Source organism: Benincasa hispida, chromosome 11, assembly GCF_009727055.1.
Source record: "Benincasa hispida cultivar B227 chromosome 11, ASM972705v1, whole genome shotgun sequence".
In the NCBI taxonomy this organism is placed as follows: domain Eukaryota; kingdom Viridiplantae; phylum Streptophyta; class Magnoliopsida; order Cucurbitales; family Cucurbitaceae; genus Benincasa; species Benincasa hispida.
The window spans coordinates 57,406,774-57,478,410 of record NC_052359.1 but is presented as its reverse complement, the minus strand read 5'-3'; the positions used below and the strand labels follow the sequence as shown (position 1 = coordinate 57,478,410).

General features: G+C 32.5%; 6 protein-coding genes across 10 annotated transcripts; 2 read left to right on the top strand and 4 right to left on the bottom strand.

Moving 5' to 3' along the window:
• Nucleotides 1-3,318: 3,318 nt before the first annotated feature.
• LOC120090101 lies at nt 3,319-5,082 on the bottom strand. 3 transcript variants are annotated; one of them, XM_039047606.1, is made up of 4 exons: nt 4,918-5,082; nt 4,603-4,794; nt 4,250-4,465; nt 3,319-3,947 (listed from the first exon to the last, which is right to left on the bottom strand). In XM_039047606.1, exons 1-4 carry the CDS (start codon nt 4,918-4,920, stop codon nt 3,810-3,812), a joined length of 549 nt encoding a protein of 182 aa, XP_038903534.1. In that variant the 5' UTR covers nt 4,921-5,082; the 3' UTR covers nt 3,319-3,809. The 3 variants fall into 3 exon arrangements, with proteins under 3 accessions (XP_038903534.1, XP_038903536.1, XP_038903535.1); XM_039047608.1 differs by having other exon boundaries at nt 4,603-4,778; XM_039047607.1 differs by lacking the exon at nt 4,918-5,082 and having other exon boundaries at nt 4,603-4,906.
• A 20,204-nt stretch (nt 5,083-25,286) lies between these two features.
• LOC120090508 (vacuolar protein-sorting-associated protein 37 homolog 1-like) lies at nt 25,287-31,189 on the top strand. Its single transcript, XM_039048221.1, has 7 exons — nt 25,287-25,548; nt 26,566-26,775; nt 28,309-28,396; nt 29,701-29,740; nt 29,843-29,889; nt 29,980-30,100; nt 30,717-31,189. Exons 1-7 carry the CDS (start codon nt 25,535-25,537, stop codon nt 30,869-30,871), a joined length of 675 nt encoding a protein of 224 aa, XP_038904149.1. The 5' UTR covers nt 25,287-25,534; the 3' UTR covers nt 30,872-31,189.
• Nucleotides 31,190-32,403: 1,214 nt separating this feature from the next.
• LOC120090509 (dnaJ homolog subfamily C member 28) lies at nt 32,404-34,584 on the bottom strand. The gene is made up of 3 exons (XM_039048222.1): nt 34,196-34,584; nt 33,300-33,630; nt 32,404-32,833 (listed from the first exon to the last, which is right to left on the bottom strand). The coding sequence occupies exons 1-3, from the start codon at nt 34,441-34,443 to the stop codon at nt 32,747-32,749; spliced, it is 666 nt and encodes a 221-aa protein (XP_038904150.1). The 5' UTR covers nt 34,444-34,584; the 3' UTR covers nt 32,404-32,746.
• A 1,389-nt stretch (nt 34,585-35,973) lies between these two features.
• LOC120091641 (pistil-specific extensin-like protein) lies at nt 35,974-37,011 on the bottom strand. Its single transcript, XM_039049744.1, has 2 exons — nt 36,559-37,011; nt 35,974-36,476 (listed from the first exon to the last, which is right to left on the bottom strand). The coding sequence occupies exons 1-2, from the start codon at nt 36,725-36,727 to the stop codon at nt 36,130-36,132; spliced, it is 516 nt and encodes a 171-aa protein (XP_038905672.1). The 5' UTR covers nt 36,728-37,011; the 3' UTR covers nt 35,974-36,129.
• A 1,575-nt stretch (nt 37,012-38,586) lies between these two features.
• On the bottom strand, nt 38,587-42,118 carry LOC120092147 (DEAD-box ATP-dependent RNA helicase 38). Of its 3 annotated transcripts, none has more exons than XM_039050359.1 (9): nt 41,961-42,118; nt 41,433-41,705; nt 40,814-41,107; nt 40,493-40,720; nt 40,235-40,300; nt 39,748-40,149; nt 39,512-39,656; nt 39,079-39,164; nt 38,587-38,975 (listed from the first exon to the last, which is right to left on the bottom strand). In XM_039050359.1, exons 2-9 carry the CDS (start codon nt 41,691-41,693, stop codon nt 38,919-38,921), a joined length of 1,539 nt encoding a protein of 512 aa, XP_038906287.1. In that variant the 5' UTR covers nt 41,694-41,705; nt 41,961-42,118; the 3' UTR covers nt 38,587-38,918. The 3 variants fall into 3 exon arrangements, with proteins under 3 accessions (XP_038906287.1, XP_038906288.1, XP_038906289.1); XM_039050360.1 differs by having other exon boundaries at nt 41,965-42,114; XM_039050361.1 differs by having other exon boundaries at nt 41,433-41,800; nt 41,961-42,092.
• A 7,401-nt stretch (nt 42,119-49,519) lies between these two features.
• On the top strand, nt 49,520-54,164 carry LOC120089922 (aspartic proteinase 39). The gene is made up of 10 exons (XM_039047364.1): nt 49,520-49,889; nt 50,438-50,567; nt 50,661-50,911; nt 51,337-51,564; nt 52,154-52,316; nt 52,529-52,602; nt 52,696-52,792; nt 53,093-53,156; nt 53,362-53,433; nt 53,534-54,164. The coding sequence occupies exons 1-10, from the start codon at nt 49,657-49,659 to the stop codon at nt 53,701-53,703; spliced, it is 1,482 nt and encodes a 493-aa protein (XP_038903292.1). The 5' UTR covers nt 49,520-49,656; the 3' UTR covers nt 53,704-54,164.
• Nucleotides 54,165-71,637: the final 17,473 nt, after the last annotated feature.

Genomic DNA, 71,637 nt, shown 5'->3' with positions numbered 1-71,637 from the left:
ACGAACGGAAGTTGGGTTGGTCGGACGGAAAAACGAGCGTGCGGACGATGATTGGACGAAGGATTAAGATTTGGGGAAGTGGCGGACGATTTTCGCTGTTGTGCTAGGGTTTAGAAGGGAGAAAATGAGCAGATTTAGGAAAGAAGATAAGGGGCTAGAATTTAAATGGGAACTCTCAACACTCTCCAATAGACCAAGAACTCCCAACACATTAAATAATTATTCGGGAGTTCACGCCGACTTTTGTGGCGTCGGGAGTCCTAGAGAACTCTCGACACTTAACTATGCCTGTCGGGAGATAGTTTGAACTCCCGAAGACCTTCTTACTTCGTCGTGAGATGGTCTCTCTCCCGACGATCGATATTCCCGTCGGAAGAATCCTTTTTTCTTGTAGTGTTAATAGTATTTTTGCTTGTTTTTAGGAGTTGTTTTCAAGATTTGTTTTCAAAAATTGGTTCATTAAAATAAATCACATAATATTCCTTCATTTGAAGAATTAGTTTGTTTTTATTTGAATTTTAAATTTGTTAGCAGTTAGATAAGGATTTTTTTATATTTGATAAATCCGATTAAAAATTTTAAAACAATCTATTGGCCATTTATTTAAATAAAAAGTTTGACGACCATTATTTAAAAAGTCCATTAGGTTTTGGTCATTTGTCCAAACAATCTAAGTTTTTTTATTTTTTTTCCTTTTTCTTATTTTATTTATTTATTTTAAAATCCTATTTTTATTCTCATCTCAATTTTAATATCTTTAACTTTTTTATGCTAAAAAAAGTTATAATTTTTTAACTTTATTTCCACATTCTAAATTATTTATCATCTATGGTATTATTATAGTGAAGTTTGTGTTCATGAGTTCATCCTATTTCTCAAAACTAACTTGAGTAATCGTTTATGTTGACTTTCAAAAGGAGAAAAACTTTATATTATTATCATTATTGTACACAAATAACAACAACAATATAAACCTTTTTGTATATTCTTCTCTAACGATAATAGTTTTTTCATTAAAAAAAAAAACCTTCATATTCATGTTTTTCAACTAATGATTTGTCAAACCCTAAACTTTTTATTAATAGAGTTTATGCTAATATTTTTCAAACCAATTTGTTATAATCCAAATAAAAAAGCTACCAAAATAATTTGACAGTTTGTGAGAATTTAATTTTATTAGTCATTATTGTAAGTTTGGTAACCAAATTTAAGGCAATTCATTGGATTTTTTTTTTCAAGTACAACAAATAGAGGTATGAGAATTTGAACCTCCGATCTCAAATGAAGTAATATATGTTACCATTGAATTATGTTCACTTTGACAATTCACTGGAAATGCTATGGTCTTACTTAATTAACCAAAAAAAAAAACTTCCATTCCATATATTTTACGGTAGATGAATGTAAAAATTCATCAATTACTTTAATTAACTTGTTAACAATATTTGACCTTATAGCAATAATGATGATGGCAATTAATATTTAAATGCAAAGTTCGAGTTAATTTTATGGCTAGACTTAGCTACTTTCACCATTGAATTTGGGAACATTAATGGCTTGGTTTCAAGTGTTTTGTTAACTCAATTTTATTCAATCTATAAATACGTTAATTGAAAAATTCCTAATTTGATTATGAAAAGGCATTACCTCACTAATTCTTCAAAATTAAAGTTCTAAATTCACACCAAAAAAAAAAAGCACCCCTTTTCAAAATCATTTAAAAGAAACCAAAACCCAAACATATCAACAAAGAAAAAAAAATAAATAAATAAAAGGTAAATGGTCACAATTTACATAAATAAGGTAGTATACCTAATTCTTTGGCCAAATTGTGGAAGATGTGTAGTCTAAGAACCTATAAATCCATCAATCCACATCAACCCTACCAACTTGTTTTCCTCCAAATACACCCCTCCACCTCACATTATTATTTCACACCTCTTTTATTTATTTCATTAATTAATATCTATTTATTTAATCATCTATGCCCCCTATTTAATTATTAATAATTATTTTGTTTTTACTTATACATAATATTGTAATGGTTTTGTTTATTGGTAGCTTCATCTTCCAAATTTTTAAAAACAAAAAGAAGCTTTTTAGAAGTTTTTTTTATTATTATTAGGAAAAAAAACTGTAAACGGGTTTTCGAAAATGGTATAGAGTAAGAAAAAAAGACTTTTTTTTCTCGATTAGTAAAATTATATGATTTTAGTAAATTAGTTGAAGAGTTTTTTATATATTGTCTTCCTATATTTTGATCTTCTTTTCTTGTAGTTTATGCACTAGAGATATAAATATGACAACTCATAAATAAAATAAAATAAAGCTATTAAATAATATAGTATCTAGCATAGCTAAACTTAATCACAAAATAAATAAGATTTACGAGCAAGTTTTGGTTTGGTAGGTGTAAACAAATCGACTTTAATTTTTTTCTATTAATAAAATTTGAAATTGAATATTAATATTGACTCTTTTTTTTCTTTACTTAGTTTTAACCAATTTTATTTTTAGTATAATATGGGGGAAGGGACTCAAATCACATATATCTTTTTCGTTACAACATAATTTGTGTTAGTTAAGCTAAACTTACTTTGGCTATCCTTAATTAAGCTAATTACATTAAAACCGAATCAAACTAAGTTATTGTTTAAATAGAACAGTTTTTTTTTGTCTGTGAGTGTCGGGCCAGCTTACGTGCATCTCGATTAATCTCATGCAACAACTGTCTGACCCTACAACATTTGGGTATCAAAATAAATTTGTAGGAAATTAATTTCTAAGTAGGTAGCCATTATGGTTATGGATTAAACACTTGACTTCCATATAAGATATTTATGAAAACTATATTTACATTTTACCATTAGACCAATCCATGATCGTTACTGTTTAAATAGAATAGGTGCAAATCAATCTAATCACACTAAAATTAATCAAACTAAGTTATTGTCTAAATAGATTGAATTGCAACCATTATGTTTGATAATTATTGTATTTCAATATATTTAGCAAATAGCAATATTTATTTCATTTTAATTTGCTTTTTTCTTTTTACCAACAAGCGATTCTTGATGTATTATATATCAAAGTNATTTTAAAAAGACTACTTTGTCAATATATATTTTATTGAACAAACTTCAAACAATTACTATTAAAATGCTTAAAATAATTTACAAAAAAAAAAATTATCATTTGGACAGTAATTTCACATAAAGAAGCAGTCAGAAGTTTCGATTAATTCAAAATTCAAACTAAATTAAATAATAACGAAAGGAAGAAGAGAAAAAGAAAAAACAAATAGATGACATAATTAAATAAAGATGAATATGGTTGTTTAACCATAAAAAAAAATAATGATAATAATAATAAAATACAATTAAAGTATTTATTTATATAAAACGACCCATGTGGTCAGTGGGCCCTCGAAAACTATGAAACGGACTCCACAAGGACATGTTCTAATTTTTCCTCTTTTTTTTTGGGGAAATTTAATTTCTCAATAAACAAATATACACCTTACAATTATCAACATAACAATTCCTCCATTATTGCTTCTTTCACATCCTCAAGATAGAATTTGTTGTATATGGGACCCAAAGCTTTAGAAAGAGAAGACCTTTTTTCCCCCTATACCCTAATTTTTTTATATAAAAAAAATATGAAATTATTTTTTTATTTTTTTTATTTTTATTTTTAGGGACATACCCACCATGAGTGCCCTATATTTTTATGGACAAAGACCTCAAATTATGGTATGTAGAATGATTAAAAGCCTTCAAAGAATTGGTTTGGAAGGCAATAATTAATTAGGACCCAAAAGGTGCCCTATGAGGAATGCCTTTTCTTCTCCTTGATGAAATTCCTTCTCTTCTTTCTATTCCCATTGCCTCTTTCTTTGCCTCCAAGTTAAAGCTTGCATCCCCATTTCTCTTCACCCCTACAAGCTAATACACATACACACACACACCATTTATTTTAATTTTACCATAAAATTACACAATTACCCATTTCCAATTTCCAATTTTTCACTCTCTCCATTTTAGAAAAAAAAAAAAAAAAAAAGAATTAAGTTTTATGGTAATGCAAAAGGATGATGAAAGGGAAAAAAAAAAGTGGGTGATGATGTGTGAGTGATGGGTCACTAACTTATCATGAATTATGAATGATGATGATGATGTTAATGAAGACCCCAAAAAAATATTTTTTTTTAGAAAAAATAAATCAAGATTAAGATAGAAATGCTAACCTTACAGCCAAGTGAACAGAAACGAAAAGGATCCAATAAGCTTCTTCCACAAATTTCACAAATATGAGCTCCTCCTTTACCAGCTTTTGGCTGAGGTCTTTCATTCAAAAACATTACTCTAGCACTATTAATCACATATGTTTGTACACCACTTATATCCAAAGCATCTTCAATTTCTGCCACTCTCACCACATCATGATATGAAGATCTCCTTATCTATATACCAAAAAAGATCCAATTTTTATTTCCAAAATTTAAAATTTAAAACCAACCCATTTCTCCTAACACAATGCTTAACAAAACCCATTTCTCAAAATTCTCAAATTCAAAATAAAAATCATTGATTTACCAACCTGAATGACTTGATGGTCGTTGTGGTGTGATGAGCGGCAATAAAAGCAAAATGCGTCAGAGTGGCAATCAAGACAATACATATTCCGCTCACTTCTGGCGGCGTCGCCGTGCGTGTGGCAGATTGAGAAGAACGGCGTCGTCAGTAATGGCTCAAGCCACGGCGGCGCCGACATTACTGATTTTTGCTTCATCTTTTTAGCAATTATGAACCAAAAAATCAAAAATCAAAAATCAAAATGTACTAACAAGAAAAAAGAGAAATAAATGAAATTAGGGAATTTCTTTTCTTCTCTTTTATTTTGGGGGGTACTTACCATTATAAATTATATTCCAAGCTCAATGTGCGAAAATGAAAGTAGGAATCGGAAACAATGTGATATTTTGCCTTATTGACATAACTCTCTCACGAGAGAAATGAGAGAGAGAAGAAAGAAGAAAGAGATGCCAATTTGTGAGAGAATTGGAACAAAATTGAATAAGCCAAGACTGAAGGGACAAGGTTAATGTATGTTGTGAACGGTGGAGATGGGATTTGGTGGCTCGAGAGTAATTACAACCGTTAGATGGAATTGACAGAGATGGCAAAGTTTGGCTCTTACGCTGCTTTTGGATCTTCCTTGCGTCTCTACGTTGGCACCAGGTCGGCCTTTCCTCTACGCTTAATCTTATTCTTACCATTACCATCAACGGCTATCCATTCGCCACGTGCCATTTTTTATAGCTTTGATCCAAACGTCAAATCATGGACGTCCGAATTCCGTTTACTTCCCCCACATGAGGTTCTCCCATAACAATTGCTTTGGTGATGTCAACTTTTTTTATTAGTTATAAAATAAAATAAATAGGTCCGATTTCGTTGCATAATTTCGTGGATAATTAACCTATTATGATTAGACAATTTGGTGGGATGTAGAACAATAGGTGATGTCTGAGATGAGCCTAGATATTTTTCTTATAGATTTATCATAAATTTTAGGTTAAACTATAACTTTATACTCTAAATTTTGAGATTTGTATTTATTTAGTGTATAAACTTTTAAATTTATCAAATTTAATGTTTAAGCTTTCGATTCGAAAGAAATTTAAGAATTTACTAAATACGAAATTAAAAATTTAGAAATCTATTAGATAATAAATTTAAAATTTAGATACCAGTTAGATGTTTTTAAAGTTAAGGGACGAAATAGGTTTATATCTATTTGATGTATGAATTTTTAAATTTATAATTTTAATTATAAAATTTCGAATTTTATAGAATTTACAAATTTACAAAAGTGAAAGTTTATGACTGTATTAATAATTATAAAATTTATAAATTTAAATTTAAATGACAACATTATTTTAAAGTTAAAAGATTTTATCATAGAACTTAAAAGTTCAGAAAATAAATTTATAATTTAATCGAGGTTTTATATTTTGTTCTTGAATTTTTAAGCTATCTCATCTTAAAAAAAAAAATGTTATTCAATAAATATTTTCTTTAATTATTGAACCAATATATATATATATATATATATATAATATATATATAAATATATATATATATATATATATATATATAATATATATATATATATATATATATATATATATATATATATTCCTTCGTGTTTTTCTTACGCTCTAATTTTTTTTTTAAATATTTCGTGGAGGAAAATGAAGTATTCCTTAGAAATCAAATGAGATCTAAAGTTCTAACTTCTAAACTAAATAAATTCTTTTTTTTAATAAAAATTTTATTTTCTCGCAGGTATGTGGCCACGTTGACGGCTGACTATTAAAAGCCAAATTTAATATCATTAAAACAACCGATTTTTTTTTTTTTAAATTATCATTTTTTTTTCTTTTACCACAAAAATATTTTTGTATTTTTTAGATGATGGATAAAAATTAAAATCATATCAAATTACCCCCACCCACCCCTTTTTTCATAACTCTTTACCCTTTTGTGTTTGTCTTTTGTTTTATTCATTAAGTACAATCAAACTCCAATATACCACACAATGCTTTCTTTATTTGGGTAATGGGAAAAAAAAAAAATCTAATATTTGTATATGCCAGAAAATAAAAAAATTAAAGTAACTTTTTTTTTTGTCACATTGAAAATGAAATGAATGAAGATGAATAAAGTTAGATAATTGTACAAATTTGGGTTCAACTTTTCTATTTGATTAAAAATATTTTAGGTAAAAGGTTTGTGAGTAGGTTTGGTTGCTAGAGACAATTAAAAATTGGCCATGGTTTGGTTTTTAGTTGTTTTTTTTCCCCCAAAGAAAATTCTCCCTTTTTTCATTATTATGTCATGTATAAATTAATTCACTTAATGAGTCTTTAGGGTAATTCAAAGCTGCCAAAAATAAATAGCAACTATTTTCTTTTCCTTTTGGTTAAGTAAGTTTTGTCTTAGAAGTTTAAACAATATTTCGCAAATTCGAAGAATAATAATAATAGTTATGATTCAAATGGAAATGATCCTACCATATATATATATATTGATAAAAATAAAGTACATATTTTATCCATTGTTAGTGTCGATGATTTGTGATCTCCATTGCAACGTAATAGTTGAACAAACAAAAAAAATATGTACATATTTATTAGATCAAGGTCTCTTGCTAAACAAGATCCTCAAAATCTCTCCCAAATTAAATTAAAAAAATATTATTTTATTTCAATTTTTATTAATAGTCACTTTATAGTTACTTAAAGAAATTTCCTAAAATAATATTTAAATTTGAAAATTCAACCAATCACACATAATCAATTGACAAAAGTGAACTTATTGTTGAACATATGACATAATCAAGCTACAATAATTTTTTCAAGTTCTCCCAATGTCCAAAATAAACAACAATTATATTGTTGACTTTTCATTTCATTTTACTCCAATGGTAGTAATTACTCTAACTTTGAATAAATAATGAAGTTAACGTTTCTTCAAAACTAAATTTTGAAATTTGGTTTTTATCTCAATGTGTAGAAAAATCTATTGACGTCTATGATGAGTGTTAGAATCTTATTCGCTCAGTTATGTTTGGATTGACAGTTTAAATCTTTTTAATGAACTTAAAAAATAAACCACAAAATTTCTAACGTAATAAGAAAGTTCAAAGCTACGGGATACTCAAACCTAACCACAAAAGTATCTTGACCTAACCATAATATCAAGCATAAATTATTTAAAATACTTACAATAAAAATACCTAAACTCAACTAAAAGATAATTAAAATAAAGCAACGATTAGATTGTTTCTAATTCTATAATCTTCTTTCCTTTGTATTCACAAAAGAAAATTATTTTTTTAAAAATACAAATTTGTCACATGACAATTTTTTATTAAACAATCGTGGCTTGAGTTTTTTCTTTAAAAGAATAAATAGCATTATCACTACTATTTTCATAAATCTAAACAAAGGACCCAAATAACTTAACCCATTTCCAAACTTATTATTTTGTAGTTTTCATGATTATGCAAAACATTACCGACTCCTTAACCTATTAGCTTACTTTTTTATAGTTTAGGTCAAATTGAGCCTCAACCATTGATAAAAACATTTGATACTTCTCTTTTAAGTAAAAAATTCAATCTCTCTCTCACCTCAACCTTTGTTGAACTTAATGGAAAAAAGTCTTAGAATTAGATCCTGTTTGATAACCATTTTATTTTTTAAAATTAAGTATATTATCATTTACATTTCTTATCATGATTTGCATCTTTTTAAGTACAATGGTTGAATTCTTAGCCAAATTCCAAATTCCAAAAACTACTTCTTGAAAACTACTCTTTTTTTTTTTTTTTAGAGTTATAGAAATTTGGCTTGATTTTTTAAATCATTGATGAAAAGTAGATAAAAAAATAAATTTTGAGGTAGAAGTAGTATCCATAAATTTTGTTAGGAATGACTAGTCAATTAGTCATTTGTTGGAATAACCTGTAATAAAATTAGCCAAAAAGTTTCTAAATGTATTTTCATATTTAATTTAAATTTGAAAATGGCTTTCTGTATTTAATTTAGATATGAAATTTTTTCTTATTTAATTTAGATATGAAACGTTTTTCTATATAATTTAGATATGAAATGTTTTCATATTTAATTAATATCTGAAATGTTTTCTACGTTTAATTTAGAAAAACGATGGTTGTTTTAGTCCACAAGAGTGAAATTTGAGTTTGAATGTTATTTTTCTCTATTAAAAATGATTTAATTTTGAGCAAAGTTTCCACTTAATTCCAATCATTCTTCGACGAGTGCACATCTAAGAAGGGTGTTGTGTTAGTAACCTTGGAGAGCAATCGGATTTTGGCGATTTAGCACTAAGGTCGCATCGATTTTTCTTTCAAGGCAGTGGATCTTCCACCACACAACAATGATTGAGAACCGGAATTGAAGACAACTAACAATTTGAAAGCAAAAATTTAAAGAATACCGATTAATTGCACCTCCATCTTCGATCTCCCTCTCCAGATCGAATCAAGAACACTGGAACCGTCAACGGATCTCACACCATTCTCATCTTTGCAACTACTTCAATTCAGATCTGGTCGTCGAAAAAGCACTTAATCAAATTCGAAAAGGTTCATCTCATGGTCGGATCTTAGAAGCGAGTTCAAATTGGAATCCACATTTGCAATCATCTCAGTTGAGTCGATCAATATGGAACTTGAAGAATCCCACTGGAGTTAGTTGTGCATGACATTCTTGTTTGAGGAGAAGTCATCTCTTTGGATGTCAGTGAGGAACTTCAAATCTGATATTATGGTTCAGCTTGGATTTAATGAATGAAGATGTACAAAATTGAGAGGGTAATTTTTCTTTTTAACATATAAGCATAATTGCTTTGTTCTTTATGAATGAATTGTGTTGGAAAGAAATTTTGAGCGATATTATACTTTAATTCTTGTTTTGAGATTGATAAGGAATGATCTAAAAATAAGAAAGACTTTCATTCCAAATTAGGAAGAAAAATTAAGGAAAAATAAAAAGAATTAATTTTGGTAAACTAGATTTAGGAAATAGGTACACTTATTATTATTAATTTTAAATAATAATAATTTGTTGACAAAATCATTCGGCTAGAGACATGATTTGAGAAACTTGGAGAGACAATTCAACATATATAGTTTTCACTTTGTGCTCAACAAATTAGTGATTAATTTTTGTTGAATATGTTCTTGTGATAGAACTTTTGGAATATATGGGTCTTGTAGCATGATATTGAATTTTGTGGTTAAATATCACTAACAATTTGGATGATGATGCTAGTGATCTTTTTCTTGATTTGATTAAGTTTCACATATATTAAAAATATTTTGATTGGTTAAAAATTGAGTTAAACTCGATAGAGACTTCTTGAACTCTTCTTAGACAATCTTGACATACAATTACAATAACCAAAGATTTTTTTTTTTTTTTTTTTTATGTGACCAATTGTCTACAAGCCTCCTAAAATATCCAAAATATAATGCTCAAAGGAGAGCTCTTGTATACAAGGAAAGAATTATAATAATCTTTTTGATAATTAATTCAACATCGATTTTGAGAAAATGCCAATGGTACGTTAGTTGGAAAATGTATTAGGGATTAATTTCTCAAAAAGAATGAAATATAAAGTAGAGAAATATGCTCATGGTGAGAGATATCGTGTAAGGAAAATTGTAAGTTTTTGCTGGTGTAATATCCAACAAGAAAAATAACATTTGTAATACTAGATATTATAGCCATTGAAAATTTGACAAGAAATTATGCATCATTCTATTGTTTGAGGTGTTGACTATTGATCTATTGGACTGTAATCTCTTGTTGAACTGTCGAGTTGAGTTTGCTCTTGATTGATGAGGTTGATGTGACATGTGTTGACACAGTTGGCTCACGTGGTTTATCAGATTGTTCCACAAATTTAATTTTTATATATGGTATGAAAATTTAGCAATTTTATTTTACTGCTATTGTATAGCATGATATTCAATATAACTTGATGAGTACGTATTCGAATATTTCGTGAGTAGTAAACTGTATTATCTTAAATAAGATGCTATTGTACTTGAGCATGTTTATTAACATGTTAGCATGAATGGAAATAATATTCCATGTACGTTATATTTGACAAAGTTTATGCATGATTAAATTATCATGTTTGGTCATTAATTTTTATGAAGTTGAAAAGTATTATTATACTTTTAAATTCAATGTGACCTTATAACATTATTTTGACTCACCTAGCTTGTTTCTAGTATGAAAATATGTAAATTCCATCATTTTTTGTGGAAGCTTGTAAAATTGATGGTAATTTGAGATATTGTCTAAGCTATAAATATGTGGACATTTTATAAGGACTTTTCATGGATATATAAGTTAGAACAATTATCTCCGTTGATATGAGGTTTTTTGGGGTCAAACCTAAAATCAAGGTCATGAGAGCTTATGTCTAAAGTGAATACAATATCATACTATTGTGGAGATATTTAGAGAGTTGCTATCTCTAATAAGTAGTATCAGAGTCGTCCCCTAGCTTAGCCACGTTGATATAAATCCTTCAGTGCCGAACAAAGATGTAATGAAGCTCCAAAAGTAGTCAGGTATGATCCATGATTGAACTCTATTGAATAGGAGGTATACTTTAGTGAAAAGAAGTTTGCTTAGATAAGAGTTAAGTAGATGGATGGTTATTTAAGGGGAGGTTTAGTTGGTCCTTTATTCGAGAGGAGGATCGTTGGGAATGCGACCAAAGTCCCACATTGATTAGATAAGGAGATGCTCATGGATACACAACTATATAATTTCAATTTATTGAGCCTATCTAGGATCATGGAAAGAGAAAGTGAAAATTGAACTTCATGATTTAATAGAATTTCTTAAAGGAAACAAAGCCTTAATAACATTAGTATAATACATCAAATGGATGTAAAAAAGTCATTTCTCAATAGTGGCCTAGCTTCCAAATAATTGTGTGATTAGAACTTTAACGGTACACTAGTAAATATCCATTAATACATGTGTTTGCTCAAAGTTATTTGAGCTAATTGTGTGATTGTATGTTTGTACGCTGATAATATACTTATTTTTTGAACAAACGTAAATGTAATCAATAATACCAAGTTGTTCCCTTCAGATAACACGCACCGTAGGCCATCATCGACCTTCTTCATTTTTTATGAAAAAGAAATCCAATCCCGTGGTCTCCGAAAGCGTTTTCCTTCCTCGTCGAGCCTTTCCTTTAATGGTACAAATCATTAAGCCCCTTAATGGTTCTAACCAAGGGGGTTCAATATTCAATTATGAAACCCTTGGAAAAAGAGGATGAATTGAAATATAATTGCTACACTAAAACTAGTCGTAAAGAACCAACCAGATTGACCTAGTGGACAAATCAGGAATACAGAAACAAAAACAGCCATATAAAGATCGGCGTAGTTGCTCATAGGGACATATCTATCCATCTCGAGTCTCGTTTAGATCGATTTCTATCCATATGTATCAATATCTCCATGGATAGAGATAAAGATAGGTATCCATCTAGATCTTGATTCACTATTTCCATTTTTTTTATTGATTACCTTTTTTTTTACAAGTTATCATTGTCACATTTTGAAATGAATTAGATAAAGGAGAGTTGGCGTAATACTTGGTGTCAAGCTTAGAAAAACTGAGAACAAATTTTATTTGGGTCAACCACACTACATTGGAAAATTGTTAAAGAGATTTGATAGTCATGACGATACTCCTGTAAGAACACCTTATGATGCTAATATGAGCCTTCAGAAAAATAAAGGAGATAATATTTCTCAATCTGAATATGCAAAGATTATAGGAACTGTTATGTTTTTTATGAACTATACTAGACCTATTATTGCATATGTTGTAAGAAGATTGAGTAAATATATACATAATCATGATAGAGATTATTTGATTGCTCTTCATCGTTTATAAAGATATCTTAATGGTACAGTGGATTATTGTTTGCATTTTAATAATTTTTTCCATATAAGAAGGGTATGCAAACTGGGTAACTTAGAAGACGAAGTAAACTTTACTAGTGGATGTATTCTTATTGGGTAGAGGAGCTATTTCATGGAAGTCTACAAAACATACTTGTATAGAAAGGTTCACTATGGAGTTTGAATTTATTGCTCTAGAATTAGCAGGACAAGAGGCTTAGTGGCTTAGAAGCCTACTGGGAGATGTACCATTGTGGGTGGGCATTAGTACAAGTCTCTTGTTGGGTTTTATGTCCTAAAACTCGTGGTTTGTAAACATTAAACTTATTCTGACAATTCAATAAGTTGTCATTGAATATATGAATTGCTTATTTCGTTTTAGAAATAAATCCAATAAACTAAAATATCCATGACTATTACATGAGTACTTGAACTTTATGTGGAGACATAAAAGTGGATCAGGTTTGAATAAATAGTCAAAATGGTTTATAGTATATGAATAAGGTTGGGTACCTTATTCTGGCAACACTGATGCGGTCCACTCTGTAGTTGTTACAAAGAGTTGTAAAATGCTACAAAAAAAGTGATCATAATTCGTACAAGTCATGACATGAGGAGTGGGGTCGTCCTATGCAATGAGTTTGCATAAGATCGGACCACAAAATAAGTCACTCTTACTTTATAACGTTGTTTACTGTTTAAGACTGACTATTTCAAAACGATGACCTAGGTAACTTGACCTTAATCCTGAACTAACTATGAGCTCCTGTTTATTCGGGATTATCCTTAGGTTTGCATAGGTGAGGGTTGGCTCAATAATCCTTCCATTTCAGAGATAAGACCAGGTAGATACATAGGGATATAGGGTACAAGATAGAATTCGCTCCTACCCTCTTTCAGGGATAGAGAGGATGTTCCCTTAAGTATTGACTTCGGGTCTTGAACAAAGGGCCCCACCCTCTCAATGGTCCGAGAGGGACTTGGTTTGATGATCAGATCATAAACATATTGTTCATTAGAAGATCAGTGGGACTTAAGGAACAATAGATAATCTCGGGGGTAAAACAATCATTTGACCCAGCTGTTATTACGAACAACCTATGAATGGTTAACTTATTAATCATGGTTATATTGAGTGGACATAATATATTTACAGTGAGGGGAGTGCAACTTTGGGTTTTAGTGGAGTGACCCAGTAGTTAACGAATGAGGGTTAATTCGGTGTAAAGAGTTTAGCCAATTAATATCGGATCGTTAGAACCCATGATCTTTAGGTCCACTAGGTCCCACAACTAGCTCACAAACGGATTAGCCTTAGAGTAGCATGATAAGTTGATTTGAAAACTTCAAATTCGAATAAGGGAATTAGTAATTATATGTGATATAATTACACGTTTAATTTTGAATTAAACAAAATTGGAGAATCGATTAATATTTAAATATGATTTAAATACTAAATTCACAAATAGGGATTCATGATAGTGGAATCAGTGATTAATTAATTTAATATTTGATATTAAATTAATTAGAAATTAATTAAATTGTTTAATTAATTATTAATTATTAATTTTATTAGAAAAATTAATTTTGAATTAATTTTTTTGTAAAATTAATATAATTTCAGTTTTAAATATAAATTAAAAACTAAAATTGAATTTTGGTTTTGAAATTAGTTTTAAAATCAAAAATAAAATTGAGAAATTGGGGAAATGGAAAAACCCACAAAAGTGGGATTTTTCCACTTTTCTAATGGTAGTAACTCAATCACTCTTCCACTTCAAAATTTTCAATCAAATTCATAGTAGAAGGTGTAATACATACATGAAAGTCATGAAATAAATAACTCAATTTTGAGTGGAAATCGGGCATACAATTGAAGTAATTTTGCTGAGGGTCTTCAAAGGTTGAAGATGGACTTCTGTTTACAAAACCAGTGACCTCTTCTCCCAATTTTTCCTAATAAAGCTTGTTTTTGAGTCCCACAACTCAATCTAAGGCTCCAAGAGGATAGTAAAGAAGACCTTGTGCTGATCCACAACAAGATTTGAGAAGATTTGCAGTTGGAATCGTGATTCAAGAAGTTCTTCAAAGTTAGTAATGAAACCCTATTTTTAGTTTATGAGCATGCTTTATTCAAAGCCAAAATTAATGAGTTAGAATGCTTAATGATCCGTTTTTCTTTCGTTGCACGTTTTCTAACTCTATCATCTCTTTACACTGTGATTCACAAGCTGTCATAGAATTGTCAAGCATAGTGTGTATGATGCAAAAGGTAAGGGTGGTCATTCAAACCGCAAAAATCAAACCGTTTCTAAAAACCAAACCAAAAACTCAATGAAACCGAAAAATACGGTTCGATCCGGTTTGAAGAAATTTTGAAACTGAATTAATTCGATTCGGTTCGGTTTCACTTTTGAAAATCGAATTTGAAACTGAACCGAACCATTTTATATATATATATATATATATATATATATATATATATATATATAATTATATATATAAGTAAAACCAAAATTTAAAACCAAACCGCTTTTAATTTAAAGAACAAAACCGAATTAAAAACCGAACTGAACCGAACCGGACGGTTTGGTTTCACATTTTAAAAAAACGGTTTGGTTCGTTTTGACCACTAAACCGAACCGAATCGAACCGTTTCCACCCCTAGAAAAAGGAGGCATATACCCTTAGGTATGGAACTGTGAAGCAATTACTAAAAGGAGGATTATTTCATTATGAGGTTTGAGAGGAATTATGCAAATCCTCTCACTAAAGGCCTCACAAGGAGAGTAATTCTAGAATTTTCAACAAGTATGGGACTCAAACTATTATAATGGTCCATAGTTCTTTATCTGGGTGGTCTATTGTGATAGACTTAATGGTCCATAGTCCTTTATCTGGGTGGTCTATTGCAATAAACTTGATAGTCCATGGCCTTTCATTTGGGTGGTCGTAGTACGGACTTGATGGACTGAATTAAAACCTTTAAAAAGACCATTGCCCTTCCTTTGGGTGGTCCTGGTATGGACTTGATAGATAATTGTAAAATCTTCATGGCTCAGTTTTTGAGTGGTTTGTCTTTGACAGACTTAATGAAGTTGGTCTTGATATGGACTAGATGTGAAGTTTTCGTAGCTCAGTTTTGAGTGGTTTATTACGATAGACTTGATGAAGCAATTAACGTGATTGTGAAGGTATGGTTGCCTTCTATGGAAAAGTTTAAGGATCTTTTTTCTAGAGCTTTCACGTTGACTCAAGGTTCTATGTGCATGGCCTTAAATAGCACGCTTTTATCGCGGAATTGATGGAAATTTAAAGAGTAAAACGTGTTGTGGGAGTCTCAACCATAGTTATTGAAAGTTCAAGAGTTACTCACTCTCTCTAATCAAGTTGTTATACTCTACTTCACTATGCGTTAATTCAAAGTTGAAATATATTGATGTTTAAGTTTATTCTCCTATATTTGTTCAGATAAATTATTTATTATTTTTTTAATTGCTAATCATTTGTGGGGGATTGGGAGGGATTGTTGGGAATGACTAGTCAATTAGTCATTTGCTGGAATGACTTGTAATAAAATGAGCCAAAAATTTCTAAATGTATTTTCATATTTAATTTAAATTTGAAAATGGTTTTCTGTAAGTAATTTAGATATGAAATGTTTCGTATGTAATTAAGATCTGAAACGTTTTCTACATTTAATTTAGAAAAACATTGTTGTTGGATTCTTATAAAAAGAAACATGGTTGTTTTAGTCCACTAAGAGTGAAATTTGAGTTTGATATGATATTTTTCTCTATTAAAAATGATTTAATTCTGAGCAAAGTTTCCACTCGATTGGACATGAGTGCACGTCTTAGCACGGCGTTATGTTAACCAGGAGTAATCGACTTCTGGTGATTTAGCATCGAGTTCGTGTCGATTTTGCTTTCAAGACAGTGGATCTTCTACGCACAACAATGATTGAGATTCGGAATTGACCACGACTAACAATTTAATTTTAAAAAAAAAAAAACAAAATGTTATCAAACGAGACCTTAGTTATTGAAAATTGTAAGTTGAAAGAGAAGATCGACTTGAGCATCATTATTTTCTTCCACTTTCACTTGTTAGGTCTTCGGTTGATGTTTTCAAATCCAAAACTCGACCAATAGAGATCCAAAAACGTTTCTTTAACCTAATTGAACCGGTTTCAAACACGAACATCCTCTAATAATTCCTCTTCAATGCAACATACCAAAAGAAAAAATGTCCCCTTGGGAATTAACGTGGGGGAAAGACAAGAATGAAATGTGCAATAGAAGGCAATAAGGTAAAGGGCCTCATATTTTGGTACTTAGCCTTGAAGGAAGAAAGTGTCCTGCATTGCATGTATTGCGCCGACGGGAAAGGATAGGCCAAAACCCCTGCCATAAAGAAACCCACCTTTTCCTTTCTTTTCTTTTTTTTTTTTCTCATTAAACAAAAATTGTTATTTAATTATTATCTTTTTGTTGGATTAAAAGAATGAAAAAGTAAAAAATAAAATGAGTTTATATGCATGCTTTTCGTGAAAGGCAAATGATTGTTCCTAAAAATATGAAAGAAAAAAAAAGTGAAAACAAGAGAATTTTGATTAGTGGATGATGAATCATATGAAGTGGCATGAGATTCGAATCTTTTATGTAAAGTTTTTTGGATCTCTCAATAATTTTTTTTTTTTATATATATATTATATATATATATCTATTCTTTTACGAGTTTTCCTTTATTCTTGTTATAAATGCAATCCCTTTTCTTTTTTTTTTTTTTTTTTTTTTTTTTTTGGTAGAGGTGAAAAATTAGAATGTAACAATTTGTTACTTGCAGTTTGTATTAGGGTTGTTATTTTAGTTTCAACGGAGTTGGAGAATTCGAATCTTATACATCTTAATTGAAGGTATATACATAAGTGCAAGTTAAGTTATAGTCAGATAATTAACTTTTTATTATTATTATTATTAAATATATAAACTAATCTTAACAATGAGATGATATAGCACTACAAGAGAAAAAGCCTCTCATGACACGTGAAATAACAATCGAGAGTTAAATGGTCGGGAGAAAGTATATCTCCTGACTTGGGTGAGCATGATAGATCGAACACCCAAGTCGGCCGACCGAACCAAAGGCGGTCGATCGAAGAAGGAGAGGAGTCGGTTGGTGTTGGTTTGAAAAAAATTCCAAATTAGATTTTGTTAAAAGAAAAAAATAAAGAATAAAACCGATCAAATTTACTGACGAACTTTTACTCCTCGATGGTCAAGGTCAGTTTGAACATTTACTAAACCAATCATAGTTGGTTTGGTGGTGGTTTAGTCGAAAAACCGACTCCAACCAACGGATGCTCACCCCTACTCCTGACGACGTAAAATATGCATTGAGAGATTTACTCCCAACGACGTTTTTACAGTGTCAGAAGTTTGGAGTGACTCCCAACGGCCTAGCCATATGCATTGTGGGTTTTTATCTCTCGACGGATATATTCCAACTATACCCACGACGCCACGAAATGATCTCTTAACGTATTTTAAACTATTTTTCAATAATTCGTGGCATCGGAAAAATACTTCTTTCTTGTAGTATAGGTTGAGATTTTTGTTTAACCTTTAAAATCCCAAATTTAATTATTGTTTTAAAAAAAAAAACTTAAAAATGTGAAAATTGAAAAGGCTCAAAGATGAAACTAATTTTAGAAAAATAAATAATGAGTAAATTTTGATCGATATCAAACCATATTAAACAAAAGCTAATTGATATTGATACGGCTATTATAAATGGATAGCATTGTTAATTAATGAAGTGATTAGATTGAAATTAATTAGAAATTTAGGGACTATATTGAAATAGGAAAAATGTTTAGTAATTACAACTATAGAAAATGAGATCACATTTACTTTTGTAATTGATTGCTACAAAAAGCTAGAGCGAATCGTCCACGTGGCACTCTCTAAAGTCATCGAAATACATGCGAATCATATAGATATACCCAAAACCAATAATTGTTCATAACCTTCAATTCAATATTATATATTTATAAAACCAACAATAACCAATTATTACAAGAAAAATATTAAGTTGCCTTTAGAAAGAAAATGCGACAAAATAATGAACTGTTAAGCACCAATTTTATTTGTACAGTTTAAAAGAAAATTTAAACAAAATTTAGTTCGCTTTTTTAAGTTGTTTACAGAAAAATGAATGGTTATTAAATAATATAGTTATTTCTAAGATCGAAATAACTTGATCTAAAACTACACATTTATTTATAAATAGTATGAATTTCAAATTATAAAAAAGAAAGACAAGAACATTGCCTAAAAATGACCATTAAATTAAATGTGTGATGTAAAGGATGACAAAAATAAAGAATTTCTAGAAGACAAAGTTAGGTAAGAAATATTGAAGAATTTAATTACTTTTTATCTTCTCTATGTGAGTATAGGTTTAAATATTTAATTCTTTGCTTGTAATGTAATTTACTCTTCAATATTTTACCATGACTCATTATCGCAAGCTATTGAGTTCAGCAGTGATTTAACAACATTACAATCCAAAAACAACCTACTCNATAAACATTCTTTCTTATTAAAATACCTATTTTAAGATTTGGAAACTCTAATTTGACCTTTTTTTTTTCCCTCACTTTTATTTAAAATGAAACGATTTATGAACTCTAAAAACAATCATAATAATAGGTCAGTGAGGTTAATATGAGCCAAATTTTTTTAATTTATTTTAAAGTCATTTAAAATAGAAAACCAATAAGTTATCAAACAAGATTTTAATGGTCAGGATCTTTTAACTTCTTTAGGGGAAAAAATAGCTTAAAATACCATTTTGGTCCATGTTTTTTTAAGTTTGTTTAATTCTAGTCTTTATTCCTTATCTACTAGTTTATTGTTAATTTGTCATTGAGTTATTAAAATGTACCTTTTTTTAATCCTAAAATTTTTAAGAATAAGTTTAAAAGATTTTTTGACTATTTTTTTTTTATTTTCATTCTTTATAATTGTATAAATTTTTTGAATTACAAAAATACGTCTAGAAAATAATTTTAGAGAGACTATGTAATTTTAAAAATCTATTTTCTAATTTAAAATAATAAAAATATTGCATTAACCTTTTTAAATCTATTTTTAGAAAATTCGTAGATTTAGAAAATAATTTTTTAAAAAATTCGAAACTTAAAAATTATGTTTTAAAAATTTAGAGGCTAAACCCACATTTTTAAAACGGTAATTCAAAAAGAAAGGGAAAAAAACATAATTAAAATTTCATATATATATATAATCCGTAAAATGGCAATGATGGGCAGTAGAAGTACAATGTGTCAGTGAAGAATGTTTTTTATTATTATTATTATTATTATTATTTGGAGAAAAATAAAAAAAGAAAGAAAAGAAAAAAAGAAAGGTAAGAGAAAAGAAAGGGAGTGAGTGGGACACCGAAAGCTCAGGCGAAGAAAGTTGAAAGCTGTGGTTCCCAAAAGGGCTCTACAGTTGTACCCATTATGAGCCCATATGCCTCACACTTCTATTTTTCTTTTTCTTTTTCTTTTTCTTTTCAATAAATAAATATCTTCTCTATTATTTATCATCATCATCATCATTCTTATTAAATTATATGCCTTCAAAGAACAGCCACATTTTTATATAAAAGTTTCATTGACAATTCATTTTTAATTTTATGAAAGGAAAAAAAATAAAAAAGAATTCCATAATATTTTAACTTTTTCTTCCTCTTTTTAACAAACTATTTTATTTTTGTCTCCTCATACCTGTACAATTCAAGTTTGTATTATATTCTTTTCTTTATTTCTCAATTAATCATTTCTATAATAAAATATACATTTATAGTTGATTAATAAAGTGTAATTTTTTAAAATATATTCACATCCATTTTACTAGTTAATATATTGAATACGAAAACATGCCTCAGTCTCTACATATTATACACATCTTTAAATAACGAGAGTGAAAATTTATTCAATGATGAAGGAAAAAATAAATTAGGTTAAAATTTTTTTAAAACTAAAGATTATACATTACGATAATGAACATTTTGGAAATTATTCCATGATATCTAATTTTTTTTATAGATTTAACATATAAAATAGCAATAGTGATAATTAAATGGATACAAATATTTTATATTTTTTACCCATTACTTATTTATTTATTTTTGTTTGATAAATTAGCTTTTTGGATATATTTATTTATTATTGAACTATTTTTAAAAAAAAAAAAGTGGAAAAAAAGAAAGGCAAGGAAAAAAAAATAATTTGAGAATGTGAGAGAGAAAAAGAGGTGTGCAATTTTATTTATTTATTTTTAATTTTTGGGTATGGGTGTGCAATTTAATAAGATGCACAATCAATGTGAAAGGACTTGAGTGAATACATTGTTCTTTATCTTTATGAACACCACCTTTTTAAAACATTGGATTTTGATATGTCTCATCATCATGGAATGTAGACCAATTTTAGGTCAAATGTTACATTCTTCTTCTTTTTGCACCGCCATAAAACAAAAATTAAAACATATCCCATATGATTTATTAATTTGTTATTATTAAAACATGAAACTAGTTCAAAATTTGTAGTAAGATTGACTTATTTTATCTAAAACAAAGTGAAATAACGAATTTTCATCTACCGAATAGATTCTTGTTGTCAAATCGTGAGTTAAATGAAGTGTGAGAACAAGTCAAAGAAAATTAATAATGGGTTACAAATTTTCTTACAACTAAGTAATTCTTTCTAAATAGATAGTTTTTTTTTTTTTTTTTTTTTCAAACTCCTTTAAAACTTTGACATCTCTACCTAATCATAAATATAATCCAAAACTTAATAATGAAAATACAGAGAATTTATGCACATTAGAAGGGAGGGGGTATAAGAACTAGGTGGAGTGAAGATGAGAGAATAATGAAGTTTAGGCTAATTTACAAAATGTTAAACAACTAAGATGATTAGCTTTGCCTTGCCTTGCCTTGTCTTCAATCAATCATTTAATATTTGCCACTTTATGATGCAATTCACATTTATCAAATCTCCATAAGATCTATCCCATAAAGCATCCATCTTATTGTATCTACCTAATTTTTAATGCCCCCTCTTAACTGTGGGTCAAAATGCCCCAAAACCCATTTGGCCTATAATCTCAACTCTTGGTACTTTTTTTTTCCTTTCAATTTTATGAATATGTAAATAAAACTTAATCTCATTAATGGTAAAATCCTTTGGTTTGGTTTTCAATGATTTTAATTTTGACGTGTAATCTAGGTTTGGTTCTTGATTTTATACCAGTTTAAAATATTTGAATTTATAAAACTTAGAGGTAAAAACACCTAAATTTGTGTAACATGTGTTTAGAATTGTATAAAGATTTATTTATCTTTTATAGTTATGATATGAGTACACTGAACCATTAAACATCAAATATGTTTGAGATATGCTTCAACTAGCTGTACTTATATTTAAGTTAGTATATATAAAGATTTAAATTTGTCTACTTTTTTATTTTGTTTGTAGATATATTAATTTTATAAGAATTAGTATGAAAGTATAAAATGTTGATTTTAAGAAGTTAAGTATTTTTGTGTTAGATTGCGTATGAGTCTATTTCATGAGTCAAATCTCTTTTAAAAAACTACTTACAATGATTGATAGTTGAGCGATAATTTTGTTATCCTTTTATCATATCAGGTACGAATAAAATAGTGCAGATTCACGTGCTTGTGAAGAAGACATTGGATGCGTCGGGGTATGTTTATGAGTGGATTGTTTTTTTCTTTACATTTCCTTCGACTCGTTGAAGGAGATTTTGATGTTCTTGATTTTGGTTTGGGTCTCTATTGTTCTTTTAAAAATAAATAAATAAATATAGAGGATGTTTCTGTTTTAAAAACATTAAAAGAAATGGCATATATTCTCATTTTTTATTAAAAGGAGATGAAGTTTTAGAAGCTAGCTACCATATTATGTTATTTTACACACAGGCAATGAAGAGGATTTGGGTCTTGGGTGCTACAAATAAGTTAACAAAATCAGATGTTTTCATTTTCCTTCTACATTTGCCTTTCTAAATTTAGAAGAAAAAAAAAGAACATATTCTTCTCTCTCTTTTTTTCTAGTAGTTTTGTCATTTAAAATAATTTCCTTTTATAATTTGAATCAAACATAGATATATTTTTTTCGAGAAGAAATCATTATAAATCTGCCACTTCAATCCAAACGACTCACCTTTTAAGCCCCATTTGATAATCATTTCGTTTTTTATTTTTTTGTTTTTGAAAATTAAGTTTATTACCTGTCATTTTTTCTATAATGCTTTGTATCTTTATTAAGTATAATGATTGAATTCTTAGTCAAATTGCAATAACAAAAACAAGTTTTTAAAAGTTATATTTTTAGTTTTTAAAAATTAGTTTGATTATTTAAACAATTGTAAAAAGTGGACAATAAGAAATTGAGATCTTTATAGGCTTAATTTTTTGAAAAAAAATAATAAATAAATAAAATAGTTATCAAATGAGATCTTAATATTTTCAATTATGTTTTGTGAATACTTATGTCGATAGTTTTGGCTTTTCTTGATTTCATATAATTTTATTCATTAAAAATCATTTTTTAAATTATAAATTTCTAAATATCACTTTTTCTTTTTCTTTTTTTACAAACATAACCACCAAAATTGTTTTGGATTCTTCCTAAAGAGAATAGGAATACCGATCTAATTCTCTGAATTTTACTAATTTCTAAAATACAAACAAATTATATCATAAGTACTTTTAGATTTATTTTAAATAAAAAATAATATAAATCATAATTAGACACAACATTACAAAATAGATAAATGGTGTTCCTCAATATCGAGATAGCGGTAAAGATTTAAGGTGTGCTGCATTCATTTAGCCTAAGTATTAGGCTATTCATGTGTGTAGTGCAAGATCGTGAACCACTTTATTTCTATCGATTGAGGTATGATTACAACTTACAATTGCATGAATACTTAATATTTTCAAATTCAATCACAAGCTAAATTTCATGTTATAATTGTCGTCGAAAATTACTATGATTTTTTTTAAGTTGTCGTATTTTTTTAATATGGATGTAGATAGCGATTAAGACCTTATTAGTTCTTTGAAATTAAAAATTCAAATGTCTTCCACTTTTTTTTTAAGTAAAAAAACTCACAATTTTCATTGATTTTCATTTTCAAACGTTCGATATGATTAAGATTAGGGGTGATAGTCAATTCGGTTTTGTCGGTTTTGAGGTCAACCAAGAACCAAATGACACTAGTTTTACATAGAAGAAATCCAAAATAATGTCTAATAAAGAAATCCAAAATAATGTCTAATAAAGAACAAAACCATTAGATTGGTTTTATTTGGACCGGTTTATTATCAGTTTGGTTCTTGGTTTTTAGCATTTTCCTTTTTTCTTCCAATTTTTATTTTCATTACCATTTTATTTTGAATTGGTTCTTTTTATTAATTTAAAATTAAAATTAGATTTACTTATTTTTTTTTATAATTTGAAATTTGACATTTTTTCTTGACACTTTTCTAAATAAAAAATATACCAGCTTCATAATTAACTTCTAAAATAACTAATTTTGTATTTTAAGAGTAAAATGGATGTTAAAAAGCATGGGCCATTAGCCGTGGCCCATTTATATTGAACAGAACAATGTCGGCCCAATTAGGTTTCCAACGCCCACTTCTCCTAGCTGGTAGGGCAATAGGCATCCACAAATTTCAGTTGATCAAATTATATGTTTTTCCCCTAATCTTGTTTTCAGAAAAAAAAAATGTGTAAATAATTAAAGATCGAAATTGTTCTTATTTTTTAATCATTAAATTTTTATCTTCACCAATGGAAAATTGCACGGAGGTCTAAATACACATCCCCACATTTGTTATATTAAAAAAATAATAATAAAAAAATCAAGCTCTATAATCTTAATACAATAATTTTTTTTAGTATAACAATTGCAAGGATGAGAGGTTAAACCTTAAACCTCTAAGAAAGAAGATTATGCCAATTATCATTGACTCAGACCACGTTTATCTTAGGTGAAACGTAATTCATCATTAGTAACCTAAAAAGTAGGTCCCATTTTGATTATGTTTGTCGTTGTTTACATGTGTTTCGTAATCGTAATAAACGGTAGGACTGATCTTCAAATCTATAATCAAAACGTGCAATTTGATTGAGGAACGGATGGTGCTCATTTGGATTGTGTTTGAAAAATAATGTAACCTACTGCCTTTACCGTTGACGTTACCATTATATATATTAGTACTATTACAATAAGAGAATTGTAAATTTGTCACTGTTACACTTACCTATAACTTTACGATTGACCTTAAATAGTAAAGATTAAAGCAATGATAAGAAGCAATACGAAATAAACAACATCAATCATAATCAAATTGTGTTTGCAAACTGGCTAAATAAACGTAATACAAAGCAATCAATTACATTTACGATTGAGACCCTTTGCGATAAACCCATTGATAAAATATTATTATAATTACACCAATTTTAATTATAAATTAGTAAATGTGCCTAAACTCATTTTGACATCTTAGATACAATAGCTAATCACCATGAAAAATCAACCATAAACAAAATTACTCATTAAATTTACCATTCGCACTATTTTAATTAAAAACGACAAATTAATATAACAGCGTCGAAGGAAGATTGAAGAAATGGACTAGCACCGGTATATGAAGTCGAAATATAATCATCAAATTCCATCGGTTAAAAATTTGGACTTTGTTTGATTCCTGGCTAAGGAAACGATTACGCGCACAGAGACGGATTGATTTTGAGTTTGATTGTCCGCCGGATCCTTGCTTTCTCCGGTCGGAGGATTGTTCATCCTAGGGTTTTGCTTTTCTTCATAATATCTGTTCTCATTTCATCCGTTAACCCCAGGATCAATCATCCCTCCGACCCATGTTCAAGTTTTGGTATTATCTCTTTCTCTTTTCTCATGTTTAATTTCATGTATTTTGATTGGGCTTTTCTTGTATAACTCGTGTTCAACTCTGATTGTTCGATTCTTGGGCGTTCCGGCAAGTCTGTGGTTCGTTTTCTTGATTAAGCTGCTTTCTCAACTTCGCCTACGAATTGATTTTAGATCGAACGTGGTTCATGATTGGTTTTCGATTTGTTGGTCAATTTGAAAATAGTTTGTCTTTGTGGCTGTGAATTGAGGGGTTTAATAGCGTATGTCTGTATCGCTTCCTGCTGTTTGAACTTCCTTTGTTCAAGTGTCTGCCGGATGTATCCGGTATATGCTTTTGTGCTTTCTTTTTTCAAATTTTCTTATTTCGAAGGTGAGCGTTTGGGTGATTGATATCGCTGAGAATGCCAGTTGATTTCATTTCGTTTGAAGTTTCTTAAGGATAAATTTACTCTGTTTAGAGCTTGGTCAGACAGCATTCAAGCCATTTCAGTCCCACACATTTTCCCCCTATGCTGTGTTGGCACTTGGGAAAACCAATTTCTTGGGTCCTCGAGAGGCTGTAACCTTAAAACCAGTTTCTTCAAAGTGTATTTGAGATGAGAATTGATGGACTAAATGCAAGAAAGCATTTGGAAGTGCTTCGTTTCCCCGTCATCTCTCTGAAGCAACAATTGGAAAGTCTATACTTCTAGAAAGCAACCACATATAACTTTCGAGAGAGTATTTGCTCTTTCATGTTGCATAAAGCGACTACTGGATAAGGACTGCATGCCTTCATCTGAAGCCGGCACTAGTAATTTTTTTTTTTTCCTTTTGATTATTGAGCAGTGTATTCCACCTCATTTAACTCTGGATTTTTCGTATTTCCCCTTGGTTCAGTTAACAGAAAATGTTTTGTTCTTAGTTGCAACAAGTTTTGTTGAATGGTGATTTGATATTATTCCGTTTAAACCCCTGTTTATTTTATGCTATTTGCATAGTCATTGACAATTTTGGGCATTTTTGTATTCACTTTTAGGGGATCTCAGGAGGAACAGGTCCGCCCTTCACAAGATGTTTCCACACAATCGTGGTATCCACCATCTGTTAGCTCTTCTCGCCCTGCAACTCCAGGTAGCACCTCCTCCAACCATTCCAGTTCACAAAGGCTCTCTGATAGGCCACAATCTCCATCACACGTTCCACCTGCTGAAGCTGCAGGCATTATTTCTGCTCTGAAAGACAAAAGGTAAAACTCAAGGTCCATGACAATCACAAATTATGCTTGTGCCCACTGCTTTCTTTGATTCTTAACGACTGCATTCATATTTGAAAGTGTGTGCATGTATTTCCTTGATGTATAAAATTGTTTCTTTTGGAAAAAAAAATAGTATTGCTACTAGTACTGTTCTCTCCTTAGAAGTCTCTATAAAAGTTCTAAAGTTTCTCTAGTCATGCCTCTGAAGCAATTCATTTGATAACACTCTCACAGAACTCACCCTTTTCTCTTAAACAAATGACCTAAAAGTTGCTCGTGAGCCATCAAGGCTTTTGGCCGGAAGAACCAAGCTAAATTGAAATTTTGCAAAAGATAAAAAACCACATGGCTCGAGTATAGGAATAGTGGAGGAAGAGATGTGAAAATTTTCCCTATGGCAGAAGCTTGCCGGTTGGTAATAAACTGGTGTGAGTGCCTCCTTGAAGGCATTTCAGCTGTATTGAGGCCCACCCAACGAGATTCCTACAGAAAAATCTAATCTGTCTTTGGTACTCCAGTGATCTAGACGATCCGTAAAATGGGCTCTTCAAGAGTGGTCTTTATATTGGTCTAGTGTCCATAGGATATGATCAAAGATGGATTTTCCCCCCCTAAAGAAAATAATTTTCTACTTCTCTAGAGTAACAACCTCAACTTCTCAATTCCCCTCTCTGTACAAAGATTTTAGAAACAAAAGCTTTTACCGTTTTTCAGAGCTTGAAATCTGTTACAATATGTAGACACTTTTAAATGTTCCCCCCAACTATTGTTCTAGAAACTAGAGTTCTCCCATTATGGCTTTTGATGGTTATTAAATTTTGACATCTTCTGGTTCACAACCACAAAATAACTGGGGCAATTATTTATTTATTTATTTTTGGGGGGCTTCATTATGAGTAGAGGGGAATTTACTAATTTATCCTACCAGTTTTAGTAGAAGGCTACCACCATGTTCATATATGGAGCTTTGTGTTGTAACGTCTGAAATGATGGGAAGGTCTTTGTTTGTTTCCTAGATTCTCTCATTTGTGCTCGTTCTTGATGTGAACTCTTAACTCCTTTCAACAATTATAGTCTTAATAATCTTTTTATTTATTTGGAAGAGTTTTTTGTAATCTCCATTGGCAAGGAGCTTGGCTTTCCTTTCCTTTTTTGAAAATTTGTACCATCTACTAAATTGTGTTTCGTATTGTGGAAGATAAGGATAAAGAAATCTAGTTGGTTTGAATACTTTTTTCTTGCTTTCTTTCCAATTGAACTTGAAACTGCTGCCTTGAATATCTTTTCCTTTTATTTTTTTGGATGATGACATTCTTTTAGTGGTCATTCTTGTAAGTTAACCTATGATGTTTGCTTGTCTATGGGTCCTGTTAACAATCTTTTAAAAATTTAATATTATATTTTGTGGCTTCTGATTTTGAATGCTCGTTATGAATTACTTGAATCAGATTACAACATTCTTTATTTCATCATTTTAGGATACTGATCACTCTCGTTTTTTTCTACCCTTTTCAATTTGGTCAGTGTTGATGAGTTACGAAAGCTTTTGTCGGACAAGGATGCATATAATCAATTCCTCCTTTCACTTGACCAGGTCAAAATTCAGAACAATGTAAGTTACAATTTTTCTCCCTTTGTTCTTGAACATCTTCAATTGTGAAGCTGAAATGTAAGAAATTTAAGTTTGATGGTTACCTTGATTGTTTCTGGATTTCTGATAGAAGAGAACTAATATGCTCATCTGACGGTTCTCCAACGTCTTTAGCAGATTATTTATTTATTTATTCATGCCGGTTTACTGTTTCTCATTCTATACTAGCTGAATGTAGAGTATTATCTTGATCTTTCCTAGTGTACTGCTTTTAAGCATAGCATATTCATCCTGTATCTTTTCATTACTTCGATGAATAGTTCATTTCTTGTTCAAACAAAATAATTGCACATTCATCTCGGAGAAACTCCTTGGTCCTTAAGGCCTAATACATCCTGAAGTTTCACGTAGACAGAGTGAGCAATAATTGTCATAGACTGGGTCTGTTCTAGTGCCTACTTCTGTTCCAAGGTCAGATCGGAACTTCTTCTTGGGGTTATAAAGCAAGGTAATCAAATCTGATTGTAGGTTCGACGGTGAACTGCTCCCTTTGAAAGGAACAGCAAACTCTGACACAATATGTTCTTAATTTATGTTAAGACTGACTGGATTTTCATTATTGTATTATATCTTCCCTGGCTTAGAATTCGATAAGCTTGGACTTATTTTCAATTAAAGGTGGGAACTAGCAACCTCTCAACGAATTGATCGTAGGAGGAAGAAAAATTATATATTGTACTTTTCCTTGCTGGAAGGTTTCAGCCTGGATCGCTTCTTTTAAGGATACCCCAGCTGTGCCACTACGGCTCTACCGTGCACTAATGCTGGCTGTATTCCTTTTCCTGAGTGCATCCATTTCAAGTGTGGAAGGGTCAACAAGAACTTTAATCTCAATCTGTGAAGGCAGACCGAGATCAATATCCCAATGGCATTGGGGGAAAGAGTTTGAGCGGCGCACTGTGCTTTAACCTCATACCATCTAGACCTTGGCTATGTTGGGAAGCTGCTTGCTGTCCCTTCACGCATTCTAAGAGTCAAAGCCATCACTTCTGTTAACCACCTCATATTAACAGACAACTTTGCAACTATACCAGTTGGGTCTATAAGTCAAAACCATCATTTTAATTACTGTTTAATTCATGATTATGTTTGTCATGTGGTTTCTGTAGTTGGTCCATATTATGTCTCTCTTATGCAAATGTCATTGTAGCTTCTACTCTGAATTATAATACCGTGGTGTTTCTAATGTTTGTTTTCCTTTATAAATTTAAACTATTCCTGATTGAGACTTTCTCGTTTTCATTTTTTTTATCAACTGTCACCAGCTAAGAGATGAGCTGCGTAAGGAAACCCTTCAGCTTGCTAGTAAGTAACATATCTTTTTTGTTTTTTTAACGACTTTTATGACCTTTTCTTCTAAGCACTTCTTTACTAGACAAATATCAATTATGATTTTGACTTTAAAAGGTGAGAACTTGGAAAAGGAGCCTCGCATCATGGAACTCAGAAACCAGGTATGGGATTATCAGAAAATAGTGAATTTTCTTGCTTTGTTGTTTTAACTCGCTCTTCATGCTGCCTCCCTTCTGTTTATTTTCTCACAGTGTAGAATTATTCGAACAACTGAACTGGCTGCAGCAAAGGAGAAGCTGAATGAACTTGACCAAAAGAAAGAGGAGATTTTGAAGCTCTGTTCTCCTGCTTCACTTCTGCAGAGGCTTCAAGGTATATCATAATAGTAGTTTATTGGATTTTGTCGTCATTGATTATTACTGACAAAGCTTGAACATTTCTTTGATACGATACAAACCTGCCAAGGAAACGGGGTCTACAAGATACATTCCCTATCTATGTTAACAAAGAGAGTAGTTTAATTGAGAAACCTCAATGTAATTCTCCAAGTACGAGTCTCTCAAGATATTCCAAGATCTGTTTGGGTTGACTTTCCAAGTTCTTCAATACTTGAAAGTCATTCCAAGATTACGAGAGGGTCGTGACTTGTGAACTTTGGAAGTTCTTTGAGATCCTCTACTTGAGAGAATTATTTTAAAAAGCTTGGATTCCCTTGCAAAAATTGGTTATGGTTTTCTGTTTTTATTCCACTTTTGGCATGGTAACTGTTTTCTACAAAGAAAATGTTATTGAAGTTTACTTTTAGAACTGCTAACCGGAAACAAAATCGTTATTAGATAGTCTTAAAATGAATCATCAGGAAGTTCCCTTGTAGAATTAGAGAATGACATGCTTTCTAGTTCTCTGTTGTGTCATTTTCAAACGCCATCGAAATGTTCGACTACAGATCTGGTCGTGAATTGCCTTGGGTTAACGGTTTTGTTTGCAGAGAGTATGAAGGAGACAGAAGACGAGTCGGACAATCTGCACAGGCAGCTTCTTGACAGGGAGATCGATTTGGGTTCTTTTACTCATAAATACAAAAAGCTGCGTATGAATTACCACCGGCGAGCTCTCATTCAACTTGCTGCCAAAACCACCTGAAACTGAAAGAACTTCTGAGTACTGACAGTGGCAGTTAATGTATATTCTTACCGACAAAATTTACTGCTTTCCTGCTTATGCAACTGCTACCAAACTCTTCTTTTTCAGGGGTAGAAGTTCAAATCATTTGAATTCCAGATCGATTTTCTTCCAAGTTTGTGTCACTAGTGAATGTCTGTTCGTTTTACTGATGACAATAAATTGATTCTTTTCATTTTGATAAATCTTTCCTTTTTCTTTGTAATCGTTGTAAAAATGATATTTGTCCTCTTTTGCTTCACATCATTCTTCTATGCATAGTTTACAAATTGCTAGCCATCCACCCTTCGCATTTTTCTGTACTCCTATGTAGTTGTACCTTGTAAGTCAATTATCGGATCTGCATTGGGTTTTTTTTTCCCTTTCTTTTTTCTCTTTGCTGTAAGGTTCCAGTTGTCGAGATGTTGAGGCCGAGGGAGAGTTTAGAAGGGAATAATCCTACGAGTTCCACCTACACTTAACACAACACAGCACAGCCAAAATCTCTTAACTAATTAGAGATGTCGAAAGGATAGGGACAAGAAAGCCTCTCTTGCTCTTTATTTTGAAGATGGAGAGATTTTTGGTCTCACGGTTTAAATAGACTTGTCTAATTTTAATCTACTATGAAGATTAAATAATGCAGAACCCAAATATCTCTATAATGTATTAAATAATGCAGCACTTTATTAAGGCTAAACTAACTCTCAATTTTGTGTTTATATATTTTGGACTTAAAAATAATGTCCATCAGTTCTTGTAGTTTTAATAGTTTTATGTCAAACATTGAACACAATTTAAAATCTAAAATTGACAAGTCTACGTAGTTATATTCTTCTAAATAAAAAGAGTTTAAGAGTTATCCACGTTCTTGTGTGGTATTATTTTGTTAATACGATACTAATTAAATTAACAGATGATGATTTGACATCTTTGTAATGTGTAAAACATTGTGTACTTCTTCATATGTTATGTCATTACTAGTTTTTCTTCTTAATTGTCTTCTATGGAGATTTGAACTTCCTAGAAGAAAAAACACATGTTAAGGCCATGAAATAAAAATGTTATACATGCTATGCACCATTTGAATAGTAGTATCAAAAGTCCAAAAGAATTTCATTTTCATTCGACAATCCTTGGATCATTCAATCCCAAATCAGCCTCATCTCTTTCTATAATTTCGTCTGACCGTCCATGATCCCTAGCTATTTATCATCGCACTCTTGACTGATGTGAACTACACAAATCGATGGCAAGTTGTTTCTTTCTCCAATATGCTTTGGGTTTGAAGGACAACGATGGTTTGAACATTTCAGACGGCTGAGATTTTGCCTCTGATCGATGAGTGGTAATATTCAACAAGAGTTTTCATCCGACCAACATGAATTTCTTTCAACAATGATGCTTGAAAATATTCAACAATTGAATAATTTGCATGTTGTAAATATAATGGAAAGTAGATTGAGACCAATGAAGATATTTAATGGAAAATTTGTACAAGCATATATGATATATACCTACTCAACCAACAAAAACCAGGATAATTATCTATATAAACGAAGTATATATGTTGGATATTACATGAACAAAAGTATGAATGTCTGATTACATTATATAAAGAAAGTATGGATCTGATGCAAAAGGATCTCAGCATATACTGAAAATAACTATTAGCCATAAAAGAAACGTAGCCCGCAAGGTGAAAGGAGGTATCATTTTGTATAATGCCAAAACACTACAATTTCTTGTCATCTTAAAGCCATGACTTCAACAATTCTTCTATCAGTAAAGATATGAACACCGGTTTTACCTGAAAAGCAAAACCCATGCAAGTTCAAAGACGAGAAACGATTTGCCTCATTCTACAAGACGATCCATCTCTTTCTCCCATTTCAATCCAAACATTTGTCGTCCGAAAGGAACTATTAAGTTATACCGAAAAACCTGCAAATGGCAACTACAATTAATACCCCCTAGCCATGTTGTGGAATCTAATGCTAAAATCAGTTAGAACATAGCTTCGGTTCTGCTAATTGGATCAACAATCGGTCATTTTCCATCCATGGTGTTCAATATTGGAATCTAACTCCGAATCAAATCGACTTAGTAATGTTGACTTCTAGTCTTAAGAAAAAAATACTTTCCCAAACCATAACAAAGCCTAGCAAGCAGCCATTTTTGAACGGTTGGATTGACCAATTTCTAATTATGTTAGATGATATAATAATAAATTTATCATCATCCATTAACTTAAGCTTTTGGGTCAATTTGATTTAACATGAAATTAATGCAGGTCAGTTTAAGTTTTTCGATTAGTCAGTGATTTAATAGGTTAGAAAGAATACGATATTGAATTAAAATTTAGGTATCAACTTTCCATTAACAAGGAGCCATGAAACTGATAACTAACCTTGTCATTGATGTGTTGCAATTGGACTTGCAAAGCCTCTGAACTCTCAGTCCATTTTGAATGATCTCCATTGCTTCTACTCTCAAATGCTTTCTTCAATGACGATCGCCATACAGAAATGTTACTCCTGATCTCTTTGTTGAGTTCAACCCATTCAGGTGCACATCCGTTCTTGGACAAGATCCGGTACAATGTGTCTTCTGCTGGATCAGCATGAGGATTAGAAGAGAGGTTCAGAGGTTTCCCTTTTCCTGGTAAGTTCTCGAATTTCCCTTCTTCCATGGAATTCCAAATCCTCCGCTCAACAACATTTATCAGATCAGTTTCTGACCTGTCCAAAATATCCTACCTACTCAACCCAACAGTAGTTGAAAAGAAGAGTTCTTCAATAAAATGCAAAATAAAATGTTCATCAAAGAGAAGATAGCCTTAATTTCAATTAATTGTTTTACGAAAGTGAAAAAGAACCATAAGTTTACATAGAAATGATATGACTAGTTTTGTTATCCATGGCTACATTACAAGCAGAAGAATGGACGTCTATAAACTCAAGGTTTTTTTTCCCCCCGTCTTTTTCCTTCTAATTTTTCCTTCTCATTTTGACGGAAATAGAAGTATTGCTAATTAGTTGCTGCATATTTGGTAGATAGTTTAATACCTATAAGTTTCGGGTATTAACAGATAATGAAAGTATTCGTAACAATAATATTTGGCACAAGAAAAGGAATGTAGAATCCATAGAACATGAACAATTCCTGATACAAAAGAGACTCTGTTTCATGAATTAACAAATTATCAACAAAAGCCAAGCATTAAGATTACATCATGAAAATCAAATAGGGAAGAATCAATCAGAAAGCGCAAATCAGATATGAAGTAAAGGCGGCAGGGAGAACCTGACAGAGTTACGCTGGCCTCGAAGCTCCGGAGGGAGTTTACGGTCATTGACGGCGTCTATCACCGACGAAAGACGGTCCACTAACTTCTTCTCCGATTTCTGTGATTTACTCGGCGACGAAGACGAAGACGACGAAGAGGAGGATGACGACGACCACCTTCGCCTATATCCGATAAGAACGGCAATCGGCGATGGTTTAGAAGTTAGGGAGGAGAATGGCTTTATCCTCGGAAGGCGGGTCGCCATGGCGGAGAATCGAGGTGGTGGCGCGGCGGAGAGCTTTTTCCAACTGGGAATTTGGCGGAGATTCAGATTGTGGCCACAAACGGCAATTGGACCTCTTCCACGTTGCTTCTTAAGGCCTTGCCACGTATTCTTCTTAAACAATACGTGTCAACAATTTATTGGCAATTGATATTGCCAGCTGGCAAGGTTTATATTTTTTTATTTATTATATTTTAAAATAGTTACCTATTTTAGTTGATCAAGAGAGTGCAAAAATAGGTAATGCTCAGGATGTATCAAGTATTTTTCTTAAATATATACGTGTTTGTTCATAATGTTGCAGTATTTCTCTATCTTTTCCTTATGGTTTAAAAGCTTCAAAATTTAATTATAGTGAATCTTAGAGGTGCTTGACGTGGTTGATGTTAAATTATTACAGGTTAATACTTAATAAATCGAGCATATATTATGGTTGATAAAATTTCTCGCAAGTATGGGAGGGTATCCCAACATTTTTAAATATATATATATAAATATATATAGGTATTTAACTTTTTATATCTACTCTAATTTTTAATTTAACCCAATCTAAGCCTAACTAAAATGTTCAAGTCCAAATCAAAGAGAATTTTAGGTAAAAAAATTTTCTTTTAAATGGTCCTCGTAGAAAAAAAAAAAAAAAAAAGGAAAACAGGAATTCCTGTCCCCGTCCCCATCCACGCCATTGGGGCTAGGGATGGGGTAAATTCCCCCACCCAACTTTATGTATCTTGACCAATATATAAAAAATTTGAATACTCATTGAATATTGTTGAGCTTAATATATATATATATATATATAAAAGTTACCAATTAGGCCCTGGTTAATTTGGTATGTAGATTTATCAAATAAACAAGTTTAACATTCTCGAACCAAATTGAAAATTCTTAAACAATAAAGACTAATGTAAAAAAGAAAACATCCCAACACAAGAGAGCCCAAAACATATATTTAGTCTACCTCTTTTTTTTTCATATTAAAATATGCAATGTATTTTTCATTAAAATTGGAGGGTATGACCCCTTTTATTTATTTATTTATTATTATTATTATTATTATTATGAATGGGGTTGATTAGCTTAAGCACGTATACTTGGCTAAGAAAGATTTCAATACAACTTTCAAGCTTTAGGTCGAGGTAAATCCCTTAAATTTGATATTTCGAATACCATTTTGATTTATACATTATTACTTTTTTTTTCTAGATACTTTTTCTTTTATTAATCCCTTCATATTTATTTTTAGTTAAATAACAAATTTCTTCCCTATGATTTGAAAGAATCTAAACTTCAGTTTTATTTCAAAAATGAGAATTTTAATCCTTTCTAATTTGATAATATCCACGTAAATAGTTAGTAGTCTATAGGCAAGAGATTCAATTAAAAAAAAGAAGAAGAAGAAGAAGAAGAAGAAAGAAAAGGAAGGACAAAAATAAAAATATTATTCCATTCAAGTTTCTACCATTCAAAAGAATTAATAATTGAAACAAATTTAATTTAATGAACAGATTCATTGATTTATGAGTGATGCAATAATCAGGTTCTGTTTTCAATCACAAGTTTATAACCATATTTTCATTCATTCACAAAGATCAGTAACAGCAATTTCGAATCCACAAAAGGAAAATTTCACTTCCCGTCGAGAAAGGGGGAAGAAACCGATGAGTTTCAGTAATTTTTTCCATCGTTATCATCGGAACCATCTGTATCAGGTTCCTCGCACATAGGCGAAGTGAAGTAAAATGGTCCGAGAACGTACTTGACGAAATCGCGATACACCAAGCTCGGTCCCCGGAGTTGAATGCCGGAGCGGCCACCGGCGAAATCGGTCATGATATTGCAAGTCGGATCCGGAGACGAAACGAGCCGCACCGAGCATTTCTTCGGATTCAATTTCTTTCCATGAATGAACTTGGCGATTGCGATATCAAATTGCCCTAATTCGTCCGTCAAATCGCTCGCGTAATGCATCACTCTGCTTCTCTCATCCAAACACGTTACAGACACCTTACAATCTGAGATCCAGAGCGTCGATTAACATCATCAGAAAAGGCGATTTCAATTTTGAAGAATTTGATCACATTAATTGTGTATTACCTTTGAGAGGCTTTCCATTGTTCCACTCGTTCCAGCCCTGAGTACAGTCCTGGCAGAGAACTTTGCCGCCGATATGAATGACGTCGTTGGCTTCGTTTGCCGCTGCTATGATGTTGATGCAGCCGATTAGAACTGAAGCCGCCATTGTCAGCCGTAATAGAGGTCCCATCTTGAGCTTTTTGTGTCTGTAAAAGCCGGTGTGTGGATCGGGGAGGATTGTGGAGGTTCATATAGAGAAGGAGAAGGACGAAGGAAGTGGAGAGACACTACTTGAAGACGTGCGTTCCACCATTGAAGCATCAAGCAAAGCTCCATTGATTATCTGCTCACAAGTCAAAACCAAGGAGGTTGCCGCTTCTGTTCTCAATTGATTCAATATTGGAGAAAAGAAAAAAAAAAAAAAAAAAATAGAGGTTTAAATATTACTTGGTCATGTATCAAAATGACCATTTTAGACATTATACATAGATATTGTTTATATATATATATTTGTTATTAAGTTTCGGATTTGATTCAAATGTTACAATTTTATCATTGAAATATGAGTTTGTTTCAATTTAATCTCTAGATGTGAAGATTTACACTTTTATTTTGTATTTTTTTTTTTACTAGATATTCACTTTTGGTCTATAGTGTTAATTATTTATTAATTACTTTAATAACATTAAAAAAATTATAATTAATATTTTACTATTTTTTCATTACTATTAAAATTAATTTTAAATTTTCACTTTATATTTATTTTAAATTAAGTAATAGACATTAACGTCAAAGTTTGAAGTGAGTAATTAGTGAAACATCAATGTCGAAAGTATAAATCTTGAAACTTGAAGATCACATTGAAATAATTATATATTTTGAAACCTAAGAACTAAATTGAGATCATGAGTACTAAAAGACATTTTGAAACCTTTGGAACAAATAAAAACTAGACTCAAATATTTAGGATTTAGGATTTAGGGTTCAACTTGCATATCGTTTTCTCATATTAGTACATTTTAATCTCACCATAGAGACTACTAATTATGAGATTTTTGTCAAATCATAGAAACTAAATCTTATTTATGAACTATAAGGACTAAATTTTAACTATCTCTAAATTATACGGATCAAATTTACGATCTTAATAATTAAACAATACTGTCTTAGTTATGGTTTTTAATTTATTCATCCAGCAAAGCAAACCTATAAATGGATCACACGATGAAGGCTAAATTTAAAAAACATTACAATGAATTTGGTTTGATAAGAATTTTCTGGTTACCATTTGGTTTGTTGTCTGAGACTTGGATTGATTTCAAATAAACAGAACAAATTAATTTCGTTTTATAACGTGAAATAAAAGCAAGTCACGTTTGTACGTGGAAAAAACAAATCAATTTATACAACCTCGAACCAATATATATATATATATATATATATATATATATGATTACAAAATAACTTAATTAATTAGTATTATTGATTGATTCACAGAAAATTACAAAATTAGAAGATAGAACATCTTTCAACTTATGTTGCTAGTATATAAAGGCTTTAAACATGTTTGAAAGTGATTCCAAAATAATTAAAATCACTTTTATCACATACTAAATCCCTCTTATTGTTTTCAAAATTTCTAAAACATTCTTTTAATCATTCCAAACCAATTTTAATGATATGAAAATTACTTATAAATGCATAAAATTAAAATTTAACTTTATTTATAATGATCAAAGATATAATTTAGAATTGTTTTAAATATGACAAAAATAATTTTGACTATTTTAAAATCACTCTCAAACGTAATTTAATAATTAATTTTACATTTTTATGCAATCTTCATAATTTTACATGATTAAAAGCACATTTCAAACGACTTTGATAATATGACATTAACTATTTCAAAATCACTTTCAACCATACGTCAGTTGGAAGACTAAATTTCAGGTCCTATTTTCCATTGCAAATAGACCAAATTCTCATAAGCTGACCTACAAATGCTTTGCTTTAACTGATTTCTTTGAAATACAAAGTAGGAGATTTCTATTTCATTTAAAGATTAAAAATAAAAAATAAAAACACATTTGTTTATAAAGACTCTATTCATTTCAACAGGTTTCATCAATCAAGAGATTTCAGCAAAACTAACATAACTCTCCACAATTTACAATAGCCTAACCATATGCCAGAAATTAACAACTCAAACACACTAGATACCTCATAACCAAATGTAATTTCCTTTAAACTTTAAAGCAAAACAAAAACTATGAACCATCATTTCCATCCACTTTTCTGCATCCAACTGTTTCAAGTTTTATCGCCTTCAGTTCGTAGTTGGTGTCAACGGAAATAAGCCATGGTAAACTCATTACTATACATCAAACCAATCCAGCAGTTTTTAAGGCTGCTTGAATGTCCTCATCAGAGTCTCGAACCTGAAATTAAAATTTTATAAGGTACTGAGATAGAAATTCGATATCCAGGTAGATCCGGAAACGAGTGAAATTCCAATGTTGTCCACCAGAGAAGGAATCTTACCTCTATTATTTCAGAGCCAAAATGCTTCTGAATTTTATCCATTCGCGCGATTTCCTCATCACCACACAGCAAGTTAAACACAGCTCCTGTGGCGATAACACAACAGCCATGGGTTTTCAGTTTAACAAAATACCAAAAAATTGTCTACTTAATGATCCTTCAATGCAATTAATACTACAAAAGAGTTAGCACATCAATACAAAAGCAACTTCGTAGTTGCATGGACTCCAACTCCCTTCTCTTATTTAAACAAAGAAATAGGTTCTAATATGGATCCAATATTAAGGACCTAGTTTAAGAGATTGATTCTAACCGCTATAAAGTTGCTTAGATTCTACAATCAAGGACACGGAGTCATATCCAGGGTTAGGGCTGGAAGATTACATGAATCTAGAAACATAGGCATGTAAGTATAATAGAAACAGAAACTTACCCTTGCGCCCAAAACGACCTGCCCGACCAATTCTATGAAGGTACACCTCATAGTTAGGATCAGACGATGAGGAAGATCTGTATTTCGTTGCTTGTAGAGAAGGTTCATGTTTAAGAGGAAGATCATAATTGATAACTAGATTGACCTAGAAAAGAAACATATATTAGGGTCTGAAAAGACATCATGGGATTTACTATGAACAAACAAAACGGAGGATGGTTAACTGATATCCATACCTGTTGCTGATCAAAGCCTCGAGCTAGAAGGTCAGTCGAAATAAGAACTTTGGTCAAACCATCCTTGAACTCTTTTATTATTTTGTCTCTAATATCATTCGTCAGTGCCCCTTGAATGGTAGTCACGTCATAACCAAGATCAACTAGTGCCTTATGTAACATGCCAGCACTGTTTCTTGTGCGCACGAATATAATTGTCTGACCCAATTTGTCTGCAAGTTCAAAAATTCTATCTTTTATGACTCGAATTTTAGTTAATTCATCTGGACATATCAACTTGAATTGCTTCACACTCTCCAAAGATAGTTCTTCCTTCTTCACAAAAAGCTGGTTGTAGTCTTTGACAACCCTAGAGACAAACTTTTTAACATTCTCATCGAATGTAGCAGAGAACAAAAGCACCTGAAACAAAGTTCTTAACATTAAAAAAAGGAAAATGAGCTTACATAGTTGAGATTACAGATGATTATTTAAACTATAGACGGACCTGGCAATGAGGGCTACTTCTCTCAATGTCTTTCATGATTCTCAATGAATCATCTTGAAAGCCATCCTGGACAAAAATAAAAATAAAAAATAAAAAAAGGGAAAAGGGAAAAATAACTACAATAATCCATCCTCACAATTTCTCAAAATAAAAAATATACATTAAGAAACTACGTTCTTGAATAACAAATCAAGAGGAGATCACTACTTCCATGGACACAGATGCTACAATATGTGAAGTCTATACATAATAATTTACCTCGCCAAGCATGTGATCAGCCTCATCAAAAACAAGAATCCTCACGCAACTTACTCCCAACTTCCTCGATGACATCCATTTCTTTATTGTGCCAGGAGTTCCGATCACAACTTGCGCAGTTATTGGTGGTCGCTTTGACATAGGTACATAGTTAGCACTGTCAGCGGGAACAGCACATTCTGAAGTTATCCCAGTGTATTTTCCCATTTTCTTAAGAACCTCAATATTCTACAATAATAATATTAAAGAAAAATCAAAATCAAACATATTAAGAGCCAAAGACATTCAGTTAGACATAAAAGAGTGCTTTTTTTTTTTTACCTGCATGGCTAACTCCCTTGTAGGGCATATGCAAAACGCTTGAGGAGCCTTCAGGTTCACATCAACACGACTCAACATCCCAAGCACAAAACAGGTAGTCTTCCCAGAACCATTGTGTGCTTGAGCAATTAAATCTTTGTAAGGAGGAGTCAATATCATAGGTAAACTTATAGCTTGAATTTTACTTGGCTTATGGAATCTCATCTCAACATACAAACCCTTCAATAACTCTTTAGACAGATTCAAATCCTCAAAAGTACTGGCTGATGTATATGGAGTACCACCGGTTGTCACCTACACCAAATGAAAAATAAATTAAATGAATAGCATAATAAGAAACCCCACATTGTTCTAATATCAAAAACTTCAAAACAATTTCACCGGTTGTCAACTGTCGAAACACAGTTCTTATTTATGTAGATCGGGAATTTCAATCATGTTTCTCCGATGCACGAAGAACCAAATCCTACAGCCAGCAGCTAAAATTCCTTAATCCTCGCTTAAACCCTAAATGTTTCATCAACTAAATCCTTGATTCCTTTTTTCCTATGTCCTTAATTCCTAGAAGCCATTTAATCCGACTTGCTCTCACACTTGATGGAGAGAGTGAGAGACTTACCGCCGTGATGTTAGAGTCTATGGGTTCATCAAGCGTTGTTTCGTCGTCTTCGATCTTAAGGGATTCCAAGTACTCGGAAGGGGCCGAGGATGAATCTCCAGTATCGCCCACATCATCGTCTTCTTCATCCCCCCAAGCTCGTTTGGGCACTGGTGTAACAATAGGTGGGGCAGAACTCGACCCGTCGGTGGCGGTGGCGGTGGCGGCAGCGGGGGCCGACGCGTCGCTGGTGGTAGAGTCTGGAGCCGCGTGATCTGCCATCGGTGATTGGCACTGAAACAGAAAATATTTTACATCTCTCTAAGTAAAAGGGGTCAATGGCGGTGGGATCCGGCCCAACTTCTTTAAGCCCGGTCCATTGATCGTCACTAATCGAATTAAGATGGGAAATTAGGGGATAATTAATGGAATTGAGAAAGATGAAGTGAATTGCAGAGGAGCATCCGAGAGGGATAAATGAAACCTTCAACAATTCATTTATGAAATAAAACGAAAACAAAATTGAAACGGAGATGGCGAACGACTTACATACAGTGGCCGGCGGTCGTCGGTGGGCAGCAGCTGACTGCGCGGCTGCTTTCGCTGGGCGGTTTGCGGGAAGGAGAAGATGGAGGATTAACTTAGGTTTTGGTGGGGTTAAGGTTTAAGGGCGCGCGGTGCGGTGTGGGTTTTTTCTTTTTTCCTTTTAAATGTAATCATTATTATTATCTGTACATTCATTTTTAACTCTCATAAACAAAATATTAACAATAAATTAGTCTTAAGTTTTCTTCTTATTCGAATCTTTCGATGACTTCAAATTAAATCAAACAAACCAATTATCTTCCCTAACTTAATTAAATTGAACTTGAAGAATTAATTACAGTAAAATTAAAAATGCTAAAGGAGACGAATATATATATAAATAATAAAATTATAATAAAGATAGTGATAAAGCTAAATTTAAAAGTTATATTATTTAATTAGGATTAACAAATATGAAATGTCAGATTTTGGAAAAGTAATATAATATAAACTTTGAAAATTCAAATCGGCATTTTATATTTAAAGATAGACGATTTTTTAGATAAATATGCATATGAAAGGAATTTAACTCACACTAAATATTTGAAAGTAAACCAGTTTTTAAGAAAAAAAAAATCTGAAAGGAAACCGATAGAAGACACAAATTTTGAATTCGATAAATTAATTATAGTATAATTAATGAAGATTACAATGCATGATTGAAAAAACTGATAAGGACATGAAAACCATAACTTAATTCACACGAAATATTTGAAAGGAAAACGATTGAGGTTGAATTATAAATTCGATAAATAATTACATTATAATTAACAAAGTTGTTGGATTTATTACAATATAGTTAAAGAAGTTGTTAAGGGTATTTTAGATTAACAGAAAAAAGAATTCACGTGTGTCTTGTGCTTTTTGCTATCATTTTGAAAAGTTCGATGTTTTGCTATATTTCCAAATGAAATTGTAATTTGTGTTATAGGATCCAATTTTCCTAATTAAAAGTCCTTTGGTAACAAATTTTCTATAATTGTACCCTCACGGGGCAGAATAAAAAGATGTTTCCGTCCTCGTCCTTATCCCTTATTGTAATCTTTAATAAATTTGAAAGCGCTATAAAACATATCACATAAGTTGAAACCGACAAGGATAAGACAAAGATCTAACCGATTAACTCATTGCACGAATAGTAACCATTTCCAACAATAGAGAGGAAACCAGCATACATGAGTTTTTATGAAATAAGATGCAATCTATGATAGCATATAAGAGTATAGGCTAATGGAAACCACGTGAATGTTAAAAAGATCTTCTGCCTTATTGTCACACCCCGCCCCAGACCACCCTCTTAGCCTAGGAAAGGGCGTGACTGCAACAGTTATCAACCATTTGGTTGACACTTATTGCCTAATAACTCTTGCGGAATAACTCTGATACCAATATATAACTCATATATAGCGGAATGCCTTATAGGCCACAAATTTATTAATTTAGAAACATAACATGTTTAGAATCATTACAACACTAGATTCACAAGTCCCAAAGCCCAAAACCCTAGTCCCTATATGATCACCTATAACATATGTACAATATTTACAGTAACCAACTAACAGACAGGTTACAATATCTTTATCCTTTGGTGGCAGAGCAGATGCAGAGCTATCTTCTGAGGATTTGACCTTTACCTGGGGGAAAAGAAAACATTTGAAAACGGGGTGAGCTTGCTAGCCCAGTGAGTGACTTAAGAAAGATAACTGATTCTCATGCAAAAATCTCAATAAAGAGATTAAACTGAAATATAAGCTTCTATAGTACCTCGTACTGCAGTATAAACATTTTCCAAGCATAAAGCATATAAAGTTGTTTTAATCATAAAACATTAAAACTGTTTCTCAGTTGAGAATAACCCTGTTGTGGTTAAAAATAATCCCAACACCAACTGCTAGTCAAGAGAGAACCCTTTTGTTTAATCTCTGACTCTAACTACCTACATGCACGTGGCCATACTAAGTACTGTCATACCTTAGGTACTTCTGCTCATATATCTTATCAAATGTCCTTCAATATCGAGTTGCTAGGATACCTTATCAAATGTCCTTCGGTATCAAGTTGGTTTGGTACCTTCTCAAAAGTCCTTCAGTACCAAGTTAGTTAGATACCTTCTCAAATGTCCTTCGGTATCTAGTTGGGCAGATACCTTCTCAAATGTCCTTCGGTATTGCATTTTAAGTAAAACTAGTCATAAATGATTTTCTCTTTAAAGCATGTAAAGTATAACACATATAAAAACATGGCTTTAAAAATACTAACGCATGCTGGGTATATTTAACACATATAAATAGCTTTTCAACAAACTTCCCACACATGCATGCGTTTAAAACATAACTCATGGTTTGCTTAGAAATTACTTTGTAAAACTAGCTGGCATGAGAATAATCTTCTTTAAAACATGCTTTCTTTAAAACATTGTAAATATTTTGTCAAACATTTTAGTCAAATTTTTAGTCACTCACCTCGATCGCTTAGGAACTTTTCACTCTAGAAGTTCCTTGTTTACCTCGGGCTCCCTTTTTCACCCTTAGAATCCAGATTCAAATTGTAACTCAGATTACTCATAGTTTTAAGCTTTATTTAGATACTTAATTCTACAAATATATTCTAAAATGTCTCAGGAAGCTTACCCTAAAATCTGAGCTCAGAACTCCTTGTGGTTTGGTCAGAATCTCAAAATCTTCAAGACTGGCCTAAGCTTATTCGACAGCCTGACCCTTCTGTCTTCTTCTCAGTTTCCAGCCCAATCCTTTAGAGCTTTTTCTCCGGCAGCCCTACCCTGAAAACTAGACTTTCAGAGCTTTCAGGTGGCTTTGAAATCACTCCAAACACACGAGTATATTGGGAGAACTCCTCGTCCCAAGTTGGTGTTGTTTTCCAGACTTCACTGTCTAATGCGTCCTCTTTGAAGTTCTATGATCAACGCATGGATTTTGCTCTCAACGCAATGTTTACTCATACCAAGCAACAGGTCAACACAAAAACATCGATCTAGAAATATTTAAATAATTGTGTTTGTTTCATTGGATTCCTACTTAGGAATATCTTAAATTTACATAAAGTTCTAAGAATGTCTTTACGACTATCTATTACTTTATAATTAATTTGATATAATTTGAACTTATATAACATGTTTGTTTTTATCAATTTAAATTTCTTTTTAAATTAATATAATTTATATTATTTTTATATGTTATTTTTCTCAACAAAATAATATATCATAATTTAAGATTTTTTATAAAATAAATATTAATTTAAATTTAAATTTGAATATATTGATTAAAAAATAAGAATTATAATATAACTAAAAATATATGATATACATGGTTGACGATATTTATTAGATTATTATATATATGTAAAATAAAATAAAAAGGAATGACAAAAAAGTAAAATGATGATGCTCTCATCTCGAGAATCTAGAAACCCTATATTTTAGAAGAGCATACAAAATTCTCCCGATACCCTCCATCCGGACATTTTAGGACGTTCGGGAATCTTCAGATGTTAGGACATCTCACAATATCGCAAAACAAACACGATAAATCAGATGTCAACTCCATAGGAATCTAAGATGCAAACAAACGGTCCTAAAAAGGAAAAAAAAAAAAATAAAACTAAATTTATAATTTAACTTTATTATTAGTTAACCTGGAAGGGAAGGTTAGAAAGATGTTTGTTCCCCACTTAGGACACATGAATGTATGTAGCTTTTGCTTTGCCAGATCCATTTTGCGATTTTTTTTTTTTTATTATTATTATTATCTCAATGTTATGGAGCCATTTTTGTTTAAATTAAAAAGGGAAGTGCTCAAAGAAATTAAAATCAAGGGCAAAATAACTTTTGATCTATAAAGTTTGATGTAGGTATCTATTTTAGTTCTCGAAATTTCAAAAAAATATATTTTAAATTTTCGAGATTTGAAAAACACGTTTAAATGGTCTATATACTTGTTTGACCATGAGTTGATATTAGGAAAAATATATGGAATTAATATTTTATTCTTTTATTAATTGAGTATTGTTGTAAGTTCGTTTTTCTGTAACTTCCTTTTTGGTTATTTAAGTGCTAATATTGTTCAATAAAATTTGTATAAATTTATAATTAGATTCTGATTCAATAATTGACTAACAAAAATATGATATGATATAGGCTTTTTTAAAAGTTTAAGAACTATTTAATATAAAACTTAATAAAACTCGTATCTAAGTATACACAAATCTAAAAATTTATGGTTTATTTAATATATGCAACTAAAACGATTTTTTAAGATGAAAAAAAAAGAAAAAGAAAAGAAAAATCCACATTGTCGGAAACAAGAGCAAGAAGACAAATAAAAGTTTGGATATTTTCATAAGTTGGGGAAAGTGATTAAATTACTTCATTCGTACTTTATAACAAAGTAAATTAAAATAGACACCTCCAATAATTGAGCTAATATAAAATAGACCAATATTGGATTGGTTGGACCGTTCATATTAGAATAGTTATTTTTATTTTAACTTACATTTTGGGTTAAAATACTATTTTACTCCATTTATCAGCATCTATCGATATTTATCATCATTAGACAGTAACATTTTGATATATTTATTTCAAACAGTTTTATCATTTAAAATAATTATCTTTTAACTAATCTAAAATTAAATCCCTATTGCTAATTTACGGTTGATTTTTGTTTTTTTTTATTATCTATTAATATTTTCACTAAAAATATATTCACATATTGTATTTTATTATATGAAAATTATTATTATCATTAACTAAAATGAATTAAAATTAATTTTGATGGACTAAATTTAAGACTTATTAAAAATACATAAATTAAAATTAGACATTTAAAAGTATTTGGGATCAAAATTGAACTAACTCCAAAGTACATGACCACTTTAACCTGAATTTTATTTTGGTTTCCGAATATGAAAGTTCAAAATCATTTTCTATGTTGTTTTTTTTTCCCTCTAAATAAAAACTGTTGAACTAAAAAAAAGAAAAAAAATAAGAAACTATTTAATAGAAATATGATATCGACATATTTTTTTCTTTCATTTACTCGGACGAATTTGTCCGTATGAATATGAATTTTAAAACCATAAATAATAGGGTAAAGGTTGGGTTCGAAAACAAATTTAAACTTTTTTATTTTTTAGAAATAAAAGTTTAATATTTTTATAAGTTAAATGATTAATGAAAAATTTGTGGAACAAAATGTAACCTTAGTAAGTTGGGGACAAAAGTAAAATGGAAATGAAGATTTTAAGGACAAACACATGATTTCGTAATAAATATATAATGCATGATTTTAAATCTCCTCTGTCAAAAGGTATAATTTCAAAATTTTAAGGTATGCCGATCATACGATATAAGCATAATTTATAATATAAGAGTGAAGGCTTAATTAATCCAAATACTACATATCTATTGAACTAAAAAATAATTAAAAAATACGTTAATTATTTAGGTTAAAAACATATCGTCAAAAAATGATGACTAATTAATCAGTTTTATATTAAAAATATTTATTATTTGCAACTTAGTGTCCTACATTAAATCTCACTTCAATACCACAAATTTGTAGGCATTATCAAAATGAATGCAAGTTAGATATAATTTATTTGTTTGAACATGATATCTAGTAAAAATACTTGTTAAGAAGTTGTAGAACCAAATTCTAATCTTATATTTACATTGTAACTTAAAAAAAAGGTGAAGATATGAATTTAATCCCTAAGTTTCAAGGATATATTCATGATTTTAGTTAAATTATAGTTCGATACGACAAACTAAAATTTAATAGATGTACTAGATTATTATTATTATTATTATAGCTAAAAATGTCGAGAAATGTACTTAAAAATATTTAGAAAAGATTTCTAAGATTAAATTAAAAATTTTAAAATTAAAATTAAATCGAAGTTAAATTGAAACATTTAGAACTATTTGAGATCAAATTGAAGTAATGAAGTAAAAAACTCTTAGAAATATTCATGAGAAAAAGAATCATTCGAGTAATGCACTCTAGATTCCGCTCCATCTCAGTTTCATACTTTCAATGGTCTAATTCTAATTTTAGTACTTTCAATAAAGTTTAAAATTAGTTTACTTCGTTAGTTTTGGGTTGATTTCCTCAATATAATAATAATAATAATAATAATAATAATAGTAGTCACTAGTATTTCTTATAAAATTTGAAAATATCTCACGTAGTGTTTTTTGCTTCATTAAAGTTTATTATTATTGTTCAATTGATTAAAGAAAATATAATTTAAAAGGACTAAATTAAAATTTTTTTGAGTATGGAGACTAAAATTAGACAATTAAAAGTAAATAAATTAAAATAGAAAGGTAACCAAAATGATTTTTTTTAGGTTAAGATATAGCTTCTAGTCCATATACTTTGCAATATATTTGATTTTAATCCTTATACTTCTAAACGTATAATTTTAGTTTTTATACTTTCAATAAATCTTAAAGTAGTCAATGGCCTATTATTGTTAACTTCTTTTGAAAAGTATTTTGTTATTTTCACGTTTCCATATTATATTTTCACCATAAATTTTGAAATCACGTTCTCATATTACATTGTCATGCATATAAATTATTATTGTTATTTAGTCAAATTAAAAAATTAGACTAAATATAAGATTTTGAAAATACTTGAACTAAAATCAAACATTTAAAAGTATAGCGACTAAAGTTAAATAAATTTGAAAGTATATGAACCAAAATGGTATTTTAAATTTTTTATTTGTTTTGATTTTTTTTACACTAAAACTACACGCTTTTTACTGTCAAATTCTAATTAGATCTACCATTTCAAAGATTCAAGGTCTCCATTTAACTCCCTGTTTATTTTGAAAATTACTAAGTTTAGCCCAAGTTAAAAAACAACACACATATATATATATATATATATAACCATAATTTTCATCCTTTTTCAAATAAATAATTAAGGGTTTAACATTTATAACCTTTTGAGTAAACAAAAACAATAGATACATACTCACGTGAATACGTTAATATATACACATTTAAAGTTATATTATCAATTTATTAAAAGAACCAACTTAAATATACATATTTTATTGATAATTAACATATATCTTTTATTCGAGATCAAAGGTCAAATTCTCACCTTTTAAATTTATTATACTAAAAAAAAGTTGTTAAAAAAGAAACAAATAAAAGAATTATAATATCTTTAATTTTAAAGTCGAGAGACCAACATAAATATTTTAATAGTTTATGTTCATGGAGAACAACAGAAGAATCATATAAAGTTTAATGCCTAAATTTGACATTTTCTTTTGGGAAAGACCCAAATTTGACCTTTAGAAAGTTAAATAATCAGCTACAGCTACAAGTACAACCAAAATGAAATTTAAAGCATATAATATAAATTTATATCAATAGACAAAAGAAAGGGGTAGTTTCGACTTTTCACATTCATTTTCGAGTGCCTGTGGATTGTACATGCTGGAGCAGATCCATGGCGGTTTAAAAGCTTAAGCTTTATAAACCGAACTTTATTTGTTAATTCAAAACCAAAAATTTTCTCCCAACTCCACTGCAATGTGTAGAATAATCAAACCCATAACTTGATCTTTGCTCATAAATCTTCCCATTTGAGAATTCAAAACCCCACAAAATTTCACCGAAATGCGGGTCTTCTCGTCCTTGATCTTGGCCGTAGCAGCATCCGTTGTTCTGCCGGCGACGGTGGTTTACTGCGGCTTCCCCGTCCCACTTCTCTCTCTGCACAGGGCCTTCCCTTCTTCTCCCCCTGTCCAACTCGAAACCCTCAGAGCTCGGGACCGAGTCAGGCATGCCAGAATCTTGCAAGGTGTTGTCGACTTCTCAGTCGAAGGTTCTTCCGATCCATTGCTCGTCGGGTACTGTTTGCTCTTTATCTCAATTTTCTTTAAATTTTTGTTGTTTTTAGCAGGTGGGTGTGTTCGTAAATTGTCTTCTCTAGGATTGTTGTGCTTTTCTTGGATTATAATAGATTTCTGTGTTTTGTGATGTTTTCGTTCCTGTGATACTCTGTTTAGCGGCTGGTAGGTCGTTCAGGAGTGAGTGAGCGAGAAAGAGAAGGGAGGTATGGAATTAGGCCAAAGAAAACGAAGGAATGATGGAAGAATTGATATTATTGACTTGAAACTGGAAAAAAAAGCTTTATATTCTCCTTTTGCTTTTGCTTCTGTTGGTCTAACAGGGAAGTCATAATAAATGCTACTTTAATTCTTTATTTGGTTCTTCTTGTTCTTATTCTATTTAAATATTTCATGTGGATGCTACAGTGCGTTTAAAAGTATAAAATTAAACATGGAATTGATTTTAAGTGATCAAGGGTATTTTTGGAGTGATTTTAAACATTTCAAAATCACTCCCATCCATGCACTGAGTGAACTTTTTATTTTGTTGTTAATGGCTTGTTCAGGCTTTACTTTACCAAAGTCAAATTAGGCACTCCCCCAATGGAATTTACGGTGCAGATCGACACTGGAAGCGATATATTGTGGGTCAACTGCAATTCCTGCAATGGCTGCCCCAGATCAAGTGGACTTGGCGTAAGAGTCATTCTTTTTATATCTTCTTTTGCTAGTTTCAAATTGTCCCATGGCCCCCATGTTAAAGTCCTTATTTTAGTTTACCCTGTGCAGATTCAACTAAATTTCTTTGATGCTTCGAGTTCATCAAGTTCTTCACTTATCTCCTGTTCTGACCCAATATGCAATTCTGCATTCCAAACAACTGCAACACAGTGTTTAACTCAGAGTAATCAATGCAGTTACACCTTTCAGTATGGTGATGGAAGTGGAACGTCAGGTTATTATGTATCCGAGTCCATGTACTTTGACATGGTCATGGGACATTCTATGATTGCCAACTCTTCAACTACTGTTGTTTTTGGGTGAGTTGGGTGAGCACAATTTTTACTTTTTGAACTGCCTAACTAAACTCGCTTAATTCAAATGGACTCCATCAGGATAAAATAACTATTTTACCATGTAAAATATTTCTAGTTGGATGGACTTTCCAACAGAATCTACTTTTAACAAATTTCTTTTTTTTTTCTTTTTTTTTTTTTTTTTGTCATGGTCATGCTAATTGTCGTATTATGACCGTTGTTAAGTCTCTGCACATGAAGAAGAATATGAGTTTAATGTTTGTCTCATGATCTCATCACACCACAAACCACACTTATGTTTTGATACCAAATATAACATATCCTCCGGGATGGTCTCAATATATTTCCTTCTAGCTCAGTGCAGATATGAATCTATTTTTACACTTTTGGGAAAATGCTGAAAGCATCATATGAATCTATAAATGCAGTTGTAGCACCTATCAGTCAGGAGACTTGACAAAATCAGACCATGCAATAGATGGCATTTTTGGATTTGGCCCTGGGGGTTTGTCTGTCATATCACAGTTGTCAGCTCGAGGGATAACCCCCAAAGTATTTTCCCATTGTTTAAAGGGAGAAGGAAATGGTGGTGGTATATTGGTTCTTGGTGAGGTTTTGGAGCCAGGCATTGTGTATAGTCCACTTGTGCCCTCTCAGTATGTCCACCTTCATAATTTCTTTTTCTATAGCTTTGTTAATTTAATATGCCAAAGTAAAAATGTAAAAATAGGATCATCTCTTCATAGAATAGTTTGTCAATGTTAGAGGCATTCAAATTATATTCAGTAAGAATTTGATATCTCAGAAGCCTAAAAATTGATAGTTTACAACTGAAAAAACCTGAGTAAAAAAGTTGCGACTAATTTTTATCTATTGAATTCATTTTTTTTAACGAATGTGCTTCATTACTGTTTTTTCTTTTTGGAACCCTTGAGCTACTTATAGAATTTCCTTTGTCATAAATGTTTGTGCTTTGATGGTTGTTTTGTTTTGGAAGCATCTCCCTTCCAACGTCTTTCCTTCGTATAATTGAGAGATGATCCCATCCTTACTTTGAATCTAGGAAGTAGTAAATTTAAACTTTTATTTTATACTGGCTATGACCTTTCCTTTCAAAGTTATGAATTTGTGTTGGCATCCAACTGCACGGTTCACCTGTTTCAGGCTTTTATTTCACATTTGTGCTTCTGTTAATAGACAAATGTAGTACTTCTGTTGAAAGTTTAACTGTGTTTCAAATATCAGGCCTCACTATAACTTATATCTAGAAAGCATAGCTGTCAATGGGCAGACACTGCCGATTGATCCATCTGTGTTTGCAACATCAATCAATCGAGGTACTATTGTAGACTCTGGAACAACATTGGCTTACCTTGTCGAAGAAGCTTATACTCCATTTGTCAACGCTGTAAGTTTTCTCCCCGAGTTCAAACTCTGCTGCCATGTCAAATTCCTTCACTCATTTTGAGGGAAAAAGATTTCAAAAGAATTGTTTTTATACCCATTTTAAAGGTTAAAGGTCACAATGAAAGAACTTTTGTAATGATAAGGTGTAACGAAAATTCTAATTGTCATATACATGCAACTAATCAGCATGTGTTTTTCTTTTGACTTGTTTAGATAACTGCTGCTGTTTCCCAATCCGTAACTCCTACTATTTCAAAGGGCAACCAGTGTTATCTAGTATCCACCAGGTTTGTCTCTACTTCTAACTATATCAGAAGGGGTGTAATTTGATCTTCAACTAACCCAGGAATTGAATGGGGCAAAATTCCTTCTATGTCCAGTGTAGGCGAGATATTTCCTCTGGTTAGCTTAAACTTCGCGGGCAGTGCATCTATGGTGTTAAAACCTGAAGAATATCTTATGCATCTTGGCTTTTATGTAAGTTGTTTGAGATTCGTTCCTTCAATTATGTACCGACTGTTAAAGTGTTGATATAATATTAAATTTACCATAACCCATTAGCTTAAACTTTTGAGTTGATTGATGATTTAGAGAATAGGAGGTCTCGAGTTCGAACCTTGTAAAGTTATTTCATCCCCAATTAATATTGAATTTCATTTGTTGGGCCTTTGACAAATTTTCAAGAATTTACCCTAATCCATTTGCTTAAGTTTTTAGGTAGATCCGTGATTTAACATGGATCATGTAGGAATATTTGATATTGGTCTATCCTTGCAGGATGGTGCTGCATTGTGGTGTATTGGTTTTCAGAAAGTTCAGGAAGGAGTAACGATTTTAGGAGGTTAGTCCCTGAACTTGACTTCTTTTTTTGAATGTGAATATCTGCCACATCTTGGGTAACCAAATGCTCCAACTTGTAAAAACCATATTGCACCTGCTATTATGTAGGATTTTACAGTTCATTAGTACATAACACCTCGAATCAATGTGCATGCAGTATGTGTGCTTAATCATTGAGCCTCATTTGACGTGCCTTCGTCTTGCAGATCTTGTTATGAAAGATAAGATATTTGTATATGATCTGGCTCGCCAGCGAATTGGGTGGGCAAACTATGATTGTAAGTTGAACATACAAGTCAGTGTGTATAATAAATCTGTACAACCCCATTGAACTACTTTAATGGAGTTTCATTTTGTGAAAACAAACTTCATTTCCAGGTTCTCAAGCTGTAAATGTGTCAGTCACATCTGGGAAGAACGAGTTTGTCAATGCAGGGCAGTTGAGCGTGAGCGGCTCGACCCGAGATAAGCTCATTCAATCACTAACTATGGAAGCATTAGCAATGTTAATGAGTGTCATTTTGTTCATCCACTCCCACCTTCTGTAACTTTTAATGTGTAGTTCTCACTTCTCAAATCCCCCATTATTTACACCAATTGTTTGCCCCTCCAGTCTATATTTATGATGATTGGTAGTGGCTATGTTGTGGTATTATTTTTAGACCATGGGAGATGCAATTGGGGCCAGAAAGTTGATTTACATCTTGAAGATATTCTGGCCCACTTGTTAAATTGGGCCTGTGATCTTGTGAAGGGCCCATATTTTGAGCAATGCCAGAATTGTAAATTATGCGCTAGGTGTGATGTAGGGATGTGATTGGCTCTTGACGAGTGATCACAAAGGTAACCGTATTTTAGCCTGAGCATTTGAACAAATATATTGCTCCTTTTTTCTTTCTCCCTAGGTGGTAGAGTTTGGTAGATTTAAATTCCTTATTTTTCTTTTAATGTGCATTTGTAATGTAATAGTATTATCTTTTAAAAGAAATGTATTTAAGATGGTTCATTACTTGGGTTTGATTATATTTGATTCACTAGTTCTTACTTAATTTAATTCAAGGAAATTACGAATTTAGCTCTTGAACTTTTAGTTCTAATAGGCCTATGAATTTAGTGTATATTAACGACATGTTTGAAAGATTAAATTTATTAATTTATTGGACAAAATTGAATTTTGTGTGTGATAACATTCTAGATTTTTATTATCTATAAAGTAGATCTATTTAAAAAAAGTCAAATGTCATTGGTCCAGTAAATATAAAAACTAAGAATTTATAAGATAAAAAGTCATGTAATGCCAAAAGTCCCATTTTTTTTTTTTAAATAAAAAAAATCAAAATGATTCTCTTTTCAAAATGAGAGAGGAAGTCATTATTTATAACTTATAAGGGAAAAGTTGTTACAATAAAATTCGACTCATCCCCAAGGAGATTACAAGGCCAAATGGAAATAATCTGGACCAAGATATGGCTTCAAATCAACTATGTTGAAAATTAGAACAAATCTGTTGGTAACTCAATGTGGTACTTCTCCAATACTTTGAATGTCCAAGCTGCCTATCTTTCAACTTGTTGTAGATTTTTGTAGGGAAACGAGCTTTGCGTAAGTGGGATCTCACAAAATTGCCTTCAAAATTAACTTCTCTTTTAGACTTATCCTTAGCTTCCTTATACGACAAGGTGGTTTTTTTTCCAGTGATAATGGACTTTTTTTATGTAGTTCTTCAATTCTCTCAGCCATGTGCTCGACTTCAATGCTAATATCCACAGAAGAGGGCAAGTTGGCAAGATCAAAAGTAAGTCTAGGAGTTTTGGTGTGTATGACTTCAAAGAGGCAACTTTCCGTTGATCTGTTCTTCATGTTGTTAAAGGCAAATTCTGCTTGAGCAAGGGACAAATCCTATTTTTTTGGTCTTGAGCCATTGACAACATATAATATTTTTCAATGTTTGGTTGGTAACTTTTGTTTGATCATCAGTTTGAGGGTGTGTAGTAGTACTAAATTTCAACGTAGTATCAAACTTCTTCCATAGGGTATGCTAAAAATGATTAAGGAATTTCACGTCTTTGTCTAATACAATAAATTCAGGCACTCCATGAAGTCAAAGAATCTCTCTAAAGAAGAGATTAGCTATGTAGATTGCATCATTTGTCTTTTTGCAAATAAGGAAGTGAGCAATTTTGCTGGAGTGATCCATTACCACCATTACTGCATGATACCCTGTTTGTGTCTTTGGTAATCTAAGCACAAAATCATTGGACAAGTCCTCCTAGATGGTTGAAGGTATAGGTAGTGGTGAATATAGTGCTTGTGCCTTTGGCTCTTTGGAAAATGGAGCATCTTTTAAAAAAGTTATTTGTATCTCGTTGAAGTTGTGGCCAATAAAATCGAGTTGACATTATTTCAAATGTTTTGTCTTGGTCAATGTGTCTAGCCAAGCCTCCTGAATGAGCTTCTTTTAGAAGAGCTTCTCAAAGAGAAATGTGAGGGATACAAAGTTGTTCTCCTCTAAATAGGAATTAATCCATAACATGGAAGTCTTTAGTATTCAAAAAATGAGTATATTTTTGTACCAAATTTCTGCAAAATCTTGGTCATTCTCGTATAATTATGGAAAGTGAGAATGAACAGTCACTTCTAGCTAAAGTAGTGAGTATTAGGCCTTTTAAGTTTAGGGCATCAACAACTTTATTCTCTTTGCCCGATTGATGTTTGATCACAAAGTCAAACCATTGTATGAATGAGATCTACCTTGCATGCATGCGACTTATGTTCTTTTGAGATTGTAAGAATTTTAATGAAAAATGGTTTGTTAGTAAAAGAAACTCCTTGGAAAGGAGGTAATGTTCCCACTGTTTGAGGGTTCTAACAAGAGCATATAATTCTTGTCCATAGGTACTCAACGTTTTTCTTGAGGTGCTGAGTTTCTCACTAAAATATTCAATTGGGTGGCCTTCTTGAAATAAAACACCACCAGTTCCTAGGCCACATGCATCCACAGTCACTTCAAATGGAGTTGAGAAATTGGGTAACTTCAAAACATGGTTGGAGCTGAGTTTCTTTTTAATGCACTCAAAACCATCTTACTGATTTTTGTCTTATTTGAAATTTCCCTTCTTTAAACAATCAGTGATGGGGACTGTAATGAAGTTGAAATTTTTGATAAATTTTCTGTAGAATGATACCAAGCCAAGGAAAGCTTGACTTCTTTTATCGAGCAAGGTGTTGGCCAATGAGTAATAGCTTCAATCTTATTGGATCAACTTCAATTTGATTTTGGCCAATTAGTAAGCCAAGGAATGCAGTCTCCTTCACAAGAAAAAGACACTTCTTGTGATTGACATATAACTTCTCTATTGTTAAGACTTAAAATAAGCTTTGAAGGTGCTGTAAATGCTCCTCAAAGTTTTTGCTATACACCATAATATCGTCAAAATACACTACGATAAATTTGTTAAGGAAAGGATGAAGTACTTGATTCATAAGTCTTATGAAGGTGCTTGGAGCATTTGTTAATCCGAGTGGCATAACTAGCCACTTAAACAATCTTTCATTGGTCTTGAAGGCCATTTTCCACTCATCTCCCAACCTTATACGTATTTGGTGGTATCCACTCTTCAAGTCCACCTTAGAAAATATCAATGTTCCTCTACGATAAATTTGTTAAGGAAAGGATGAAGTACTTGATTCATAAGTTTTATGAAGGTGCTTGGATCATTTGATAATCCGAATGACATAACTAGCCACTCAAACAATCCTTCATTGGTCTTAAAGGCGTTTCCCACTCATCTCCTGACCTTATATGTATTTGGTGGTATCCACTCTTCAAGTTCACTTTAGAAAAGATCAATGTTCTTCCAAATTGATCAAGTATATCACTTATTTGAGGGATTGGATGTTGGGGTTGTTGTCCTAAAATCTCGTGTCCTGTAGTTTATAAACAGTTTGTACGAGCGCTTGTGTTGTTAATATATGATATTTACTTCACAGCTTGTATTTTTGCTCATTTACTTGTTTTATTTGCTTTACCACAAACCAATAAACATAAAATCCCTGGTTATCTATATGTGACTCAAGCATGTATGTGACATACAAATGGATCATGTCTTGAGTGACCAAAATGGTATGTAGTATATGGATATAGAAGGGAAACCTTATCTTGGTAATGCTACGGATGCGGTCCGCTTTGTGGAATGGTCACAAGTGTTATGACTTGTCACAGATGATTTGATCCTGATCATTCGTGTTGAGGACATGCGAGCGGGGGCGTCCTATACAAAGAGTTTGTATAAGACCTGACCACGAAGTGTTAACGTCTCGTTATATAACACCATTTATGACAGAGACTTCACTTCACTAGGATAACTATAGGTAGCATGACCTCAATCCTGAGTGAGTTGAGAACTCTTGCCATTGAGGGCGGTTCTTTGATTTGTATGGGTGCGAGTGGCCAGGTCGCCGATTCAAACCTACCATTTTGGAGATTCGTCTGATTTGGGAGCTGGGAACTCAGCTACACAAGATAGAGTTCACTCCTTCCCCGAGGCAGGGGTAAGTAGATAGATAGCTCCCTTAAGGGCTGATTCCGGGACTTGAATGATGTGGCGTCACACACCTTCTCTTGGCCTGAGAGGTGTTTGATGGGTTATTTTATGAAGTGAAAATATGGAATGAGATGTGGTGATGGAAATGCGTTGAGCAACAAGTTTTCTCAGTGAAATCCAAGTATAAACTCCACTGAGTTTCCTGGTAAGTCTAAGGTCAAACTCAGGGACTTGGGAAAATAATATGCGGTGGTAATTTCTCAGAAGACTTTGCGGTAAACAAATAAAACAGTAGTTGTTTACGGTGATAAAATAAATAAATGCGGCGGATTTGAGAAAAGTTCGATTATGCGGTAGATACACTGAGTATGTAGAGGAACGGGTTGAGAAGGTCTTTAGCTAGTGTTTCCTGGGCATGCGTCAAACTATGCGATCATGCTACACTCATGCAACAACAAATCATTTTCCAATGCAAATGCGGTGCTCCTAAGTCTAGGACGCATGTGTTGAATGCAACAATGTCCATAGAGCTTATTCCTAAGTCTCTACTCTTTCCCTATGCAATGATGCAAGATGCACACAAAGACAAGGTGACTGCACACAATCATATCCTATCTATAGGATGCATGTGATGCGTTTAAAGCATACAGTGTTATTCCTAAGCTCTTATCTCTTGATTATGCATTCTAATTTGACTCTCCCGAGCCTAGATTCTAACCTGACTTTTTCCAAGCCTAGATCCTGTCCTTAGATTACCCTCCCGAGTATCTCTAATGGACAAATGAAGTATACATAATACAAGATAATCGCATAGAATGAAGATCCCCAGTTATGCTAGCTAAGTGTTTCTCAACCCATTTAACAGATTTAGCTACTCATGCGTAATAAACAGAGAGTGAACAAATATAGAAAAGTAAATTCCATTTCTATAAATAAGTTTGAGTACAAAACGTCAATGGAAGATAAGGATAGAGAGCCTGGTAGCAATCCCTTGCTTCCTAAGGCCTTTACATTGTCAACTCTATTCGGTTCAAAAGATATTCCTGCTTCTGCAGGAGCTGGCCCTCTCTCTCTGATCTTAAAGCTTCCAGCACTCTCCCAAGTTCACTGGAACGATCTATCGACACAATCTCACTTCTCTCGCTTCCGCCTTAAAACAAAAGAAAATCTAAGAACAAGGCTATTCTAACTATGGAGAAAATTATCTAAGTATTTGAACTTGTTGGACCCCTTTTCTGAAGGATGCCTTCGGTATTTATAGAGCTTCGGGGTGAAAGGCGGCTTCTCTCTTATGATTGCACAGATGGGATGACTTTAATTCTCTGACTGATGCGCCGAATATTTGTCACCGAAAAGTTGAGTGTACTTGTTATCGTTAGCGGCTTGTCAACTTAATTCAGATTCGACCATCATCAGCTTTCTGTCCCATCGTGATTAATTATGCTTTTCACCCAGATTAGGCCACCAAGTTGCGACGACTCTATGCGGTAATCCTTCTTGAGCAGATGTTTACGAGCAAAAATCACCGTAAAGCCTTGCGGTAACGCTACGCTCGAACGTTGATTTCTTGGATCGCACTTTCTGCCTTGCATCAATGCATATTCTGCATAAAAATACAAAAGTTAACTGTTTCTATGCGATGAACGCATGCGACTGCAATGTTTTTGGACGCAATCTAACATATTTTTTCAATGTAAACCTTCATTGTTTAATAACTTAGCACTATAATAACGTGCATTTCTGCCCGTTATCAGTGTTCACACATAGTTGGACTATGTTGTATTGTTCATTAGTGGAATCAGTGGTACTTAAGAAGTGAGATGTAACTACAGGGGCAAAATGGTAATTTGGCCCAGCTGTACTTGCAAGCATCTGTGAAGGGTCATCGTACTCACGATTGGTTATATTCGATGGACACGTAAATATATCTATGGTAAGAAGAGTTCAGCTGTTGGTTTTTAGTGGAATGCTTGACAGTTAATAGATGGTGGATCTTGTGGTTAAAGAGTTTAGTCAGCTATTCACGGATCATTAGAGCTTCGAGCCACAGGTTCATTAGGTCCCCTGGGTAGCTTGGATAAAGTCGAAAACCAGTGTTTGGGTTAATTTGAAATGTTCAAATTGACAAGAGGAAGTTTGATTATATATGATATAATTGGACTGGTTAATTATATATGATATAATTGGCTAAATGTATGAGATACATTATTTTGGAGGAAATTAGATATAAATATGATTTATATCAAGTATAGGAGAAAATACTATAGTTCATATCAAACTATAGGATAAAAATATAATATGATTATATTTATTAATTAATTAGTTAGTTAATTATATGATAATTAATCTGAAATTCACGTTCGGACATGGGTTAGTGGAGCAACATCGGTTATTGTAACCGATGAGCTAAAATGAAAATAGTTTTCATTTTGATCAATCGCCCAAAGAGAAAAAGAGAGAGCGCGCGTTGGTGAACATCTAAACGATCACTTATGTAAATCGAGAGCCTATATGATAGTTGCCTCACGCCTAAACGATCGTCCACTTCGCGCCTAAACGATTGCACGCTATTTCCTACACGATCGGATAGCTTCTCTAAACGATCGTATAGTGTGCCGATTTTGTTAAACGATCGTATACCTTTTCCAAACAATCGTTTTGTAAAACCTACACGATCGTGTAGCTTATCCTAAACGATAAGCATTCTGCTATGCGATAGTGCCTTTTTCCCCTCCCACTTGCTTATCGCCTACACTATTCATGTTTTCTCCTTCCTCTACTAAATTCACCAAAGACCATGCTTTGGGTTCTCACTCCGAGAATACCCGGGGCTCTTTACTGGTGGTTTCGTCTCCGTTGCGGTCATGAGTTTGTGGTTATTCGTGCTGCTGTTGTTGACGCTGTTGCTGGGCGTTGGTAGATCGCTTGGAGGGTTCCGCTGCATTGAATTCCAAAGTGTCGAAGACTGTCTTCAACTGGTATGGAACTCTCTCCCTTGTTATTTATCTTGTTCTTAGCATGCTGATAATTAGTGTTTGTTTGTATAACTGTTCGTATGAATGTATAATGTTGTATTTTGATCACTGTGAGATCGGAGCGATCTGAACGCGCTCATGGAACTCTTAGATATGGGATCCTTCATTGGAAAGTGGTATTTCACAGTGATTCGATTGATGGCTCTACTATCCATGTACATCCTCTAACTATCATCTTTTTTAGGAGTAAGTATGGCTAGCACCACACACGAGCTCAAACTTGGTTGAATATGCTCCTTTTTTAGGAAATTTTCAATATGTTGATGAAAGATTTCATACTCCTTAGGACTCATTCTGTAGTGAGGCAAATGTGTTAGAGTAACTCATGGGATCAAATCAATATGATGTTGAATGTTTCATAGTGGGAGCAACCCTCAGATTCTTCTTTCAATTGTGGGAATTCATCAAATAATTTTTGTATTTCAGAAGGGACTTCACCATCTTGCATATCTTTGGGCTTTTAGCAACAACAAGTCCTAGGATATCGACTTTGTTGGGATTGGTGTCTTAATTCTCCTGCTACTCTATAAACATATTATTATTAATAAAATAAGTGTTATTTTATAAGCATTTACTCAATCCAATAAACTAAGATCCATGGTTATTTGATTTGTGCGGTCCTTTGATTTGTGTGGGTGAGAGTGGCCAGATTGCCAACTCAACAAGCCTACCATTTTAAGGATTCGTCTGATTGGGGAGTTGGGAACTCAGCTACATAAGACGGAATTCACTCCTTCCCCGAAGCAGGGGTAAGTAGATAAATTGCTCCCGTAAGGGCTGATTTCGGGTCTTGAACATAGTGGCCACACCCTCTCTTGGGAAGAAAGGACTCAGTCATAGCAAGACTATGACTTATTGTTCATTAGAGGAATCAGTGGTACTTAAGGAGTTAGATGTAACTACAGGGGCAAAACGGTAAATTGGCCCAATTGTACTTACGAGCGATTTATGAAGGGTCATCGCACTATTGACTGGTTATATTTAATGAACACAGAAATATATTTGTAGTGCGAAGAGTGCAACTATCGGTTTTTAGTGGAGTGACCAACAGTTAACGGATGGTGGATCTTGTGATTAAAGAGTTTAGTCCGTTATTCACGTGCTGTTGGAGCTTCAAGCTACAGGTCCATAAGGTCCCCTTGGTAGCTCAATGGGTTCAAGTTGAGAATCAGATTTTGGGTTAGTTTGAAGTATTCAAAATAACAAGAGGAAATTTAATTATATATGATATAATTAAATTAATTCAATTATATGTGATATAATTGATATGATTTATTAGATACATTAATTGGAGAAATTAATATAAATATGATTTATATTAAATACCATAACATAGAAAAAGAACTATGGTTTATATGTTTCATATGATAAAATATTAAAACTATAGGTTATAAATATAATATGATAAGTTGGTTATCATATTTATTTATAATATATTAATTATATGATAATTAATTCATTTTCTTTAATAACTGATTGAGTAGGAGATTATTGGAACGATTATAGTAACTTTGAGATAAAAGGAAAATTGTTTTCCAAAAATTAGAAAATCATTCATTTGTGTCGTTTGACAAAAGAAAGGACTATTGAGTAAAAACGTTTTACTAAACGATAGTGTCTCACAGCCTACACGATCAAGTATCGAGTTTACTATACGATAGTTACTCACTTACTCATTGCTACACGATCGAGTAGCAAAGTCTATACGATAGGCTTCTTCTTTTTAAACGATTGAGTATCTAGTCTAGACGATAGATTTCATCCATCTCCCACTTACTCGACTGTCTGTCTCCTCCTTTTCTCAATCCAAAGTCACACAGAGTCTACAACTCCTAGATTCTCATACCAGGAATACCAAGGTAACTCTTGTGATGGTGTTCCTGTTCAGTTCGAAGTTCGAGGATCGAGTTGGACTCGATAGTGATCGAGGATTCTTCAGTTCGTGCTGTTGAACGAGTTGCTGTCCTGATTGTTGCGTTTGAGTACTTCTTTGGACGCGTTGGAGATTGATCGAAGGATATTTGAAGAAGAGTTCTTTAAAGGTTTGCATACTCTATCCCTTGTTTTTTTTTTTTATTTATAAGAAGCATGTTTGTAATTTACTTATTATGCATAATCTGTTCGAGTAGACTGTAATTATTTGTGTTCATTCTCAATGGGATTTGGAACGATTCGCTTCTGCTCACTGGATGTCTATATTTTAGATTTTCTTCAATTGGTATCAGAGCCAGTTGTTCTAATATTCCAAATTTCATTGCTGTATTGAACTTTATTTTACACTCTTGGTGGGTTTTAAGTTTGTTGTACAATGCATTTAAGTGTTAAGTGTGTTTGTGGATGGTTGATGGATGTTTCAGGATGATTGGCTCTATTTTATAGCTTTCTTTTACCTTTAAAGTTAATTTGTAAAGGCCCCTGCGTTTTTGGCCATAATTAACTTGCTATCGAGTATGTATTCAAAGAGTTTGAAGAGTCTTGAGTCGTTCGTGATGAAGTTTCAAAGAAGCATAGAGATGCTATTCTCATCGAGGAAGAAGAAGACCAAGCATTGGTCGTATCGTGTAGCCCAGGCTAAATGATAGTTTAGATTTGGCTAAACAATCAATTAGAAAAGTTCTAACTCGTTCGTGTAGCATTTACTAAATGATCGTATGGCTGAAGCTAAATGAACGAGTAAAGTGTTTACACAATTGGTTTGCGTTGGCTACTCGATTGTGTAAACGATGGGGGTAAACGATCGTTGAGTATATGATACTCGTTGCATGGTAGACACACGCATTAAACAATCGAGTGACCAACATACTTCATCGCATAGTCACTGGCTACTCGATCACTCGGTATGTGATAGTCGTTGCTTGCTCCTTGATTGTCTAGACGATCATGCTTTATTGCATAGTTGTCATCTACTCGATCGTTTAGGCATGCATTTAAACTCAGTGCGCTGCATGATCGAGTGACCTTTATGCTTCATCGCATAGTCAAAGATACTCGATCATTGCTACATGATCATGGTTACTCGACGATCACAAGGAAAAGCTATACGATCAGTGGAACGAGGATTCACTCGAGTGGTTCAAGACCCGGTTCGCTTGTTTGAACCGGTCGACTCGATGGTTCAATGTAATAATTAGTTTTATTTCAGATTTTGAAGCATATTATCTTGGTCCATCATTATTTTTTAATGTACATGAGATGTATGTTTGTTTATATGCCATAGTATATGACATATAGATTTAAAACCCACCTTAGGTTATGCATTTATTCATGCATCATCTTTATATTATAAATGTTATAATATAGTAGATTGCATGATTAAATTACATTAAAACATGCTCATGCATCATATAATATAAGAGTTATATTTATGCATGCATTCAGCATATTCATGCATCATCTCTATATTATAAGTGTTGTAGTATAAGGGTATATGAGAGCATGTATGCTTGGTTCATTACTTTGTTATATAAGAGTTACATAAAAGTAGTAATGAATGAACAATGCATGGAGCATGACACTTAGGTTTATTTATAAAAGTTATAAATGCCTTGAGAATGTGTTGCTTCGCATTGTGGTTGATTTTGATTGTTTCATTTTTTTATAAGTGTTATAATTAATGAAATTAGAATCAAAATTGATAACCAAGAGTTGCATGCAAACTTAGGTAAAATCATGTTTTAAAAGGATTTTAAAATTTGATTGAGATAGACCTAAGTTCATGGCTCTAATGAGATTAGAAACCTAAGTTTAATTTTTTAAATCGGTTTAATAGAATCAAATTGATTTTAATAAAAGATTAAATTTGTAATAAATCTATCTATAAGGGACCTCTTGTCTAAGGCGGGTTCTGGCTAGGTTAGGGTATTTAAGCTTAAGGAAACGGAACAACCCTACCTGGGAACCTACCTGGAAAGGTGAATTAGATAGATTTTCTACAAGCATGTGACAGTTGATCAAATATTTCATTAAAATGTTTAATGAATGATGATCAAAAGTTGTTACTTTTGGGCAAACCTAAACAGTCACTTAGTTAAAATATTTAGTCGTGTTTTTTCTCAATAAACTAAATTCTAGGTTCTTAAAATACTTAGTGGGAGGAAAAGATATATATGATATGTCAATTCCACTCACGTTTCTCCTTGAATGTTCACGTCGTGAGATCATGTTTGGCCTCTGGTGCCCTAGGAATATCCCTCTTCGGATAGTGTTTACATGGATCAATATCAAGGTGAATGGAGAGAGTATTTATAGTAAGTGGGTGAAGGATGTGTGTCAACATGTCTTGGGATCTCATTCATTGGTTTGCACTATAAGATCTTCTTACACGACCTCGTGGCACGCTGGGAGCGCCCTCCTTTGGATGGTTTGTGCAGTTGGTCAATATCAAGGCAAATTCCAGAAATGGACAAGGTCACTTTAATTTTTTCCCCAATCGAATTTTTTCCCTTCGGATTGGCTGCTTGGGGCGGAACTCTAGGATCTAAAATGAAGGGTCACACTTACGAAAAATTGTTGAGCAAGTTAATGATTTCTTGACCAAATTAATGATGGCTAGTTGTTATAAGAACAAGAGTTATTCTGGTGTAATGATTGGTTGAGAGTGTCTTAATTCAGAGGAGGGATAAATTGACTACCCTTCAGTGGCTTTTGTCCTAAACTACTGAAGTATCATTGCAAAACTAGATGTCACACGGAGTTCATTTAGATTTTGCTAAACCAGATTGGATTTTTTTTTTTTAAAGAATATTTGCTAAAATCTAACGTAGATCAATATGTTTGTTTTTTAAGCAATATGTCAATGTATGATTTTCCATTAGTTGCCTTTTCTAATTTGATCGATTACATACATTGGAAAGAATCTATTAAAACGTATTTCATGGTGAACGACCTTGATTTTTCATAGTTGAGAAGTGTCCTCAAATCCCGACCCCTGATGCATCGCGAAATGTTCGTAATGCATATGAGGTGTGGATGGAGGCTAATTTGATGGCTCGACTTCACATTTTGGCAAGCTTACCTGATGCCTTGGCCAAAAGGGTTAAGAACATGGTCATTGCACATGAGATCATGGACTCGTTGCAAGAATATTTTGAACGGTTCTCACTTTTTGAGCAAAATGGGATTGATGACAAAGAAACCAGTAGTATCGGTTCCAAAGATAATCTCCGATCTTTCTTGAATGTCAAAGGACTAAAAGAGAAAGCAATTGTTGCTGACTCTAATGAAGTTCATCGACGAGAATTGTTCTCTGAAATGAAACTTGGAGATTATATAGGTTCTGATACGGATCCCACTACTCTCCAGAAAAGGAAGAAGTCTATGTGATTTATTTGTCTTGGAGATGTGTTTGGTAGAGAATGATGATTCTGCCTAGATACTTGATTCAGGTGCTACTAATCACATATGTTCTTCCCATCAAAGATTTAGTTCATGGAAAAAGTTGGAAGATAGAGAGATGACTCTTCAAGTCGGTACTAGTGAGGTTGTTTCAGCTGTTGCTGTAGGCAAGCTTAAGTTATTTTTGGACAAGAAACGTTATCTGTTACTGGATAATGTTTATGTAGTTCCTCATATCAAGAGGAACTTAATTTCAGTTTCTTGTCTGATTGAACAAGGTTATTCCATCTCATTTTCTGAGAATAATGTGTTTATTTTTAAGAATGGTATGGAGATTGGTTTTGGTTCAATAGAAAATAACTTGTATATACTAAGGTTATTAGTCATAAAAGCCTTGCTTAATACTGAGATGTTCAAGACAGCAACAACTGCAAAAAGACCAAGGTTTTTCCTAAAAAAAACACCTATCTTGGGCATCTAAGGTTAGGTCACATCAATCTCAATAGGATTGAGAAGTTGGTGAAATATGGACTTCTAAATGGTTTAGAAGAAAACTCTTTCCCGGTATATGAATCATGCCTTGAAGGCAAAATGACCAAATGACCTTTTACTGGAAAAGGTTATAGAGCCAAGGAAACCTTGGAGCTTATACATTTAGATCTTTGTGGTCTGATGAGTGTCAGAGCTCGAGGTGAGTATGAATATTTCATCTCTTTCATAGATGATTATTAAAGATATGAGTATCTATACCTAATACAACATAAGTCTAATGCTCTTGAAAAATTCAAGGAGTATAAGGCCAAAGTTGAAAACTTGTTAGGTAAGAAGATAAAAACACTACGATCAGATCGTGGTGGAGAGTATATGGACTTAGAATTCCAGAACTATATGATAGAACATGGAATCACGTCTCAATTCTCAGCCCCAGGTACACGTCAGCAGAATGGTGTATCAGAAAAAAGAAACAGAACCTTGTTGGGCATGATTCAGTCTATGATGAGTTATGCTCATCTTCCAGACTCATTTTGGGGATTTGCAGTAACTGCAATTTATATTTTGAACAATGTTCCCTAAAAAAATGTTTCTAAAACATCTTTTGAGTTATGAAGAGGCCGTAGAGGAAGTTTAGGCCACTTTAGGATTTGGGGATGTCCAACCCACGTGTTTGTGGCTAATAATAAAAAGTTGGAACCTCGTTCGAAAGTTTGCCTATTTGTAGGTTACCCCAAAGAAACGAAGGGTGGATACTTCTATGATCCAAGTGAGAACAAGGTGTTTGTATCGATAAATGCTATCTTTTTGGAAGAAGACCAGATAAGGCATCATAAACTATGAAGTAACCTTGTTTTAAATGAGATTTCTAATGAGACTACTGGGAGTTTAACATGAGTTGTTGAACAGGTTGATAGATCAACAAGAGTTGTTGATGTCGATTCATCTAGTTAACCATATCAAGAGTTGAGATTTCCTTGACGTAGTGGGAGGGTTGCAAACCCACCAGAATGCTACATGGGTTTGACTAAAGCCCAAAACATCATATCTGATGATGGAGTAGAGGATCCATTGTCTTATAAGCAAGCGATGGAGGATGTTGACAAAGATGAGCAGATTAAAACCATGAATCAGGAAATGGAGTCAATGTACTTCAATTCTATCTGGGAACTTGTGGATCAGCTTAATGGGGTAAAACCTATAGGTTGTAAGTGGATTTACAAAAGGAAAAGAGGTATAGATGGAAAGGTGCAGACCTTTATGAAGAAAATTGGACATGAGGATTTCCATGAGCAGCGGAATGATCGTTCCAAATTTCATTCGTATTTGAATATACACAATTATAATCAAGAAACAGAAACTAACTGGTCATGCACCATACAAAATTACAATATGCTTTATAGAATAGATCAAGGGATAAATTACACATACCTTTTAAGACTCATCTTCAAACACCCTCGATCACGAATGCTCGTTCAAACAATAAGACAACAATCACGAACGCTCGAACACTTTGACCGCACCACAACACGATCACACCGACCACGAACTCAACGATCTCCAAGATCACGAACACAGCGAACGACCTCCAAAAACCTCGAACTATGTCGAGTTGAGTACGACACCACAATGGCTACCTTAGTATTCTCGATGTGAGAATCCAAAACTGTGGGCTCTGTGTGGACTTGTTTTGAGGAAGAGACCGAGGAATAACAATCGTGTAAATGATTGAGCAAGTGGGAGATGACAAAATCTATCATATAGACAATGCCCAATCGTTCAACAAATGTTATGCCATCATTTAGCTAATGACTAGCTAAGTGAACTATTGTGTAGTATACTCCACGATCGTTTAGTCTTTCTTCAGCTAACATTTAATGAATCTAATCCAGTTGACAGCAAACTGTGACTGATTCCAAGAATAGAAACTCTCACAACAAATACTAAATTTAGGAAAACATTTTTTCTTTTATCTCACGGTTACCATGAAACTACCAATAACCTCCCACTCAATTAGTTGTTAGAGAAAAAGAGATAATTAACCAATAATTAATATTATTATAAATATATATGATAACCAACACCTATAGTTTTAATATTTCATTTCATGAAACATATAAACCATAACTCTTTTTCTATTTCATGGTACTTAATATAAATCTCATTTACATTAATCCTCTACTTGATGTATCTCATACATCACACCGATCATATCATATATAATCAAATTTCTTCTTGTCAATTTGAACATTTCAAATCAACACTAAGAACTGATTCTCAACTTGAATCCATTGAGCTACCAAGGGGACCTTATGGACCTGTAGCTCGAAGCTCAAACTGTACGTGAATAACTGACTAAACTTTTTAGTCATGGGATCCACCATCCGTTAACTGTCAGACACTCCACTAAAGACTGACAACTGAACTCTCCTTACCACAAATATATTATGTGTCCATATCAACCAATCAACAGTGCGATAACCCTTCACAGATCGCTGATAAGTACAACTGGATCAATAACCGTTATGCCCTTGTAGTTACATCTAACTCGTTAAGTATCACTGATCCCTCTAATGAACATAAGTCAGAGTTCTACTATGACTGAGTCCTCTCTTCCAAAAGGAAGCTGTGGTCACTATGTTCAAGACTCGGAATCAACCCTTAAGGGAGCAATCTATCTACTTACCCCTGCTTCGGGGAAGGAGTGAATTCCATCTTGTGTAACTGAGTTCCTAGCTCCCAAATCAGACAAATCCCTAAAAAGGTAGACATGTTAAGTTGGTAATCTGGCCACTCTCACCCATACTAATCAAAGGATCACCCTCAAAGGCAAGAGTTCCCAAAACACTCAGGATTGAGGTCATGTTACCTATGGTCGTTTAGGTGAGATGTAAGTCTCCAGTATCAACGACATTATATACAGAGACTAGTCATTTCGTGGTTCAGTATTATACAAACTCTTTGTATAGGACACCCCTGCTCGTATATCTCCACATGAATGGTCAGGATCTACCATCTGTAGTAGTTCACAACACGTGCAAACCTCTACAAAGCGGGCTGTATCTGTAGTGTCACCAGGATCATGTATCCCTTCTTAATCCTTATACTACAGACCTTTTTAGGTTATCACTTAAGGCATGATATACTTAAGTTTTCATACAATAACCATGAAGCTTTGTTTATTGGATATGAGTAAATGCCAAATAAAATAAGTCTTATTTTATTTATAACAATGTGTACAGATTACAAACTACGAGACTCCTGAAGAATTAGGACACTAATCCCAACACTTTAAGGCTAGACTTGTGGCAAAGGGTTATACCCAAGTTGATGGAGTGGACTATGAGGAAACGTTCTCACCAGTTGTCATATTGAAGTCTATCAGGATTCTTTTGTCCATTGCCACATTTTATGATTATGAGATATGAAAAATGGATGTCAAGATTGCCTTTTTGAATGGTAATCTTGAGGAGACCATCTACATGACTCAACCAGAGGGGTTCATTGATCCAGATCAAGAGCAAAAAATTTACAAGCATAATAAGTCCATTTATGGACTGAAACAAGCATCTAGATCTTGGAACATTCGATTTGATAGTGCAATCAAGTCATTTGGCTTTGATCATAATGTTGATGAGCCTTGTGTTTACAAGAAAATCATCAACAACTCAGTAGCTTTTCTTGTTCTGTATGTAGGTGATATCCTACTCATTGGGAATGATGTAGGTTTTTTGACTGACATTAAGAAATGACTAGCCACCCAATTCCAAATGAAAGATTTGGGAGAGACGCAATTTGTTCTAGGGATCTAGATCATAAGGGATTATAAGAACAAAAGCTTGGCCTTGTCTCAGGCATCGTACATTGATAAGATGTTGATCAGGTACTCGATGCAGAATTCCAAATGAAAGATTTGGGAGAGGCGCAATTTATTCTAGGGATCCAGATCATAAGGGATCGTAAGAACAAAAGCTTGGCCTTGTCTCAGGCATCATACATTGACAAGATGTTGATCAGGTACTCGATGTAGAATTCCAAGAGGGGTTTATTACCTTTCAAGCATGGAATTATTTTGTCTAAGGAGCAATGTCCTAAGACACCTCAAGAGGTTGAGGAAATGAGACAGATTCCCTATGCATCAGAAGTTGGAAGCCTCATGTATGCAATGTTATGTACTAGACCTGACATTTGCTATGCAATAGGGATTGTCAGTCGATATCAGTCTAATCCAAGAGTAGATCACTGGACGCCGATCAAAATGATCCTCAAGTATCTTCGAAGAACGAGGGACTATATGCTCGTGTATGGAGATAAGGATTTGATCCTTACAGGATACACAGACTCTGACTTTTAGACTGATAGAGATTCTCAGAAATCGACATCAGGGTCAGTGTTCACTCTGAATGGAGAGGCTGTAGTTTGGCGAAGCATCAAGCAGAGATGCATCGCGGACTCCACTACAGCCCCTTCATTCAGAGTGAACAATGACATATATCCATGTTTAGATCGTCACGCACAATTTGATCTTTGTATCCACTCCTGATTAAAAGGGGAACCGTACAAATATCACTGATTTAAACTTCACCTGAAAGTATTTCCTTAGAGAAGGCTGGTTATAGGGGTTTTGAGATTTCTTCTTGTAACCTGCCTCTATTTTCTTCTCTTCGAAATTTTCTTGGGTTTCGTTTTCTTTCCTCCTGTTGCAAGTGGTTGGTTTGTTTTCTCGTAGCTCTTACCAACAACTTGGGTTCTTTTATTGGTGGCTGCATCCCATGTGGCTTTTTTTGAAGCATTCTTAAAGCGTATTCATTCAATTATTCCACAGTTTCAACAGAAGAAATCACATTAGCAAGTAAATGAAATGGTTGAAGTTTCATCTTTTCTTTAAGATCCATTCTAAGGCCACCGTGAATCTAGCAATCAAATGCTCTTCGTTTTCTGGCAAGTTGGTTCTTGCTCCCATCCGATGGAACTCATCCACATAGTCTGCTATTGTCTTTAACCCTTGTCTAAAATTTTGGTATTGATCATACAACGTTTGCTCGTAATTCAGAGGCAGAATTCTATACTTCAGCAA

Excerpts from the sequence above, each read along its gene's own strand:
- LOC120090101 (XM_039047606.1), bottom strand. Across the intron at positions 4,466-4,602 it reads ACGACCATCAAGTCATTCAG|ATAAGGAGATCTTCATATCA; the intron begins GTTGGTAAATCA and ends TTTGGTATATAG. Across the intron at positions 3,948-4,249 it reads TCTGTTCACTTGGCTGTAAG|CTTGTAGGGGTGAAGAGAAA; the intron begins GTTAGCATTTCT and ends TATGTGTATTAG.
- LOC120090508 (XM_039048221.1), top strand. Across the intron at positions 29,741-29,842 it reads GGAAACCCTTCAGCTTGCTA|GTGAGAACTTGGAAAAGGAG; the intron begins GTAAGTAACATA and ends TGACTTTAAAAG. Across the intron at positions 29,890-29,979 it reads TCATGGAACTCAGAAACCAG|TGTAGAATTATTCGAACAAC; the intron begins GTATGGGATTAT and ends ATTTTCTCACAG.
- LOC120090509 (XM_039048222.1), bottom strand. The coding sequence starts at position 34,443 with ATGGCGACCCGCCTTCCGAGGATAAAGCCATTCTCCTCCCTAACTTCT. Across the intron at positions 33,631-34,195 it reads GGCCAGCGTAACTCTGTCAG|GTCAGAAACTGATCTGATAA; the intron begins GTTCTCCCTGCC and ends TATTTTGGACAG. Across the intron at positions 32,834-33,299 it reads TGCAACACATCAATGACAAG|GTTTTTCGGTATAACTTAAT; the intron begins GTTAGTTATCAG and ends TGCCATTTGCAG.
- LOC120091641 (XM_039049744.1), bottom strand. The coding sequence starts at position 36,727 with ATGGGACCTCTATTACGGCTGACAATGGCGGCTTCAGTTCTAATCGGC. Across the intron at positions 36,477-36,558 it reads CAATGGAAAGCCTCTCAAAG|ATTGTAAGGTGTCTGTAACG; the intron begins GTAATACACAAT and ends TCTGGATCTCAG.
- LOC120092147 (XM_039050359.1), bottom strand. The coding sequence starts at position 41,693 with ATGGCAGATCACGCGGCTCCAGACTCTACCACCAGCGACGCGTCGGCC. Across the intron at positions 40,721-40,813 it reads CAAGGGAGTTAGCCATGCAG|AATATTGAGGTTCTTAAGAA; the intron begins GTAAAAAAAAAA and ends TTATTATTGTAG. Across the intron at positions 40,150-40,234 it reads GAAGTAGCCCTCATTGCCAG|GTGCTTTTGTTCTCTGCTAC; the intron begins GTCCGTCTATAG and ends ACTTTGTTTCAG.
- LOC120089922 (XM_039047364.1), top strand. The coding sequence starts at position 49,657 with ATGCGGGTCTTCTCGTCCTTGATCTTGGCCGTAGCAGCATCCGTTGTT. Across the intron at positions 52,317-52,528 it reads ATACTCCATTTGTCAACGCT|ATAACTGCTGCTGTTTCCCA; the intron begins GTAAGTTTTCTC and ends TGACTTGTTTAG. Across the intron at positions 53,157-53,361 it reads AGGAGTAACGATTTTAGGAG|ATCTTGTTATGAAAGATAAG; the intron begins GTTAGTCCCTGA and ends TTCGTCTTGCAG.